Here is a 72,089-nt window from a genome sequence, read left to right on the forward strand (position 1 = left end):
TTCAGCAGGGAAACTCAGTGATGAGCATTGTGTAGTTACTTTTAATGATAAAAATTGGAAGGTTTCAAAAGGCTCCCTTGTAGTAGCAAAAGGTGTGAAAGTAGGCAACTTGTATCTTTGTACAGGTCATATTGTTCCTTATACTTTAATTGTTTTAGAGAAAAATGAATGTTGGGGAACAATTGCTGTAGTTGAGCAAGGAGGACATTCTGATACAGCACTGTGGCACAATAGACTTGGGCACATGAGTGAGAAAGGTATGAAAGTACTTCATTCAAAGAATATTCTACCAAGTCTGAAATGTGTTAATATGGATTTTTGTGAAAGTTGTATATATCAAAAACAAAAGAGAGTGATTTTTGTGAAGACTGGGAAGGGAAATAAAAAGGAGAAATTAGAGCTTCTGCATATCAATGTATGGGGACCGGCTTTGGTATCTTCCCTTGGAGGTTTTCATTATTATGTTACATTTACTGATGATGCAACTACGAAAGTTTCAATTTATTTTCTTAGATAGAAATCTAATGTATTTCAAACTTTTAAGACATGGAAAAGCTTGGTTGAAAAAGAGACTAATATGAAATTAAAATGTCTCAAATCTAATAATGGTGGTGAGTATTTCAATCATGAATTTAAATATTATTGCTCCACTAATGGTATTCATAGATATCTAAAACTATTCCAAGGACTCCACAAGAAAATGGAGTGGTTGAATGCATGAACAGGACTATAATGGAGCGTGCAAGGAGAATAAGGTTATGTGTTGGGTTTCCCTTACACATGTGGGTGAAGGCTGTCAATACTATTGTAAATTTGATTAATAGAGGTCCCTCTACTCTTGTGGGTTGTGGTATTCTAGAGGAAGCATGAATTGGTAAGAAGGTGAGTTATTCTTTTCTCAAGAACTTTGATTGTGAAGCATTTTTTCACATAGATTCTAAAAATAGAACCAACCTAGAAGCTAAGTCAAAGAAATGTGAATTTTTTAGATATAGCATTAATGAATTTGGCTATAGGCTCTGGGATTTTGAAAATCATAAAATTATAAGAAACAAGGATGTCATATCTAATGAGAAAGTGTTGTACAAAGATCTGTTGTAGCAACATGAGAAGAAAGAAGAAGATTATGTAGTGTTGGATGACACTTCAAAAGATGATGTTCCATCCATTCCTCATGATGTGCAACAATCACAACAACAAATACCACACACACCAATGAATGTTAGATAGTCAACAAGGCAAACTAGACCTCCACAAATATTTTCTCCCTCTTTGTATTATATTTTACTAAGAGATGCTAGTAAACCTTAATGTTATGATGAAGCTATGCAGGTGGATGCTAAGATTTAGTGGGAGTCTACAATGAAAGATGAAATGGACTCTTTGGTGAAAAATAAGGCCTAGGGTTTATGCAAGTTGTCTATAGGTAAAGGGGCGCTACAAAATAAGTGGGTTTATAGGTTAAGAAGAGGATGGAGGTAAGAAAAGATTTAAAGCCAAGTTAGTTTTAAAAGGATCTACACAGCAAAAAGGCATTGATTTTGATGAGATATTTTCTCATGTTGTTAAAATGACTTCTATCCATATTGTTTTAAGTATTCTAGCTACTAAAGATTTGCATTTAGAGTTGCTTGATGTTAAAATAGCCTTCCTTCATGGTGATTTAATTGAAGAGATATATATGGCTTAGCCATAGGGATTTGAGGTCAAAGGTAAAGAGAACTTAGTGTGCCAATTGAAGAAAAGATTATATGGCTTGAAGCAAGCACCTCAACAATGGTATCTGAAATTTGACAGTTTTATGCATAAGCATGGATACAATAGGTGTCATTTAGATCATTATATTTACTTTAAGAAGCTGGATGATGATAGCTATATCATTTTATGTTTATATGTTGATGATATGCTTGTAGTTGGGTCTAACATGGATCACATTAAGGGGCTGAAACACCAATTAGCACATGCATTTTCTATGAAGGATTTGGGGGCAGGAAAACAAATCCTTGGTATGAAGATTTGTAGAGATAGGAAGAATAGGAAATTGACACTATCTTAGGCTTATTATGTTGAGAAGGTGTTGCAATGTTTCTCTATAGATAATGCTAAAGTTTTCAGCACATCTTTACCTGGTCATTTGAAGTTGACTAAGGAGATGTGTCCCAAGACACAAAAAGAGGAGGATAAGATGTCCAAGGTACCCTATGCTTCAGCTGTAGGAAGCTTGATGTATGCTATGGTATGTACAAGGCCAGATATTGCACATGCAGTGGGAGTCGTTAGCAGGTATATGAGTCATCCAAGAATTGAGAATTGGAATGTAGTCAAATAGATTCTCAGATATTTGAAAGGAACATCCAATAAGTGTTTACACTTTGGGGGCTCTAGAAATGGTTTACAAGGCTATGTTGACTCAGATTTGGTAGGGGATATTGATACCAAGTGGAGTAATATAGGTTATGTCTTTATGATTGGTGGGGTAGCCATGAGTTGGGTTTCTAGGTTACAAAAGGTTAATGCTTTAGCCACTATAGAGGCAATGAAGAAGATGACATGGCTTCAATTCTTTTTGGAAGAATTGGGACACCCTCAAAGGGATGATTATTTTTTTACAAATAGTTAGAGTGCTATTTATCTTGCAAAGAATTCAGCTCTATATTCAAAGACTAAACACATTCAGTTGCGGTACCATTTTATTTGGTCAGTTTTGGATGATGGACAGTTAAATCTAGATAAGATACATGCAATGAAAATCCAGTAGATATGTTTAAAAAGGTAGTGACAAGGGAGAAGCTAAATTCTTCTTTAGCTTCAGTTGGTCTTCTAGATTGAACAAGAATAAAAGAACAACAAATTCTAGGGTAGTTTGATCCAATGGGAGCCTCATGGAGTAGTGACATAGTTACAAGATTAGTCTCCAAGTGGGAGATTGTTGTCTAATGTGGAGTTTGATCAATCCCCAAGTGGGAGATTGTTAGCTTGTGGTGACTGATCAGGGAAGTATTGTACATACTTCATAAATTCTTTGGGGCTCAAGGCATCACCCTAGGAAAAAAATTTGATACTATTCACTAATTCACCACTAAAGTATGGGCTAATATTCACCAATTTATGGCTAACATATTGTAACCCTAAAGCTATTTAATACTTGTATAAAAGGACTTAGGGTTAGGGTTGTTTTATATGGTGATGTGAAAATTGGCTTGTGATGGTACTAAGTTGTAAGGGATTATGGATTGTAATTAGGTTGTAGTCACTAGATTGTAATAATATTAGACTTGTTGTTTAGTGGATGTAGCCTAGGGATTGGGTGAACCACATTAAATCTTGGTGTCTTGTGTTCTTTTTTGTGATCTATTATTTTTTGATATTGTTTATATTTGCATGTAATTGATATTTATGTCTAAGGTTTAGTCCTACACTTGATCCTTATACTTCCCAATCTGAAAATCATCAAGACAATGTTCCCTCACCTCCAAAGGATGCTCACCTTGCAACTAGCCAATCCTATAAAGATAATGATGTTTCACTCTCTTCAAACCAAATTTCTAGACCATCTCCATAGCAACAAGATTATTAGTACTAAAATCATCAATAATCACCTTACAAACTTTACCACAAGTCCTAAACAAATTATTCCTATGACAAGATTCCAGTGCCCTCTGACTAACTAGTACTCACCAAGTTAGTAAACTCTATCCTTTCTTAGGGTGACTATCTTAGACTACAACCTTATTCACAAGAGTAGCTTTCCTACCATGAGGAAATTCAAAAGATGTACACCCTTCTTCACCACATCTAAAGAAATTACCACTAAACCCACCTCCACCTATCCTCCTCCTCTGATCAACAATTTTTGGTTCACCTTCTACACTTAGTTTAGACTTTGCTAAGCAATCCTACTTCTCCTTTACCTTGACTTTTCCTCTTCAACTTATCTTCTACCTTCAGAGCATATTGATAAGCATCCTCAGCTAAAGAAATATTTAATATACCAACCTTATCTTGAATATTGAACCTCAAACCATTAATCTACCATACTACCCTCTCCTTCAAAAATTCTCTATGCCTAGATTGAATAGTCAACTTGTAGAACTCCTCGGTATTATATTTCATAGACATATCCTTCTATTTCAAATTATGCAACTTTTTAAACAACTCAAGTTCATAATCAATAGGAATGAACTTAGCCTTTAACTTAGTCGCCATCAACCTCCATCTAGTGATCTTCATTTCACCTTCCTCCCCTTTGTCTCTTTGTAGTTCTTTCCATAAAAGAGAATCATGTACTTTCATCATATTCTATGTCAACCTCACTCTGAGTGGACCTTCAATATCCTCAAGTTCAAAGTATTCTTCCAATTCATCAATCTAATTAATTAGGTCTTCAAGATTCAAAGTACCTAAAAAATTAGTATCCTCCATCTTATGCTTCAACTTCAAATGAGATCCATGTCTAGAAAACTCACCAGCCCTAGTTCCAATAGGTCTCTCCACATGATCATTTATGTCCTCACCACTAGATCTAGTAACTTCAAAGTCTTCAAAAACTTCCTCATAACCATCTTTAGTACCCACACGCCTAGGTACACCACCTAAATCACTCACAATTTTAGAAATCATGTCACTCTTCATCAATACAATCTCATATCTAAATTCTTCTCTAATATTCTCTGAGATCTTTTCCTCCACAACATCACTAAGATCATCAATTTCTCTAGGCTCCAATCTTATTGGAGGCATCTTCCAAAAAAATTCTAAACCCTAAGCAATAGATCAAAAAATCCAAAAGATTAATCAACTCCACTAGATCAACCTTCACTTCTAGCCTTCACCCAAATTCTGATGTAAACTACCTCAACTTCACCAATCTGTCTACACACTCAAGAAAACCTCCACTCTGATACCACCTGATGAAGAGAAAATCTGAGGGTACCCCTATTGAAGGTAATATGGATCCCTATAAATAACCGCATAATGGAAACACAACAACAAAGAAACCACAATGCAAGATCTGATACCAAACCACAACTCTTTATTCATAGATAACTAATTACATGCAATATGTATAACTATAAGGCCTTCCAAGTTAGGGCTAAATAAAATAGCAATTACAATAATAGTTTTGCAAGATCCAACTCCACACACCAATCCCAACTAGTTCATATCCACAACTAGATAAGAACACCAAGAAGAATCTATACTTATACCCTCAGGTCCACCAAGCTATTCTTTAGTTCTCAAGCTACAACTACTAGCCCTTAAAATTTTGCATCCTCTTCTCCAAGATGGATGATAATAATGCCTAAAGACTCCATAAAACCCCTTACCTATACCCAACTAAGCTACAAGTTGGTTGAGTTCAATATAAATTAGATTAAATCCCATATATTAAATATATGTTGAGCCACAATTCAACTACAACATAAATTAAATACCCCAAAGTTGGATACAAAATGAATTAAATACCCAAATTTGGCTTGTAGAGAACTCAGCACCTATAGGAACCAAGACTAGATTGAGTGTCAGAAAGACCAAACCAAGCATCAACAAACTCCCAAGCAATGTCGAGCTCCCAATGCATGTCAAGCTCCCAGTACATGTTGAGCACATAGAGAGTACTAAGTAACTAACACATGCCAAGCACATAGAAAGTGATGAGAAACCAATACATGTTAATAACCTTCATTGACTAAGCATCTTCAATGATTGAGATCCTCGGCCACAACTACACCCTTCAGTAACTAAGCACCACTATTTGTGACTGAGTCCACAACACTTAGCCAAAACACCTCCAAGATGTAGGATTTCTAAAAACACTAGGATGCTCCTACATCATTAATGTTGGCCAATGTGTCTTCTCTTATTTGTTTCTCTACTTCAGATGCTTGTTTCCACATCCTTTCTAATATATTATACAAATCAATTGTAATCTTCTTTTCCAATTCAATAGGAGCTAATTTATTATTTTCCATCATATCTATCATGGCCTCCTCTACTTTGGATTTTTCATCATTATTCAATGTATCATACTTTACAAATCTAAAACTTGACAATCTTGTATAGCTTCTAATGTCAGCACATACCTCATCAATATTCTTTGGTCTTTTAGGTATTGTGACTCAATGGTGTCTTGGTTCATCTTATTTGGTCCTCTCTACATCTTCTTCTTCACCTTCTTTCTTCTTGACTAACAATCTTCTCTTTGTATGGCTTACAAGGGCTTGAATTTTCTTCTTTTCTATGATGGAACCACTTGATCTAGTAAACTTGACTATACCTTTGGCTTGGCACTAGTTCTTGACACCCTGGTTCTTCACTTAGTCAGTGTGGGAGGAGAGAGGTATGTCGCTATTGTCTTCTTTTTAACCTTCTTTTCTTTAGGCTTAGTGATTTTCACATATTTATCCTTCTTCACTGGTGGATTGACCGCTACTAGGGATTTATCATGATCTCCTTCTTCTTCTTCTTCCTCATCACCACAATATTTGTCTTCATCTCCACCATGACCTTGAGTAAGCTTCAAAGGTTCCTTTCCTTTTTTTGTGTGCCTAGTTTCTCCACTAGGTCTTCTATCATTTTCTTTCTTTTCTTCACTTTTGAATCTATTTTGATATCAACTGTGTTTCTTTCCTTAGCTTCTTCATACTTCCTAAAGGATTCTTCTTCTACATCAATCTCTTCTTTAAAAAGTGCATCAATTTTTCACTCACATTGTCACTATCAACTTCATAATCAAATTATTTGAGTCATGTTTTCCTAGGCTTCACTTCCTGTACAAATGTATTATTTGTGTCTACTAGAAATAATATATCATTGTAGTATTTCATCACTAGCTCTGTTGGAATCTGTATCCTTTTCCTCATACTTTGTTTGACCTTCTCAAAATACATACCAATAACATTCTCAAAGATTTCTCCTAACTGACTTATGTATTCACTAATCTACCTTTTGATAGGTTTTCCTTGCTCCCAAACAATATTTCCAATACCATGAAAATAATTCTAAATCAAAAATAAAATACACATAATTAGCGATCCAAACTTACACATCAAATTCTTTTCCTTCCCAATTAATGTTAGGTTTTCTGCTAAATGTGTTTAGTATACTCTACTGATAAAATTTGTGAGAAACCACTCTCACTATGAACTCAATCATTGAATCTTTGATGGTAGATATGGGAAACCCTCATCCATTCCACTCAACATTTGTGCTAGCCTCAATTTCTTCTCTTCTCAAACAATGTACAATCTTCTTCTTTTCCAATTTTGGGTACCATGTAACCTTGTGAATTGTCTTCTTTTATACCTCAATAGGTCCATTATCTAGCCATAACTTCATATCATGGATTCTTCTTAGCATTACCTTAATCCAATCAATCTTAAGATTACTCAAAAAATATAGGGCATGAGTTAACACTTTCCTTTAAAAAAAATTGATTTCATTCTTCAATAATTCTCCATCACACAATTATTTATGTTCCTCTTAAATCTCATTATCGCCAACTTCTCCAATCGTACACATATAAATTTTGTAAATCATGGATCATAACAACTTTAGGTGGTATTCATGATAACGCACACATTGAATCTTAGGAATAGCATGAAATTATGGTTGAGGACAAGCGTCATTCTTCACCAATTGAACATTACTTTCCTCTACTCCTTGATTCTTTCTTGTAGATGATAAAGAAGCCATATTTCCTTGTAATGGTTTGAAACATTCTTCTTTTAAAAACTTGACACAAATTAATTCTTCACTCGATCAATCTTTCACCTTAAAATCACTTTTGCAAATCGCTCAAGTCGATATATTACTAAAATTTATCTGTGCTCTCAAAATCTTAATGCATGATGTGTAAAATGTCTTCAAAATTTTAATATAAAGTCTCATTTTCTCAAATGAGGGTCTCCATTAATGTTGTGTTCACTGTTAGGTGGAATCCAACTATCTTAGTTGATATTGTGCCTTTTGAACTTAGTCTTCACTGTATAGCTTAGTCTATTCCATCTAACTCAACCTATGCATCAGTTTGACATTGAAGTACTTGATCCATATTGCAATGCATGGCCAATATAGGCAATTTTGACTGACATTCAACATTCGTTGTGTAAATGATTCTTTTGTACTATTATTTTCATAAATCTCTTCTTATGCATCTTTTCTCATGCAAATTTTAACTTTAGCACATTTTATGTTAGGAAATGATGTATGATAAATCATTAAATATGCAGCTCCTTACATACATTTCTTGATCATTTTTAAATGGTTTGATCACCTTCTCCATTGGATAGGGTAAACTCAGCTTCATTTGTTCCACTACCGCTAGCTTCCACCTTTTTCTTCCAAGTTTGATTCATCTCCTTCTTCTTTTTTCTCAACATTCACCCTTGTTGTGTTCACTATTTGGTATTAGTGTTTAGGTCCTACAATTCTTATTCACATGCCCAATCTTTGACAATTAGAACAAACTTTCTTAGGTGTATTCATGTATTTCTAGTAGGATTTTGCATGTGATCTGCATTCATATGCTCTATGTCCAAACTTTTGACAATTATATAAATAACCATCAAATCTAGGTGCAGTAGATGTGTTCTTCATTCTTGATCTACAATCATGTATTTGATGTCCTTGCTTCTACTAGTAAAAACAATAACTAGTAAACTTAGGTTTATGGTTTTACATACCATTTTTCTTCTACGGATGTTTTCAGTATGACCAAGTTTCCATAATGATAGCATTTATGCTTGCCTTTTAACTTTGCATTTCTCATCTTTCCACTCTTGGATGATTCCCCTTCTTTAGTGGATGAATTTTTCTTTATATGTTCTTGTCCATAAGATGTTCAAGGTACCTTATGCTTAGGGACCTTAATGTATGTCATGGTATGTACTAGGCTAGATATTGCACATGCAGTGGGAGTTGTTAGCAAGTATATGAGTCATCCTAGAATTGAGAATTGGAATGTAGAATGGATTCTTAGGTATTTGAGAGGAACATTCAGTAAGTGTTTACATTTTGGGGTCTCTACAACTGACTTATAGGGATATGTTGACTCAAGTTTGGTAGGGGATATTGATACCAAGCGGAGTATTATAGGTTATGTATTTACTATTGGTGGGATAGTAGTGAGTTGGATTTCTCAGTTGCAGAAGGTTAATGTTGTATCCACTACCTATGCAGAGTATGTTGATGCTATAGAGGTAGCTAAGGAGATTATATGGCTTCAATTCTTCATGGAAGATTTGGGGCACCCATAGATGGAAAAAAAAAAAAAAAAATTATAGATAGTCAAAGTGTCATTCATATTTCCAAGAATTTTTCTTTGCATTCAAATACAAAGAAAATATAGTTGCGGTGTCATTTTATTTGACCAGTTTTGGATGATGGATAGTTAAAGCTAGAGAAGATATATACAGATGATAATCTAGTAGATATGTTTACTAATGTGGTAACAAGGGAGAAGATGAACTCATCTTCATCTTTGGTTGGTCTTCTAGACTTAACAGAATAAAAGAACAGTAGAGTCCAGGGTGGTTTTTTGTTCTAGTGGGAGCTCTAGATTCCACAATTTAATGATCAATCTCTAAGTGGGAGATTATTGTTGTGGAGTCTAATCAATCTCCAAGTGGTAGATTGTTGTGATGTGGAACCTAATCATACTTGGAGGTTTATTTCTCTCACTTTATTTGGCTTAATTTCCCCCTAGTTTATTACTATGGGGGTTTGAGGACAACACCCCCAAGATGGGGTCAAGAGGCAAAGTGCCTTGCGAGGTCTTGAAGTAGAACCCCAAGTGTGCTCCATGCCACTGTATAGGGTGGGGTTGAGGGTCAACACCATCGTGGGTTTTTTGGGGGAAGCACCCTTGAAGCCAAAAATGAATTTACTATTAGAAAAGGTGTCACCTTTTATTTTTATATTGGATGACTTACTCTAGCCCTAATTTTTGTAAGTGGCAAAAATATTGTATAAAATGTCTTAGGGTTATGGATTTCATAATGTATAATGAGATTGTAGCTTCTTGTAGCAGTATTGAGTTATAAGGGATTATGGATTGTAATCATTGGATACTAGTAGTATTAGACTTGTTTTTTGGTGCATGTAGCCCAAGGATTGGGTCAAAACATTAAATCTTTGTGTTGTGTGTTCTCTTCTATGCGGTTTATTATTTTTTGATATTGGTTATATTTTCATATAATTATTATTTCTATTTGTGGTTAATCCTAACATCCCACCCAACTATGAATCCTTACACTTTCTTGGGATCCTACCTAAGACATAGAATTCCCAACAATGAAACATATTACTTTCTACATATGTCTAAGTAGCCTAATCAAGAGGTATCTAGTGTAGTAGTGAAACATACTACTTTCCACATATGTCTAAGTAGCCTAATCAAGAGGTATCTGGTGCAATAATGAAACATACTACTTTTCACATATGCCTAAGTAGCATAATCATAGAATGTGGCAAGGAAATAAAGTAGCAGCATAGCTACACATGTGTAGTAAAAATAAATGGCTTTTTCCAAAGCACTTTGACCCAAATTTAGCTTATAGAAATAAACAAAACACATTATATCCATTTCTAGTCAAAATTAGCAGATAGAAAGAAATAAAACATATTGTATCCATTTATATCCTTCTCGAATAGACACATTACACCCACACTGGAAGGTAAGTTTATAAAATGAAAAGAATTAATGCAAGAGGAAGAATGGCATATTTTCACAATCTACTCTATTAAATATCCTATCAATGTTCCACACTAAACATGATAGATGACATCACCTTCAAATAACAGGGCTAGCATCATAGAAAAACATCCTAGCCACTCAAGTTCAAGAAACCTTGAAATCAAAATTCACAATTCTTAAATCAAAGTCCAAAAAAAAGGCACAAAACCAATAATATAGAAGTCAACAAGATTCATAGTAGATGGGTCACATAAGAAATTGGTGGCTAGGTGGTCACAAGGAAATTTTTCAAGATAGCCCCTCATCATATCAAAGTTCATAAAAACAAAACACAGTCAAATGAAAACCAATTTGAATCTCATTAGTCACCAAGAGGGAGTAGATTTGTCCAAGGAGCACTAAGAACATAACTAAACTTCAACATGGATCAAATGCAATTTATCTTGATAATCACATCTTTTATTTTTGTAACCTCATACATTTCTAAATGCAAAAATGCAAAATGTAAAACTTTTGCAAACAAAATTCATGTCCTTTCTACATATCATACTAGGTTACTCAAAGAAACCCATGAATCTAGCATCAAAATTCTTGCACCACATATGCATCATTTGTCATTTATACAATAAAAGACTTATTTTCCTTTCTATCACAAGTCAAGTCTTGAATTTGTGCGCACTCATAACCTAGTGAAGAAGTAAACCATAAATTAACTACCTCAATGGATAATAGAAGTTCACATCCTTCTTGCATCCCACATGCAAATAAATAAGTAATTCAATTATATTAAAACAATATGAATTTTATACAATCACATAATTTTAGTCAAAATATAATGATAACCATCTATGGTAAAGTAGTTTACCAATCATTTCATAAAAAAATTATTTTGACAATCTTTTCAAAAAATGCAAGATGGAGCAAGAATCAAGACATGCATGAGGAGCATCCTATAATTCCATGTCAAAAGTAATCATAACCTAGAGAGATAGTCATTGTAATCATCCAAAAATGGTCATCTTGACTATGGGCCCCCTTTCTAGCAATGTTGCACAATTTATCCATTTTTTATCTTTGATCAAATCATTAAATATATATCTATTCGATTATAACCTATGGTTTGAACACTTTATTCTAAGTCTCTTATTTAATTAAAAGAACATTATTTCTTTTAATTAAATAAAAAGCCTCACTTCCTACTTATCCTGAGTGTGCACACATAAAGCATTATTCTTATTTTAAAAATAAGAGAAAAGTCCATTTTTGTCTACACATGAATGCACAATTTTCTATGTGAGAGGAATCTTTTATTTTTTTTTAAAATTTAATTCTCCTTCACACATTTCAAACCCTCTCAAAAGTTAACTATTGATTTTGATTGATGGAGATGCTTGTGCACATGGATCAATCAAGAGGCATTCTCCTCACTTGATTATGCCTCTCTTGTCTTTTGATATCAACTGTCCATTTTCTTTAAAAAGGAGATCTCTCTTCTCATTCTATTATCTTAGAATCTCATGTTAATGTTATTCTATAGGTTTTCTTGGTGACTTTTGGAGCTTTGAAGGACTTGAAGTACTCTTGCATTTTCATCTCATTTTTTCATTCTTATTCTGGCATCACAACATCTTTAGTTTAGTTTTTCCTTTATGCTTTAGATTAGCTCACCTAGTTTAAATAGTGGTTTTTTAATATTTCATACTTGTTAGCTTGGATTTTACATCTCATTTAGTTTACTTTGCATTTGCATTGTATACCCATTTGAGGATTCTTGGATATTAGCACTCATTGCCTCTACTCTTTGAATCTCTCATTCTATGGTGCACCTTGGAAGGGTTGCATAACTTTAGTTCATTTGAGAACCAACATCTCATAGCCTTTTCACATCATAAACAAAGAGCTACAAGCCACCTCTTGAGATGCTCTCTTTCATGGGCATTCTCAAGAATAATGTTTTATAGAAGTGTGACACTTTTTGAACACACATTAATCAACTTAGCAACCAACATATATGCACATAGAGTAATCTTGGTTGACTTACAATTCTATGTCAAAGGCTTATAATTAAGCATAGTGAAGTCAAGGTCCTAGTGTCGAACCAAGAGCTTTGATACCATATGTAAATTTGCCCCTGCAAAACCAATTTTGCATCAACAATCTCCATAAAAAGTGCAACGTCTTCCTTGGTCAAGGTTATTTGAATATTGACCAGTCAACAATAATTTTTAACTATCATTAAAATTAAAAGAAATTTAAATACTAAATATAGGCTATTAGATATTAGAATACCAAGATGGTCAAAATAGGACTACCAAGCTGAAATGAGCTTCAAAACCAGTGACTAGAATATTTGTCATGTACCAAACTTGTCAAGCAAGCTGTCAAGGCTCCAGAATGTATCCAAGATCATAAGGGTGAGAATATTGTAGGATTTCTTTACCATACTACCATAAATTTTTTAAGCTTCTCCAGAGTCTTTCTAGACATGAAAGATACCTAGTCTGGCATTGAGGAAGACTAGCCAAGAAAAAATGGGAGGAAAGTAATCGAGTACATGCTACATGATACATTCACATTCTATTATCAATGTAACATATTGATGTCTTGAACAACATACCTTGTACACATAAGTGTTGAAAATAATTGTTCAATTGTATGTTGTCTTTGATGTTACTTAAAATGTTAAGCCTTTACAGAGCAGTCAGTGATAGTCGAGCTCACTCGAACATTGAAGGCAATTTCCTATATATGTCAAGCATTCAATTATAACCAAGTTCAGAGATAGTATTGGCTGAGTTCACTCAATTAATAAAGAAGATTCTATATTGACCAAGTTCATTTGATTAACAAAGGAAATTCAACATGAAACCAGTATTGACCGAGTTGGGTCGTTTAACAAAGGGATCCTCTGTGTTGACCAAGTACTCAATTCTATATTAGCTGACTATTAGCATATTAAGTTTGATAAATTTATTGGTTAATACAACCTGACTTAAGGGATGAAAATTGTTTGATTGAAAGAGTATTCAAGGTGACTTGATAAGGTGAATCATATATATGCAAGGTCAAGTTGATGATTGAAATGTGGGTTTGAAGAAGACGAATTAAGGAAGTGAATTTGAACAATTTTTGTAAAGGGAAAAGCATCTGAGTTGACTGAGTTGGAAAGAAAATTATGATCGAGAAGGATCAAGTAATCAAGCCAGAACTGAGTTCTGAATCAGCAAAGTCAGTTGCATTAGCAATTAGATCAATTCATTATTACTCTCTAATAATTGTAGCAGTTAATTAAAGCAGTTGCATTAGAAATCATATCAATTCATTATTACTCTCTAATAATTGTAGCAGTGAATTAAATTTCTTAATAGTGTTGGCCTAATAGCTATTCAACAAATCCTCTAACAAGGTGGCATTTCTAGATTAAAGTTTCTGAAGACCTCTAGCAAGGCCACTCCTAATATGGTGAATTAAATCCTCTAATAGAGTCACACCTAATAGTGTGTTTTATAACCTTTAATGAGGTTGGCTCCTAACAAGGTTCACTTTAGAAGAGTGAAAAATAGTAACTAGTTGCAATTGGTAGTTATCCCAAATTGGGTTTTCACATTAAATCTTGGTTTCTCTTATGTTCATGTTATTTCCTTTATGTTTCTACAACTAAGCTAATAAAGGATAATAACATTAATATCTTAAGATCTATATTCAGTGCTAAATGAGTGACAGTAGTATATTAAGTGTTAACTGAGTTATAGCAGAATATTCAGTGTTAACTGAGTTATAGTAGGATTTGGTTTTATATTGTATTGACATCATAAAAGGAACTTGAATTTGCTTTTGTAGTAATTGATTCACCCCTCCCCTCTTAATTACTCCTTTCCATTTCCAATACTAAGGTCATTTATGTTAGCATGAATGTTGATGGTATTCCATTAGGGGAGTATCCTATGTATTGATAGAATAGTTGAAGAAATTGTTAGCATGATTAACATGTTGCATTCATGACTATGTTTGTCATTGATGTCAGCATAGTATTGTTTATGTAAAGACTAATAGAGTAGAAGATAAAGAATGAGGTTTTACAATATGTGTATTGATGATGAGATCAAGTGTAGTTGGGGATATGCTCTATAGTGTGTATTGATGATGTGGACAAGTGTATGTTTAGAAATTCAAAGACATATGAAAAGGTATTTGTGATTTATAGAAGATAGTGTGCAGAAAAAGTACCTGAGAAGTGGTTTTTGGAGTTTGAATTGTATCTCTTAATAGGGATAGAATCATGATGAGTGAAGTTAGACATTGATAATATATAGTTTGATGATGAAATCAGCGAGTGTGCAAGGTCTGAGGTTGGAAGTGTGAAAACTTGTATTTACTGTGAGCTGGCAATGTTTTATAATTGTGAAAATATATAATGAGTTGTAATATCTTAATGAAGTCATGTTATAATTAATTAGAAAAGTCTCAAGGCCAACTCGGTAAATTATTTTGATGATATGGTATAACGAAGTGTTAATTTCCTTGTGATGAAGTGTGTAACATGTGTGAAATGTGTGTCAATGCAAATTGTGTAAGTAATATGTGAAGTTAGTAAATGTGAGTAAGTGATCAAAGGGATCAGTTTGATGTAGAATTGAAGATCTAGTTTTGAGATATAAGAGTTATTTGGTGTGGTATTGGCACAGTAAGAGGATAGAGAAAGAGTTCAATTTGTGAAGTTCAGCTTCATTTGTATTATTTTGAAAGGAATAATACAGAGGCTAGTTGGACAATGAGTTTGGTGATCTTTCCCCTAAAGCAATTTGGATAGTGGGTACATCTATCTTCTACAAGCCTAAAGAGGATTTAAAGTCTCCTAATAAGGACTAATATGTACTGAATGTATTTCATTAGCTCCTAACAGAGTCCATCCTCTTCTAAGGAACATATATATTAGTACATCATTTTGTGGGTACCATCCCCACTAGGGTTTTCCCTCTGATCAAGAGTTTCTCTAGTTAACATATATGGTGTTACTTTATATGTAAATCCTCTTATGGTTGTTGATTATATTTTTCACATGTTTAAATTGTAATAAGGTTGATACAAGTTATATTGATGTGATAATTGATTCAACCCCCACCCCCTCCCCTCCTCTTCGTTATTTTGGTGGACCCCCCTTCTTTGTTATCTTGGTGGACTCTACTTCCTAACAATTGGTATCAAAGCATCAAGTGCTTGAAAGAAAAGCTTAACAACTAAAGGATATCAATGGCAGGACTTTTCAAAAAAGAAAATCTTAAGTTTGATAGAGTTAACTATGACAACTGGAAAGACAAGATGAAGACACATATATTATGCATGTGTCCAAGATATTGGTTGATGATGAAGAATGGAAAGAAAATTGTGGAATAAAGAAAACTTGAAGAATGTAGTAAAGCTGAAAGAGATTTATTTATGTGTATCATTCTTGCCAGAGAAGCACTTTTGTTTGTTCTTCCTGAAAATGAATATAGTTAGGTAAAATCCTTAGATTTATCTCAAGAAATTTGTAAAGCTTTAGAATCTACTTTTGAAGGTGATAAGCCTTCTAAGAGAATCATATTACAAAACTAGATATGTTTGTTTCAAGGGGCTAAGATGATGGAACATGAATCTGTAAGAAGCTATATTGGTAGAATATCAAAAATTGTTGTAGGAATTAACTCTTGTAATAGATCTAAAGATGAAGATGAGATTATATGGAAGATCTTGAAAACTATGACACCACCATTCAAGAAGACATCGCAGATGATTGAACAAGGGATACCTTGTACTGAGAAATTTACCAAAGAGACTCTTCATGGAATATTGGAAGCAGCAAAAGTAAATTTCAAACAGGCTAGAGATTTTCCTAGAGTGGAAACTGCTTTTAGTGTAGGGTGTTTTTTAGTGGTGAATTTTGTAATTTTGCAAATTTTAGAATTTTTTGCTAGTAATTTGGCTAATAATTTATGATTTAATGAAACCTAAATTGCCAAATTTTGATTAAATTTAGTTCTACTATATTTAAAATCGCTCAATAATTTATTTTATTAAAAAAATTAAACTCAAAGATTCGCCACAATATTTGATACGTGATTAGATTTGATTCACCTAAATATTATATATTATCAAAGAAATTAAAATAAATTCACCAATAATTATCATAATTATTAGTTACTTTAGGGATATATTACCAATATCTACTTTTCACTATTGATTTAAAATATAATGTAATTAACCTCATAATTTCCATGAGATAAAACATGTTCAATTTTGATTTGTAATATTCCATGATGATTAGCAAAATTCCTATTATTGTTGAGATTCGCCAATATTTTCTACTCAAAATTTATGATTCCAAAATAATTGCCAATGTAAAGAATATTTAAAATTAAAAAATTGAGAGATTTGCCAATAAAAATAATTTGATTTTTCAAAATAATGAAAGATTCACCAATAATTTATTTCTTTTTTTCGGAGAGGGGTTTCTTAAAGTTTACCCTATTTTAGTGCATAAGTGTTTGTCCTTCCTTTTCGAGAAGTGCAAGCACTAGTGGACATTATGCCAGTAATAGAAAATCTAGATTTGAGGAAGATAGAAGGATTGAAGAAGGAATTTTCTTGTTGGTAAAGAGAGAACCAGATGGTAAGAAAGTCTTTAAATGTTGGACTTGTGATAAATTTTATCATTATGCTTCTAAGTGTCCTTAAGGAGTGAAAAAGTACAAAATGAATTTCAAGTTTAGAAGGCCTAGAGATTGTCTATATGCAAATGAAGCTGATGTGTTTGATGAGAGAGTTTAAAGTGAAAGCATGGAGATGAGTTAGGATTTGTCGCTATAAAAGAAGAAAATCTTGAAATAGAAGTCAAAGAAAAGAAAGCCTTAGTGTTGTAGGTTGAAAATAAAGTTGATTGGATCATAGACAATGGTTTTTTAAAATCATATCACTAGTGACGACATGAATAATTTGAAGATTAATATTCATGATAGAGGTATTGTCAAAGTTGGTAACAATGTGGCTTCTCATATCAAGGGAATAGGATCTATCACTTTTAATGGGAAAACTAACACAGATGATGTTACTTTGTTAATAGATTAAAGCATAACCTATTGAGTGTTGGACAATTGGTTGATAAGGTATATCAATTACAATTCATAGAAAAGACATGCATTATTAAGGACAGAGATGGTAAGTTGATTGGCACTTGTACAAGATCTAGAGGTAATATTTTTCAACTAAACCCTATAGAGATGACATGTTTGATTGCAAAGGTTGATAACAGTTGGTTGTGGCATGGAAAGTTTATTCATATAAATTTTGATAATATTGTGAAGGTAAGTAATACATTTTTTGTTAGAGATTTACCGAAAATTGTGAAGCCTACTAATGTTGTGTGCAAGGAATGTGGTATGGCTAAGAAGAAGAAAATCTCCTTTCCTAGCAAGAAGTTTACTACAATAGAAAAATTAGAGATTTTTTAGACGAATCTTAGTGGTCCTACTAAGACAAGAGGATTCTACAACGATGGTGTGGGTAGCATTCCTTAAAGAAAAGTCTCTTTAAGAATAGAGTTGAGAATGAGTCTGGATTGAAGATTAAATGTTTAAGATCATATAGAGGCGGATAATTTACCTTGAATGAGTTTAACACCTTTTGTGTTGTGAATGGCATTAAGAGACAGCTATCAAAAGACTCCTAAGCATAATGGAATTGTTGAAAGAAGAAATAGGTTTGTAATAGAAGTAGCTAGAGCCATGATGTTTGAGAATGATTTATCAAAAAAAATTTGGAGAGAAGCAATTTATATAATGAGAAAAGTACATATTAGAAAAGGTGTAAATAAGACACCTTACAAATTATGGTTTGAACATGCATCATTAGTGAAATATTTTAAAAATTTTGGAAGTAAATGTTATATCAAGAGTGATGACATTGGTAAGTTTGATGCAAGAAGTGATGAAGGTATGTTTCTTGGTTATTCATTGAAAATAAAATCTTATAGATGTTTTAATAAGAGAACTAAGACTATTGTTGAGAGTGCAAATGTGAAAGAGTGGATGAGAAGTTTGGAGTTAAAGAGAGAATGCTTGATTATAATTCTGATGAAGAAGAAGCTAATCCTAAGCCCATTCAAGAAAATGTTGAAACCTTCTTTGAGACTAACAATGATTTCTAAAATGACATTCAAATTGTGGAATGGAGAGAAGAACCAAGATCTGGACCTAGAGAAGAAGTAAGATTTGAGATAGTGATACCGAATAAGAATTTGATAAAGAATCACCCTTTTAATTAGACTATTGGAAGCAAAGAAAAAGGAGTTATGATAAGAAATAGAGTTCATGAATAATTATGTTTGATTTCTCAAGTTGAACCAAAGAGTGCAGATGAAGCATGTAAGGATGATCATTGGATTCAAGCAATGAAGGAAGAACTAGATCAAAATTATGAAGAATTAGACATGGTACTTGGTTCCTATACCTAAAGATAAGAATGTTATAGGAACTAAGTGGGTTTTCGTAAACAAGATGAATGAACAAGGAGAGGTTGTGAGAAACAAAGTTAGAATGGTATACAAAGGATATTCACAACAATAAGGTATAGACTATGAAGAGACATTTGCACATGTTGCTAGAATTGAAGAAAGATGTTTTTGGCTTATGCAACAAGTAAGAAATTCAAAGTGTATTAGATGGATGTGAAGTTAGCATTTCTAAATGGAGAACTTGAAGAAGAAATCTACATTGAGCATCCTGAAGAATTTCTTTGATAATAGAAGGAGACATGGTATGAAAGTTGAACAAACCATTGTATTGACTAAAGAAAACACCTAGAACCCAATATGCAAAGCTAGACAAGTATTTGGAAAATTTTGGATTTGTGAAAGGTACTACATATAGTAACTTATATTTGAAAGAAATTGAGAATGTCTTGTTGATTATTATGATATTTGTAGATGACATGATTGTTAGGAATAAGGTGTCTCAACCTTGTATAATTCCTATTCTTATTATTTGTTTTGTAAATTGTATTTCTTGCAAATAATGTTGATGTGTCGACATCTTGAATTGTGTGTAAGGAGATCATGACTAAAACGGTTATGATGGATTCCTATGACACATAAGAGCTATGTTAGGAAGATTCAATGACAGGTGAAGACATGTGGCAACTAAGATATTTTGAGTACTGTACACTCTATCCCAATAGTGGGGTTCGGGGCATCACCCTGAAAATTTTTTTGGGGTTCCTATTTTCTCGGAGAATGGTAAAACCCTAATATAGTTTACCTTTGGGAGTAGCCCTAAAGTGAAGTGCATGTTATAAGCGCTTTAGGGTTGCGAAGAGATGCGATGCAAGAAATTTGTATTGTTGGTACTGCGAGTAGCTACTGGAGTCTTCTATTGTTGATGTTGAACTTGCATTGCAAGTGTATTGTAACCTCATGTTGAAGATAATACATTGTGTACGTTCTGAAGGGGTGGGGTTGTTTTACCGAAAGGTTTTTCCCCACCGGCAAATCCTTGTGTTATGTTTTTCTTTCTCTGTCTATTTTCTATATGCATGGTTGGCTGCAATATTGTTGTTTACATAATATTGAATCTGTACGTGTAGAAGATTTTAATAGGATTTGCATCATACTTTTCTTATGAGATTAGTGTAGGAAGTTGTTTCCGCACCTGAGTTTTCCTTACAATGATCTTTGGAGGTAATGATGAAGCAAGGGACAAATTTGTTGATGAAATGAAGAATGAATTCGAGATGATTATGAATTTGAGATGATTATGATTGGTGAGATGAAATGTTTCTTAGGTTTATAGATTATGCAAAATAATGATTACATTTCCCTATCACAAACTAAGTATTTGAAAGATTTGTTGAAGAGATTTGGTTTGGAAAGTTGAAATCCTATTAGTACACCTATGATAACTAGTCAAAAGTTATCTAAATGTAAGGCCCACACTAGTACTCTCTTTTAGGTCTGGATGAAATAATTATGGTTAGGAGTTAATTGAGTTATGATTTACATTTCGAGATCCTATAGGAGACTAATGTAGGTTTTGATACTTTATCCAGTAACATTAGGTCGATAAGATAAGACCACATGGAAACGAGATGTAAGATATTCAAGACAAGAACCTGACCATGAGACACTAGGGATGATCTACTGGGCAGTTAAGAAGGATAAAATAACATTCAGCCTACTAAGAACAACTATGAGTATAGGTTATGATGATAATCAAATACATGGATATGTTTGAAAATTGGTTCTAAATTATTATGACATAATTAATGAAACATTCTAACAATCTATGGAATTAAACCTGGAAAATCACATAAACCTCTAATAATGTGATAAAGGGATATTGTTAGGAACATCATTATGTTTAACTTGATCTAAAGTTACTAGTTAATCGGTCTATACATTAGTGGTTTTCACTTAGGACATATATGTTAAGATCCATTTTATATTGTTTTTACGATTCACTAAAGATGACTTAAAGTTTCATTGTTATGTGAGAAAGAGTTGTGATGATAGTCTGATTGAAAAGGATTTATATTAAGAAAGATTATTGTTAATACACATATTTGATATTTCAATGTTTTAAATATTTTATGAGAATGGTAATGTAATGTTTTGAATATGCACTTAGATGAAAGTTAAATGGAATATGATATTGCAATGTTTTACTGATAGTACTTAGAACAAAAATGATTAGATGATAATTAATTGCAAATGTTAATGAGAAGTATGAGGTATTGGATCAATGTTGTACGTGTTTGTATATATACTATATTATTTTATTGGGTTACTGATGTTTAAGTTGAGTGTGCAGGAAAGTTGAACCATGGAAACTTAATAGGGAAACAAGGTATAGACACATGTTTAATGACTCTGCCAAGGTGAATCTTTGTAAGATTCGTAAACCTCGTTGTGACGTTCTTATTTCGTGAACGTGTGATGTATGTGTGTGGTAAGGTCTTCATGCATAGATTTGAATGGGTTACGGGTAACGTTTTAGTGCATTTTGTGTGTGTCACTTGACACTTGTACTGGTTATGGAAAATGACATGTTGTTCGTTAATGGATCATGTGGCCACCTTGCTCCGTGTTATATGCCTCCATTGGGAAACTTGATTATTACCTTAGTTAGAAGGGGACAAGGTTATTACCTTAGGAAAAGAAATTTGAAATTTGAATTGCCTAGCTTTAGGAAGGTCATAAAGTAACTCTAAGGCCAATTGTGATTAAAACTAACCTTACCCATGTTAGTCCTATAGGTTAGCGAGTTATTAATGACCTCTATGGTGTCTAGTGGACCTAGGAAACCCCATGAAAATGACATTTTCCATTGAATCCGAAAATAAGAGGGTTATAAATAGAGGCATGTCTAAATTGAAACTCACTTGGAAACTCTCTACTTTTAGAGACTAATAAGGTTGAAGAAAGAGAAGGGAGATCTACTGCAAGTATTCATTGCCTAGCTTGGAGGAAAGTTGGTAACATGATCCATGAAGTCTCTTCATTTTTGCATGTAGGTTAGAATGGTGTTTTCATTGCATGATGGGATTGTGGTGTCTTGTGGTGTATTTGTGAATAGATCTTGTTGTATGTTGCATGTGGGTAGTGTTGTGGGAGTCTTTCTTGAATTTGTTGTTTCATGTTATATGTCTTGTGAATTTGGGTGTGAGGCATCACTCACCCTTGGGAGGGAAGAGATGCCTGGGGTGAAGGGGTTAGTTGGGCTCACACATGGAGTTGAGGAGTTCTCCCATGTGTGCAAATGGTTGAATATGTTTTTATGGCATGCAAATTATCTTGCTCAGTTGCATCTTGGGAGGTATAAGGTGGTATGAAGAAGGGAAGATGTTGATTGCCTCGAAAGGGCATTTTGATATTGCAAAGATGTGCAAATTGTGAATAAAGGCTAAGCAACCCTCCTCATGATGAGAGCCCACCTTCACCCGTTTCTTGATTCATTTGTTGAATCTTTGTGCATAACCTTGGATGGGATATGTTGTGATGTCTTGTGTTAAATCTAGTTTTATTGTGGTGTATTTGCATGGCATGGGAATGTGAAGAATGCAACTGTTTATGTTTTTTTTCCCCGAGCTCGGTGGGTGGCCTCCTTGAGGCCTAGGTTGGGAGGTGAGCCTCCATGGTTCCCTATTTGTTTCTTTGTGCAAGTATTCATTTGGAGAACATTGAAAGCTTGATGTCATGGAGTCTTTTCTTGTAGTGGAGGAGATCCATTATTATTGTATTGAGATGGAGAGATAAATCTCCACTTGTTAAGTGGGAAAATTGCATTGTATAATGTGGTGTTGTCTCCATTCATATGGGCCATAGAGAGAGGTGTTACTAATCCATGTAAATGTATGGTATCTCCATTGAGTTTGAAATGATTTAGTTCATGGTTGGTTGTGTTGAAAGTAAATTTGCAAGAACATGTAGGAAAGAATTATGTCAAGATATCCAAACTTAAATTTGAAACATGATAGAGGAAAGAACTTTGTTTGTTTTGATACTCCCGTCAAAATGAATAGAACATTATCATTCTGATCTTCTTATTTTCTCAATTGCCATAAGATTAGTTTAGTTACTATGTTATTCAATTATGTGCTCAATCAGTTATAATAGATAGTTAAATGAATATGTAGATGATTATACTATGTAATATGGGTATCATTTAAATGCATAGCATTTGAGGTTCATGGAAATTATTAACCAGGGATTCATAAGAGACTTACGTAGATTTTGATGAAATTGCAATAGTTGATTTTGTTGAGCATGATGCATAATATGATGATAAGTTAATATCATTAAGACTTTAAACAACAATCCTAAAAGACTGCATAGTAAGACCTAAATCAACAAGTAAGTTTCAAAAATACATATAAAAGAGGCCTGTAGAAGCACATATATCATTCTGGAAATTGTATGGCAAACACAAAATATAGTTCATACTATTACAGAGTAATATTTTATTGGCTAAGAACCTACCTAGGACTCTAAAAGAATAAGACATTCCTAGCTAGAAAAAACAATGAACTATATGACATAAGTGTCTAATCACTATCCATAAAGAAAAAAATAAAAAATATACATATATCTGCTATAGTGTTAAAAGAAATGTCATTATTGACTCTTGGGATAGCTCTTTGAATTCTGAGGCGCCATCTTTATGATCATAAACGAAGTCAAAAAACAAAAACAAAGTAAAATATGAATATGCAATGCAAGTGCAATCATTCCTAGGCGTCATCTCCTGGGGGCATGGAAGAAGAGTACCTTGGTCTTAAATAGTGCTGACAATATCTTGAACTCCCTTCACCTTCATGATAGCGAAATTCTTCTTAGGTTTGGGAAGGAAACATAATTGAGGGTGCCTATGGAAGTGCGCACACTTTTCCATTATCCTCTCACCTACCTCCACTCACCCCTAGGCACCCATGTGGCAAGTCAACATGGAGGAAACTTAGTAAACTTTATTGTGCTTTGCTCTTAAACAAAATCTGTCTATATACAAAGTTGACCATAAAAGCATGCATTTGGAAAAGGGAGGAAGGTCTAGTTTGCATAAGATTTGAGTTACATGACAGCTGCAATACCATAATGATGAAGGCTAAGCCTAGTCTAAGTGTTAGATGGAAGTGAAAGGAAATAAAGATAATAAAGTAGTTTTAGTTTTTTTTTTTTAAACCTAGATTGGTAGGACAAGTGGGGTTAATCCTAGTGTAATCTTCATTGAAATTTTATTGTGGCACTCAAGTTAACAAGTTATGTTGATATAAAAGTTGGCTTATTTAATCATTTAAATGGTAATGTTAATATGTTATTAATTTAGGATACTTGATGATAACATTAAAGGATTATAGGAATTTGGGGATGTAATGGGTAATTAGAGATATGTATTATATTATTATTATTGTATATATATCTATATATATAATTTATATTATATTATATTATTCAAATATACATTATATTATTTAGTGGTTATTTTGGTCGGGAGTAGAATAGATAAGATAAACAAGTAGGACACTTAATTTTGAATATGTTGATACATAATTTCTTGGCCATTGCCATTGTTCTTAGCCAGAATTAACGATGTTTTGATGTCAATTTGAAGAGGTACGAGATTAGATAGTAATCTGATCGGGATAATAATGGCACAATGACTCCAGGCATAGTAGCTTTGATTTAATAATTGATTGATTTAATCATTGATAATGATAATGTTAGCATTTTCATGAAAGATGTAACCGAAGAATAGGGGCTATGGGAGTATTTAAGTTACAACTATACTAGTTAACTAATGCTAGTAAGTATAATAATAATTGATATAAGGGTAACCCTAATACTGATGGAAACAAATTGATTAATGATTCATCCTCTCGTGGCAGTTCTTAGGGCTATCACCATTATATTTTCATAATTTGGATCACACCTACACATCAAAGTGTCTTGGTTTATGTACAAAACAATAAGGGCTCATAATCTGAACCCCCGGGTGAAGCCATCTTGATCCATTAGTGAACTTAAACAACTCCAAGTTTAAATATGAATAGTGTTCCTTTAATCTGATTGACAAATTTAGTTAGGTAATTTTTGAATCTTCATTGTAAACTATAAACTTAGAAAGCAACTCACACATTTAATTACACAGAGTAACAGTCAAGTATAACCACAACCTGATAGGAGTGTAAACCCTTGCATAGTGTACACCAAATCATTCAACTAAATAATAAATGTTAATGTACCTTTTAAAGAAAAATAATAATAATAAATAATAAAATTGGTTGTTTTTTTCTGCTAAAATTTATGGCATGACACTAAAAAAGATGAGACACCTATAGTTGAACAAAAGAAGTACAAACCCATGATAGCAGGTTTGTAATATCTAACTCACACCAGTCCAAATATAGAGAATGAAATTGGTATAACAAGATTGTATTTCATGAAGTACGACAAAAGAAGAGTATATAGCAGCCACAAACAATTGTAATCAGATCTTGTGGATGAAACAAATGCTAAAGGATATTAGGATAGAGTTGTTAGAACTTGTTATCATGCATTGTGATAACACAAGCATAGTAAGTATGTCTAAGAATCTTGTGTTAGATTCTAAGACTAAGCATATATCTATTCAGTATCATGTTCTAAAGAGAAATTTGCAAAGAAAGAAATCATATTAGAGTATGTTAATACAAAAGAGAAGATTGCAGATATTTTTACGAAGCCTTTGCCTAAGGATACATCTGAGAATTTGCAAGGTATGCTTGGGGTTATGCCCCTCTCTACTTCAAATTAGATGATGTAGAGATTGCATCAGTCTCATGGTACAAGGCACTATCATTTATCTGGACTGAATGTCGATGCTTCTTGTATGGGGGACTATTTGTGGTTGAGAAGAGTCACTAAGGACTCTTGGTAGCTAGTATGAAACAATGTCTTTGGACACTTGAGCTGGTGGAAGATTTTGAGTAGTTGATTGACATAATGATGCATTTTTCATTGATGTCAATAGGGGAGAGAATGCATGAAAAACATATCCTATGAATGGGGAAAAGTGTACAATGGGGGAGAGATGTACCAGAGAGAGATGAAGCACATTGAGTTATATCAATGAGGGAGAAGTGTGAACAATTGATGCCATCCATGTAAACATGAGGAAGCACATATGAAGAGTTATTATTGTATGTTTTAGATTTGATTGATGAAGAGGATTTGAAAAGATGAAAGCAACAACAACAACAGAGTTGGATTTGGTATTCTTGGAACTTAGATGTTTTTCATCTATGTTGTTATCAATACCAAAGGGGGAGATTGTTAGCATGAATGTTGAGGGTATTTATTTGGGGGAGTACCCTATGCATTAACAAAATAGTTGGGGAGATTAATAGCATGATTGACATGTTACAATCATCACTATGTTTGTCATTGATGTCAACATAGTATTGTTTCTTTAAAGACTAACAGAGTACCAAACAAAGAACGAGGCCATATGGATTGTGTATTGATGATGAGGTCTAGTACAATTGAGGATATGTTCTATAGTGTGTCCTGATGACATGGACAAGTGTGTGTCTAGAAAGTCAAAGACGTGTGAAAGTTATTTTTGATTTATAGAAGACAGTGTACAGACATAGTACCATAGAAATGGTTTCTAGTGTTTGGATTGTATCTCTTAACAGGGATAGAATCATGATGAGCAAAGTTAGATAGTGACAGCCTGATGATGACGTCAACGAGTGCGGAAGGTTTGAAATCACAAATATGAAAAGTTGCATTTACTGTGAGTCAATAGTGTTTTATAATTGTGAAAAGATGTAATGAATGTAGTATCTTAATGAGGTCCTATTATAATTAATTAAGGTCTTAGTAAATTATTTTGAGGACATGGTATAAAGGAAAGTTACTTTCCTTGTGATGAAGTGTAAAATGTGTGTAAGTGATAGTTGTGCAAGTAATATGCGAAGTTGGTAAACGTGAGTAAGGGATCAGTGTAATGCAAATTTGAAGATCTAGTTTTGAGATCTAAGAGGTATTTGGTGCAGCATTGGCAGAGTAAGAGGACAGAGAAAGAGTTTGAGTTGCAGAGCTTAGTTTCATTTCTATTATTCTAAAAGGAATAATATGTAGGCTAGTTAGATAGTGAGTTTGATGGTTTTTCCCCTGAACTTGTTTGGACAATGGGTGCATCTACCTTCTACAACTCCTAACAAGGTTGGAATCTCCTAATAGGGATTGATATGTACTGAATGTATTTCATTGGCTCCTAATAGAGTCAATCCTCTTACATGGAACTTATATATTAGTACATCATTTTGTGGGTACCATCCCCATTAGGGTTTTCCCTCTGACCAAGAGTTTTCCTAGTTAACATATATGGTGTTACTGTGTATGTGTATCTTCTTATGTTTGTTGATTATATTGTTCACATGTTTAAAGTTTAGTAAGGTTGATAAAAATTATATTGATCTAATAACCAATTCACCTTTCCCCCCCACCCGCTCTCAACTATCTTAGTGGACTTTACTTTCTAACAATTTCATACATAGAAAATGCAAGGATGCATAGCTCATCATGATTCACATGTCTTCTATACATATTCAGAATATAATCATTCTATACATTAAGTTCATAATTCTACCAATATCTCTTAAGCAGTTCAATATTTTCAATGCACCATTTGCATAAGCGATTTTTTTATATCTATGAAAGATAATCAAAACATCTTCTTTTGAAACTTCTTAACCAGTTGTTTGTTATTCACTATCAACGCATAGACATTCCATTTAACATGAGTTATTTCCAAAGTAAAGTAACAACTTCCTTACCAAAAAGTAACATAATGCACCATTAATGAGGTATAAATAAATTAGAATTTAATAATGATTTCTTGTGTACTATCAACGCAAAGGCACACAGTAATCTAATGCTTACTAATTAAGGAAATGTAATGCATTCAAGGTCATATGCATTTACAGACTACAAGCCTAATCATAGGTGTACATTTAATTTTATGTTCAAGGCTATGTGCATTTTTTTACTCATTAGAAATCCATTAAACCAATAAACTAGATAAAACTTGAAACTCAAGCGCTGCAAGAAGCCTCATATGAATAAGAATATCAACATAAATGTTTTAGACTCCCATCATGTTAGATGAACTGATAACATTAAATTACATCAATTAAACAAGGATTTTTATCACTAATCTCAATACAATGTAAGGATTCATTTATCACACTAATCAATGAGTGTTCACAGTATGAGGAATGTAAAGTCAACTGGCACTTATTAGTAAAAAGATAAAAGGAAGTACTCTCATCCACTTTTCTCAATCAAATGATTTCAAACAAGGAAAGAGTATGATTCCAAAATATATACACTTTCTATTCATTTCAATATGTATGTACTGTAGCCATCATTAAAGGCATTTTAGGTTCACGCAAAGAAAATAATGAGGATGATCTACCAAGATTACACACAATGATTCTTTTTATTTGATAGTAGTTCATTAATTTACATATTCCCTCTATAACAAATAGAACCATCCACTAGAAGTAACTTAGAATCATTTCGAATTGAATTTAGCACATGAGTTTAATTAGTAGGCAAGCAACCATAGTAATAGAGTTGTAAGGAAAAGAGAAGAATCTCTTAATTCAAGTTTACTCAATAAAAGGAATATTTTCAAATAGCAAAATTATAGCAAAATTCCTATGTGGCACCAAAAGTGTTGATTATAAAGGCAATGAGAAAGTGGATTAACACAATATTAAGGTCTTAACTCACTTGCCCTTCATTGCATTAATTGACAAAATGTCTATGTTTGGAAGATAAACAATTTCTTACAAATAGAAATATCAAAGAATGTCTATGTTTGGAAGATGACCAATTTGTTACCAATAGAGTATCTAAGATATGTACGAAATGATATTTATGTAACATATTTTTTCATATATTTGTTGTTTGTAATTTTAAGGTCCAAAAATAAAAGAATTTGATTGATCATTCACCTTTTGTCTTTCCCATCCAATGTAATTCATTGTTATTCACTACTATAAAAAGGCACTTATTTGATTTTTAACCATGTCTACAAATTTGATATTAGCCATTTTAGGAGAGGACAAAAAAACTAAACAATTATATTAGTAGTTTAAAATGAGTGTAAAATCTAGTTTTCAGGGTAGGGGGAAATCATTTGTCAAATTCATTAAATTCATGTGCATCGAAAGTGGATTTGCAATGTCCATAAACTAATCCAATCTTCTCTCACCATCAACTCTACTCTTAGTACTCTTGCTCCTAAGGAATTTGTTCAAATATATAAAAATAAGCTTTAATACCACTATAACATCCCTTATAAATATTAGCATTGCTCAACATTAACAAAGAGATATATTAAATGTTTCTACATAAAAGATATCACAATAAACCTTTGTACTTGTCTTAGATGATTATTGTGTTATTAAAGATATCTTTACATCTACTTTTATATTTATGTAACGAAATAAATGTTTGATATCATCAATAATTTCAAGGACATCTTTCAAAACTCAATTTATGATCAAAGATAGTAAAGACTTCATCAAGCAAACATTCTACCATTTTTAGCAAAGTGGCATTCCGGAAAGATATGGCTTGTATTTTTTTACCCATGAAAAAATGAGCTTAGTTTGTTCAGTCATAGTACATTTCAACCTAAAGTTGATGGCAATTATCAAAGTAGAATCATCCAAACAATTTATTGAGAATCTAAATTTGCTTTCGATTTCCACATTTCAACAAATTTTATTCAACCTACAAGTCCACATTGGAGACAGACAAATCAAGATATGATGACAACCATTACCAAACTTTGAAAAAGAAGAGACGAAAAAAAAGAGCCCTCAATTTGTTGGTCAAATAAATAGAGCTTCAAAACTATATGCTAAGGTATCCAACTTTATCTTATTACTAATTAGATTTTATTTTTTAAATAAAAAGTCTTGAATTGAAAAGACAATGGGTTAAATTTTCCACCAAGTAGAAGAGGTTAAAAAGTCGAGCCCCATAAAAGAGCAACTTTTCCTCTTTGAGTGAGAAATGTGTGTTACCAAGCCTTCCAAGGCCTTGATTGGAAAAATAAGTCTAAAAGAGTTTATCCAACTACCCCACTTCCTGTCATTTTTAATTTTTAATTTATTTTTGACAGTGACAACATTAATTCAATTCTGTATGAAGATTTTCTATTATTAATCCCTTTAAATAGGTCTAATAATTTATTTAGGGGACAAAAAAACACTTTATTTTTGGGCCTACGTCTAAGGTTGAATACAATGGGTCCATGAAGTAGACATAAATCCCCCCATTACCCTCTCATTTAGAGCCAAAAAAAAAATTTAAGGGATAAAAATGAGAAATAATAAACATATGATTCAAGAAATACTTTGCTGGCTACATAAATTTTCTCAACCAAAAAAATAAATTTATTTTCCCATTTGAACTTTCCCATTTTAAAAAGTTTATTGCTGACTCTATTGAGATATCATTTCTTTATTTCCCCATTTAAGGAGTTTATTTCTTTATTTCCCCATTTAAGAAGTTTATTGCCAAGTCTATTGAGATCTCATTTCTTTATTTTCCCATTTAAAATGTTTATTTCCTAGTCTATTGAGATATCATTTCCCCATATATGAGACAAGACTCCAATGCCAAAAGGTATACCAAGGTACCTCGGAATTTCTCATGGATTAGAATATCATTTCTCAGCCAAAGAAATAAATTTATTTTCCCATTTAAAAAGTTTATTGGAGTCTATTTAGATATATTTAGATATGAGAGAGACTCCAATAAGAAAAAGTACACAAATGTACTCAGAATTTCCCATGTATTGGAATAGGTTACCAGTTCTCAATCCAAGTATAATTTTTTACTGAGTCTATTGAGATACAATTTCCACATATATGAGAGAGACTCCAATAACAAAAAGTGTACCAAGGTACCTTCCACTTTTCCATGTATTGGAATACCATTTCCACATATATATAAGAGAGGCTCTAATGTGGAAAGGTATACCAAGGTACCTCCTAATTTCACAATACCATTTCCTCGTAAATAAGAGAGACTCTGATACCAAAAGGTATACCAAGGTTGCCTTAGAATTTCCCATGTATTGAAATACCATTTCCACATATATGAGAGAGACTGCAATGTGGAAAGGTATACCAAGGTAACTCATAATTTCCACAAGAATCCAGTTTTATTATGTGCAAGTTTAGACCCTGAAACAGCACCCAATTTTATCATGTGCAAGTTTAGACCCTGAAACTGCACACTACAGCTCCAGCATTGCCTTCTGTCCTCCATTCTTTCTTAATAATCACCTTTGACAAGTTTCTGAAAGGTATACCAAGGTACCTCATAATTTCCAAAAAATCAAGTTTTATCATGTGCAAGTTTAGACCCTGAAACAGCACAATACAGCTCCAACATTGCCTTCCGTCCTCCATTCTTTCTTAATAATCACCTTTGACAATTTTCTGAAAGGTGTACCAAGGTACCTCATAATTTCCACAAAAATCGAGTTTTATCATGTGCAAGTTTAGACCCTGAAACAGCACTATCCAGCTCCAACATTGCCTTCCTCCTCCATTTCTTTCTTAATAATCACCTTTGACAATTTTCCGTGGACCCTGCAATAAACAATATGCAAACTTGGGTTATATCGTTCATTAGAATTCAAAAATCAAATTAGACCCGATGGATTGTTTTATTAAATCTGCCTAATCACGGAACTTGATTCCTGGTTTGCAGAGTGTAAAACGAACAAATTCACCCAGAATTAAATTGAATACAAAGTAAATTCAATAATGTCATTAAAAAGATGCGAATATCGTATTGAAGAGCCGGTTAAACCGGGTAAAGCAAATGATCGAAGAGAAGCCAAGACCAGGAAGTGGTGGGACCTCATCGATCAAAAAGTTCTAAAATTCAGGATTTTTATTAGAATCCCAAGTCACATTTGGATTGGGCCGTGTGTTGAGGAAATTTCACTACTACTTTTCTCTTGTTCAGGCTTTTCGTCCGTCCTGTGAGTTAGCAAGCATATTACTGAGGAGATTGTCAAGCAGCTTCATTAAATACTGTCATATCCGAGCAATGATATTTCTGCGATGTATTCACAGGGTTGGCTTTGGGGCAATTATTGACAAGATAGTGAAAAGGGAAAACGAGGTCAAATTTGAGCAATGGATCAAGATAATATAGCCGTATAAAATTTGGGGACACTATGGTTTTAAATCCATGACTAGCATTCCAGGTTTATACTTGATGAAGGAATAAGATTTAGAAATTATGATATACATTTTGAAAACTACAAATCCATGATCAACCATCCATAAAAAGAGAAGCTATAATTTAGTCATGACATATAGGAGGGTTTTCACATAGATGAAAAAGTTAAAGCAGTGAAGGAGAATTCATTTTGAACTAACATATAGTTTGCTTTCCAAATGTCTGTGATCTTTTTCCCAAATAGCAGTTAGAATAAATATTCATTAACAAAATGCAAGGACACAAACACATAGACACAAACAATTGTTAGTGATATCAATGTATTAATATATACGCTTTCAATTTGAGGTCGTGTTATATGCAGTCACATATGGCGTTATATGCAGTCACATGTGGTAGGATAACAGCTGTCTGTAAATTCTTAGATTACTGTTGAACATTTTGAATTCAGTAATAAAGGGTTAGAAACCACTGCCCAAGAAGATGATATGACCCATTATTTAATTAGGTTCTTTTTGCGGGAATTGAATTAAGTATGTTGCATTGGGAGATACGGGTTAAAGTGTTTGACTCAGTAACTTCGCAGTTGATTCCCCATAAAACAACCCATAACATTAGTTTTGTTAGTATATTAACTGATTGATTAGTTGATTGATAAAATAAACTTCTAACCATTTTCACCCAACCATGACTAAGTTTTGTCGATAACTGCCTACCATGTGTGGCTGAGTATTGTAATTCAGATTCTTCAGCCTCTTCAAAATCTTTGTCCAATCTCCCTAGCTTTTGTCTTTCCAACAGCCTTTCAAAGCTGGAACCTTGGTGTCCTTGATGTAGATTTGATGATGAATTATATTCATCCATTTGAAGCAATGCCTTTACATTTCCAAATTGTAATTCGCAGACATAAAATGTGGTATTAGTCATTCAAGGACTTCTGGTAGCTCTTACCTTACAGTCTATATGCTACATGATTGCGTGATTATTTTAAGCATTGATTGGTAGATCACTTCTCACTCTATTAAAAATGCACAACTTTTTTTATAGTGTAAATTTGTTAGCAGACATAGATAACAGCATCTGTGTCCTTGTATAGCAGATTACAACAATTTGAGTAAGCATACATCTAAACTACGAGCCTCCTTCAACTAAGAAGCCATATTCAGGGGGATCCAATATAACAAATTCATCCTAGTGTCAAACCTGGCCTGAATGCACCTCTGGGGGTTTGAACCTTGGTGGATGGCTTCTGATTCTATATTACATAACATTATCCTCACCAATTTGCTCTTAACAATTTGAGCTACAAACCCTTTGGCTCCAAAATATTTCTAGGAAATTAGCAGAAGCAACAAAAGTCTAATTGCCACCAATCACTGCAACACATGAACAAGAGGCAAGGACTAAAGTATTATTATCTACTTTTAGGTGATCTAAATTATTCATAACTTCATATATTACACAATTTTCCATTGGATAATCTCTTCAAGGACTTTCACCTCATATTTTTTCCATCTCATAGGAATATACATTTTTGCACATGACAAGAGCAATTGATGTTAAGAGTCCCTCTTAGCAAAGGCAACATTCTCACACTGAAATAGATAGCTTCACACAGCTTCAACTATCACAATAAATGACAATTGGCTCCAATGTTTGACCAAACAAGGAGCTTTTGAAGCCACACTGCTTCATGAGCTTGTTGATCCTCTACAAAGGACTTGGCACTTTCCATCTACCGCTCAAGCTACCTCGGATCTCTAACCTGATAGGAAGGAAGAGTCACTGTAGAGTATTTGCACACTTGAACTAGGCAATATAATACACATGCTTTACCCAGTGCAAAGAAAGAACCCACAGATTACAGTCAAATCCAGATACAAGCCCACTATCTATTAATTCTCACCTACAACTCACACAAGATGAATATTCAATGTCTCACCTAGCTTTCATCTTCAGCAGCTGATACGGTAGTTAACACAACAAAAATGCTCAATGTGGCGACTCTTGATTCTGCCAAAGTTTCCTTAGTAATGTCGGATCAATAAGTTTGGAATCATACCACTAATCTCGTAACTTCACAATGATAGTTATTGACCTACCACAACTATAACCTTTTATACTTCTTTCAATTATCCTGTGGGTGATAATAACTCACATAGTCTTGACACAGATGTGTTTAAGGACCTATAATGCTCAAATAAAATATCCAAATTTAAAAATATGAACTCTCATAGCAATTATAATATTAGATTAGATAATGAGACTTATCTGCAAATTTGTTTAGCAAGATACCTGATATATTGGATCAGAGAGATTGGATACAGTTTCGTTACTTTGCCACATAAACTATTCCTCCTTCAGATTACTTTCATCACAGTTGAGGCCCAACTTGGTCACATGATCAAATTGGCTGAACAACCCAGGTATAGTTGTTTGCAAAGATTCTAGGGATGGTACAGAACACTGACTCAAACTTATTACTCAAAAATTTGGAAGGAAAAGCAAACAAATTAAAACAAGCTTATACCGGAAAATGTGGCTTCAAACAATGATATTAACTCATAGAACATGCAATTTCAGGGCTTCCCCATGACAACCGGTTAGCTAAGTATTCCGTTTTATTCCTCAGACATTTAAAATTCCATGAATTCAAGCATAAAGATATTTCCCATAACTTTGATATATGGCACCGATTTATTTCATAATTTTAAAACAAAATACACAACTGCATGCACCTGTTAACCATGTGTGGAAAGTTGAGGAATGCCACAATCCTCAAAGCAAATGCCAATTCTCGATGCCGTTATTGGACCAATTTGTTAAGACACAATCCACGTCATTCTTCATAACAATATCCTGAAAGTGGTCGGATGTACTCATAGTTCCTCAAAACATTTGTACTTGAAGAAAAACAATCTTGTTGACGGATGCTTAGCTCAGTTTATCATGTGGTGCTGAGAACTGATTATAAACCATCCATCATTAAATCAACTTCAAATATTTATGAATGTGAATAACTAAAAGCGAGTTGCTCTCATAGCAGAAAATATATTAACACAGGCTTTCAAACCCAGTTTTTTTCCAATCGGCCCACATATATTGTTCACAGAAACAATCTCATTCATGACAAATGCTTAGATAGAGAGTCTTGCCCAGAATACGGTGTAACGGCTTTCACAAAGTTGCACTTGCAGTCATGTTTGCAGACATTCTAAGCAAGATTTTGTCATTTCATTCTCTGGCCAGTCGTTGGGAAATATATGTTGAACAATGATTCCTTTCCACTACAATGCCCAGCATACACCATCCAACTTGAGTGCAATTCTTGTGATTCAAACTTTGAACCTCCCTATCACAAGGACTCGCAACTACCATTGCATTATGAGCTCATGCTCTAATCCTAATGGCTATTACAACCATCTTCATATCAGATATTTTATGGCATTAATCTTTATGCTCATGGTATGGATATCAAATACACTTTTCTGGACTGATTCGCCATCTTGAGAAGGTAACTTGTTAACTTCCCCCACGCTGAATCTTGGTTTTATGCCATGTTGCTACAGTTTCCTTGTTTCCTTTGGGAACGTCTCTCTATGATGCCCCTTTGTAAAAGGCCCTGATCTTACAATATGTGGGTTCTATCGTGACCTTTTCACACCATCGCCCCTTTAAAAATGGGGGCCCCCTCTTTTTGCACATAGTTGTTAGGTTTTGGCAGTAGAAATATTAACTCGGACCTTAAAGAGTTAAGAAGAGTTAGGTGACCAAGTCATTAAGGTTGTAACTACAAACAACAGCTGAAAGGGTTAAGGATCACCACAGTCAAGTTCTGGAGGTTTGAAAGAAAAGTTGTGTTGAGATATTTTAGCTAGTCAGGTGGCCCAGAAAATGTTACAATGACATTTTATTTGTTAATTCAGGCTAAAATGACATGGTAATGCATAAGAACTTCAAAATCCTGATGGAAATTGAATTTCCACTCCAAAAATGGGCAAAATCCAATTGGAAGGTGAATTTTCCCTTTAAAAATACTCAGTCCCTGTGAAAACAGAATATCCACTTCAAAAATGGGTAAAATCTAAATGAAAGGTGAATTTCCCCTTTAAAAAGAATAAAGTCCTGGATAGGAGACAAATTTTCAGTCCTAGGTATTATAACCAAGTCAAAAGGCTAAAAGTCCATCTCTAGGTCAACTTTTCATTAGTTCTAATTTTATTTTATTTAAATGGCTAGAGTGGAAAGTCCTTGTGGACAAGGATTTCCCCCTTGGCCCTCTAAAGGTAGGTTTTCCACTAGTTCAACACTTGTAATATTTTTTGAGCGTGAAATGAGGGAAGTCCCTGTGAATGAGGAATCTCCACTTGACCTTGTCCTTATGAAATTTCCACTTTGTCCCTTGTTGGTGTAAATAAGTATTTACTATTTACACTTACTTAAGTTTACTTGGGTTAATGCATATTTTTTATTATTTATTTATTAGCCACCTAGGAGTATGCGTACCCTTGTGAGTTGTCGTGTTGACAACACAAGAGTTTGCACCTCTTTTATGCACATGGTGTGTACAACCTTGTCATTCTTATCCACTCATCTAGAATGATGGATAAGGCATGTGCTTAGTTGTCATGATGCTTATCTTATATCCTGGTTCTTTCTAGAGACATTCTAGGTGCTTCCTGAGAGGCCTTTATATACAAACACTCCTAGTGTGTTTGAATATACTAAACAGAGCAATGTGTTAAGACATACTCTGATTAATTGATCATATCCATTTTTGGTCTACAGTTGTGCTTGTGTTTGAGTTCTTAGTTCCTAGGTGAATTTTGCCCTAAGGCAAATTCTTACATGGTATCAGAGCTTGGAGATTTTCTCATCACATAGCCGCTCGAGACCATTGTTGCTTCAACACCTCAGCCTGAATCCGGATTACTGTAGAAAGTACGAGCGTCTAGAGCCAGATTTGACCTCGCCATTGCGTCCGGAACGCTGATTCGGTGAATATCGATTATAAATTCAGCTAACCTAGCCCAAAGTCGACTCTGAGGCAAAAAAAATTTGCAAATCTACATCCGAAGGCCCCAATTTGCAATTCGGGTATAATCTTTCAAATCTACAATTAATTATTCGGATCTACATTTTTTAATTCTCTGCAATTTTATTTTATTTTCGTCAGTATTCTCGGAAAAAAATTTTGCTCTTCGGATAGGTTGTAGAGAATTTTTTTTTTTGGTACAAGAACCGGGCTATCAGATCCCGGCCCTACACCCTGCACAAAGGAATTTTTTTAATTGTAGGCCATACAACAAATTTGGGCGCATCACAATCCAAATCCGGCATCGACCGGCAAACTTCCTGAAAATCCAACGGCTTACTCCCACCGTGGCTCAAGTTCCAACCAGCGGCAAGCCCACATCACCGGCAGTGCTTTGTTTTGCACTCTACGGCGATCAATTTTGTATAACACCCAAGCGGGTGTACACACTACCAATGTGGGACTATTTTTAAGTCCCGCCGGCGTTGTAAAAACCCGGCCCGCCAAGGATTTTTCGGTGATCGCAATACTGAGCCCGCCAATACAATTCGGTACCCCACCAAACTAAAAACCGGCAGTCCACATAACAGAACCTGGCACCGGTTTTCAAACTCAGGCCCCCGCGCTATACGTTTTCGGCAATCAGACTGAACTCCGGCCAGTTTGAATCTTTTCTGGCACGCGCATTAAATCCTTTCCGCCCGCTGACATTCTTCTGCCAGAGTCAGTTTCTCTCACTAGGAGAGCGCCACACATACGCCACACAAGTACAGCAAGACACACAGCGGCCTCATAGCTGCCCACGCAGTGCTTTTGTATTTGCAACATATACAGTCAGCAAATACACAATCAACCCACGCGGATTAACAAGCGCATGCCACATGGAACAAAGCCACGTCAACTACCAACAAAGTAGCCAGCTTGACCTGCCACGTCATCGACTATAGGCAGCACAGTCAGCTTCGCCACGTGGACAGTCGTATGACACGTTAGCAAGACCGTACGCTGACACGTGTCATAGCCACGTCAGCATTCGTATAGTACGGTATGACACGTCACCTGCCACATCACCAAAGGGCCCTTTTTTTGCTGACATCATCATTTTGCTAGGTTAAATTTGACAGCCATCTGACCCTCAAAACCAAGGATTTTTCAACTGCTGCGACGGCCATTTGCCCGTCAAATTTAATCACTTAATTTTCCTACCAAACCCCTCTCCAGATTGCTTTTTGATTTGGCAACCTGACTTTGCGAGCCCATAACTTGGTCATTCGGACTCCGATTCAGGTGCACTTTTTTTTTAATTGGGTAGAATTTCCTAAAGTTTCCAGTGGTAGTGTTCTTTTCTAGTTTTGGTGCAAGGATTTTTTAGAAATTACATTTTTTGGGGACTGTACCTGCATAATCCTGCATTTTGCAATTTCAAACGCTCTGTACGGGCACATCTAGTCACTTTTTCAGGTTCTGTTTTTTTTGAAAGTGCATTTTTTTTTGTCTACTTTCCAGATCTACAGTCAGATTCTAGGGTTGTGTGGACAAAATTCTCACTTTCAGAACTAGGGCTTTTTCTGCATTGTAAAGCTTTGATTACTTTTCAAAATTGTTGTATATCTGAGCTATAGTGCTTAGTGACAGATTTTGGCCTCAAAAGGTAGTTATAAAAGCAAAATCAAAAAGTCCACTTTGTTCATTTTGACAAGTGGCCCATTGTACACGCACTACTTATAAAGTGCCAAAGCATCTTTTTCGGGGGGGTTTCTTTGATTCTTTGGAGGTCACATTGATTGGTCCATCATGGAAGAGGCAAATTTGATTTATTTGCACCCAGACAACTATCAAGAATGGAGTCAAATTGCTATCAAATTTCTCAGTCAACACAATGCACTACCATATGCGAGAGGACTTACATACGATCCTGAGACTTCTTCCCTCATTGGTACTGTTCTCTTTCTATATACTGATTATGAGGTTTTGGATTCACTTACTAACCTTAAGAAATCTGATCATTATGATAATTGGATGTATCTTTGGGAGACGTATGGAGATCCAAACATTCCTCCATTCCCAAAAGATCTCATACCTCCAGTTGCAGCTGACTCCTCTTCAAATGAGATTACACCTCTAGATACTCTTGTTGCTCCTATTGATCCTGTTCTAGTCACAGATGCTTCAAATTCAGTGCAACGGGACCCTTTATGTCTTCCTACTCTACCTTCAGGCGACCACTTCCTTTCCGCCCTTGCAGGCCTGTTTGTGGAGTCTCACATTGAAGATGTGAGAGACACTATTGATGATATTCATCTTCTCTTTGAGGCGAATAATTCATTCTTTGCCGCAATGACAAATTCATGTACTTCAGAATAATAGGGTACACTTTGTCTTCCAAGTGATGACTTCCTGTCCGACATTTCAGCTCTATTCTTGGAGTCACACACAGTAGATTTGGAAGACTTCTTTGATGATCTACCGCTTCTCTTTGCTGAAGACGATCCTACTACAATTGTTGCGAGGGCTTACTTTGATCCTCATGTCCACTCTCTACATGATCAGTCTTTGCGGGCTAATGTGATTGTGGATACTTATGTACAACATCTGCAGGAGGTCTCTTTGTCATTTGAGAAGACTATTGGTTTTTTGAAACAGGTTCTACATCACTCCTTGTTCGATTTGCACTTCTTCTCAATAGTTTTGAGGAAGCCATCATCAACATTGACACAGGGACACTTAAACAAGTTTCAGAGACACCGTTCATCTTCGAGATTCCTTCTCCATACAGGGGACGCATCTCCTTTGTACCCTTACATTTGTTTCTTCCAAAGGGGAGGAACATCATTCAACGATCGTGGATCAGCTTCTACATTGGAGCATTTCTCACTGGTCGGCACACTACTTTTAGGGGTGGGGGGGGGACTACTTCATCTCCTCCTTTTGGGGGGGGGGGTACTTTTTCATCTTAGGGGGTTTTGTCCTTCTTCATTTCTCACTTGTATATACTTGATGTATGTCGTAATGGGGGGTCTTGATCACTCCATCCATCCATGCATCCCTTTTCATCTCTCTTTTTGGGGGAGGGTTTTTCCCATGAGGTTTTCCCTCTTTCCCCACTTTATGAGAGATTTGCATCTTCATTATGTACATGGGTATCTAACATGAACTAGTAGCCGGGACCCATCATGCATTTCATCCTAGTGTTTGTGAACTTAAGTGCATTCCCCTAAGTTGCACTTAAGGGGGGGTGTTGGTGTAAATAAGTATTTACTATTTACACTCACTTAAGTTTACTTAGGTTAATACATATTTTTATTTATTTATTTATTAACCACCTAGGAGTATGTGTTCCCTTGTGAGTTGTCATGTTGACAACATAGGAGTTCGCACCTCTTTTATGCACATGGTGTCTACAACACAGGAGTTAGCACACTAATTAAGCACATGGTGTCTACAACCTTGTCATTCTTATTCACTCATCTAGAATGATGGATAAGGCATGTGCTTAGTTGACATGATGCTCATCTCCTAATTCTTTCTAGAGACATTCTAGGTGCTTCCTAAGAGGCCTTTATATACAGGCACTCCTAGTGTGTTTGCATATACTGAATAGAGTAATGTATTAGGACATACTCTGATTAATTGATCATATCCATTTTTGGTCTACAGTTGTGCTTGTGTTTGAGTTATTAGTTCCTGGGAGAATTTTGCCCTAAGGCAAATTCTTACATCCCTAAATGACTTTAAGGGCATTAGTTGTGTGGGTGCAACTCAAAGCAAAGCCCTCTTTAAAAAGCCCATCAACAGAAGTAATAAAAATTAAATTAAAGGAGTTGACCAATGTTTGAAATCATTAGAACAAGCAAAAGCTGGGCAATTTGAGAAAATGGTGAAAGGAAGTAAAGGAAGAGTTTGCAAGAGGTCATCACATTTATTCAAGCCTGCTATAAATGCAAATACAGTCAGTGTAAGGGCAGCCATCATTAGAGATGACAGTCTGAAGTTAAGGTGCCTAGGAAGTCATTGCAAGGGAGCTCAAGATTGATCAAACTTTCATCAAGGCATAGGTGTTTGTGAAGAGAGAAGTCCGCAGACTCTATGTCCGTTCTCAAGAGGCTGTCATTTGCAAGGGAGAAAAATCAGAGTTTCCAGCATACAATTAACAAAACTGTCCTAGGATTGGATTCGGAGTCAAACTCAGCTCAGAAGAAAAGTCCATGACATCAAGAAGCTGTGAACTCACTAAGGACCAGACTTAAGTCTGAAACCCTACCTAATGGTGCAATGTTTATGAAAAAATCTTTAAAAATTCACAAACAATCAAACCTTATCTGAATTCATTGCAGGGTGTTTGGGGGAACAGTTTTACAGAAAACCATTTGATTTTGAGGAGAGAAGTGCCCAGTGAGTTCTATTTGGGTTTTGTTTTCAGATATCAGATATATGTCTTATGTTGAAAAAAATATTTTCAACACTTGTGTCCTCAAAATACCTTTCAGAATGTGGACGTTTTTATGACTCCGAGTTCTTATTTTCTGTCTATGAGGTGTTGAAGATTGTAGCTGCGATAGAGATCTTTATCTCTGAATTTATAAAATAGAAACCTGATCCTTATGACCTGATTTTATAAAATAGAAATCTGATCCTTATGACCGTTATGGTCATCTTCAGCTGAAAGAGACATTTGTGATAATATTTAGGATAATATTATTTAAAGAGACGTGTCATGCGAAGAGGCATGCATATGGAAATACGAAGAGTTTTATATTTGGAAATTGAAGAGACCTTCAATTGTGCAATGCAGAGTCTCTCTATTCTCTATATATATTGTATCAAGTGAAATGCATTGTCCTTGAACATTTTTATTATCAATAAAAGTGATATTTCCATGGTGTGGCTGTATTTTGACTTTCAAGAGGAAAGGTTTTGCCAGGATAATTTCTTGTGTCTTTTGTGCCTTCTTTCTCTACTTTTCTTATTGTTGTTTACCTAATTTTCTAGTCAAAAACATTATTAAGGTATCAGAGCCTGGTTAGATAACAGCGATCAAGGGAATCTTTGTGTTTATTCAACTGTGAAAGCATTTTAGCAGTCTGAATATATTCAGCATAGCAAGTGTTTTGATAACCATATGAGTGCATTGAATAAGGCTGTCCATGAAACTGCCCATGAAGTCATAGCAGTTATATTTTCTGCAAAAGAGAAGCAAACTAATTCTGAGGATGTCATCAAACGAATTCAAGAGTTCATCTTGATAGTCACTGAATGGTGCTTGATAGTCCCTGAATGGTGCATATTAAATGCTTTATTTCTCAACGCTCTTACAGGGATCATTCATATTTGGTTTTGCCAACAATATTTTCAGTGAGAGAATGTCTTATTGAGTTCTTGTGCATTCAAATACAAAGAGATTAGTATTCATTTTTTTTGAAGGATTGATCATGAATCTTTCTTATATCACTGGAATAGTCCATGATTTTAACATTGATTTCTATTATAAGTTGATGAGTCATTAATATCTCTCTTGGTTGCAAGGTGCAACAAGAAGATCAGATGTGGATGTTGCCTGGATGATACATATTCAAAGGGAGATATTCAGTTCCAAAGGGATATTACATCAGCTATCTTATTATGGTGATCAAAGTTGTCCCTACTGAGAGGGAGTCTCTATTCAAAGAGAATCTTAGTCATTCCTATACATATTATTAATGAGTTCTTCTCTATCCAAGAAGTTTGAGGTGCAATCTCTTGTTAATGAGTTCTTCTCTCTAAGAAAAGTTCGGGCCAAAATCCCTTATTCCACCCTCTACGAGTAGGTATGGTGGAACCACCCTCTGCACAGAGGCATGGTGAAAATGCATACTTCTCTAGGAGAAGTTTGAGGTGAAAGCCATTGGATCCACTCTCTGCAGTAAGGAATGGTGGAAAAGCATTCTTCTCTGGTAGAAGTTTGAGCTGAAAGCCCTCTGATCCACCCTCTGCACTGAGGCATGGTGGAAATGCATTCTTCTCTCGGAGAAGTTTGAGGTGAAAGCCCCTAGATCCACCCTCAAGATTGATGTTTGGGTAGCATTTAACAAGGTTTATGGACTGATTTCTAATTTATTTAGACATGTTGCACAATTGTCTTCAAAAAAATCAGAATTAGTACATTAATTAGATAATCAGATCTGTGTTTTGGGGAGTCTAAACTAGACATCTCGGTCATGATTTCAGACTTTAACCGTCGGATCACATTGTGTCTGTAGACCTGGTGTTGGTTCTTGTAATGAGGTTTTCACACAATCACCCCAATGCAAATGGGGACCCCCACTTTTTGCTTTCGCGGTATGAGTAGCTGTCTTAGCTGATCTTAGGTGGCAACAACATCCAAGTTTCCAAGCACGAGAGTGAGTTTGGGCAATTTTGGCCTGCTAAAAAGACAAGTTTGTCTGAGATGTGATAAGGGTCAAGCTAGTTAAGGAAGTGGAGTTGAAACCAAGTGATTTGTGATAAAACGAGATAGAAACTTTCAAAGATCTCATTCCAGCTTCAATTTGAGCTTAGAAAGTCAAAGAAGTTTGTGGGGGCAATACCTCTAAAGGTGTTCTAAATCCTGAAATTCCATTGTCTGGAATTTTCATTACCCCAAGTTTCCAAGACATGGGGAAAGGGGGATAATGAGATGGGTTTCCGGGATGGATTTTTTTTTCTTGGAGTAGGGGACAGTAGTGAAGATACCTATATTAAAAATAAAAATTGGGAAAATTTAGTATATATATGAAAATTTTAAATATTCATAAAAAAATGCATATAGCATGCTTATATGAATTACAAAACCTTAACATATAATGTTTTTGTTAAATAATTTAAATTTAGAGTTCATATTAAAGTGGAAATTGAACGAATTCTCAAAACCGAAATATTAATTTTATGGGACAGCCAAGGGGAAGGTTTCCAAATATTTCCACATAGCCCTTCACGTTTTTCTGCAACATATCTTCCTCAATACCTTGTTTTACGCCTCCTTGCCATGGTAATTGCATCTCTAAACTCAGCCACACATAAGTCACACGATATCAGCCGGACTTATTGCTGGGCACAGATTGCTATAGATGGAAGCTCCATTTTGCTTGTTCTCTAGCCACGATACCTTTGTACTAGCATTCATTTTGTAGCCATGATAACTCTATGATAGTAATCATATCTAACCGCGAAAACTATGTTACAACAGTGAACCCTCAAGCTACGATAGCTTTGTTTTGGCATCAATTTATCCAGTCATGGTAGCATGTGAATTGCATGTGATTCCACCACGATTCTTTGTGCAAAGACTGTGACTCATAGAAGCAAATTGATTGATTTGCGAATGCCAATGTTGAAAGATCAAAGACTGCTATAAGATATTGCCAACCAGTAGGTGGTGGTCCGTGCCAGGTTATGCATTGCTTTTCATGCTCATTTTGATTTAAGAGGTTTCTGCACTTTGAAAGCTCTCTTTTTTTTGAGTTCATCACAATGGCTATGCATTTGTATAAGCCTTAAAAAAAATAACTGATTGCAACTCGGATAGGTAAAGAGTGTAATGAAACAATTGATCTCATATTTGAATACTGATAGTTCATCAAACTACTGAGTTCATAGAAAAATACTGATTTATGACAAAATAATGTTTTCATATTAAAATAATGTTTCCATATCAGAACTTGGTTTTAAGGAGAATTCACGTCAGTGCAAGCTTATACAGAGGCATTTTCCATATGTCTCTAAGATAAGGGACAACACTCTCAAGAAAACCAATAAATAAGTTACAAAACAATCTGAATTTTTGGTCAAGCTATAGACCCAGGTCGGGCAGTATGCATGGCTGTGAATATATAATGTTATAGCAGATCACCTCAGACACTCGTCCAGGAAGACCCACATGGTCAAGATGAAGGGTGTGTATTGATATTCATTAAACTACGGGAACATCCCTGCATGATAAGAGAAAGAACAATCAGTAACACATTAGCAAGTAATAAAAGGGATTTAAATCGAGTCAACTCATGATAGTCCAATGTTTTAGATTTGGTTGTCTAGTTGAGCGGTGGGTTGATACTCTAAATACTAGGATGCTCAATGGTTGGATAAGGTATCACATGTCTATTTCCGGGTAGGGAGGGCCTTTCTCGATTGAGAATGTGTGGGGATAAGTTAAGATCCGTGGTTGGGAGGTTAAGCCCCTGACAATGCTTCTCTCCACTAGATGCCAAGGCTTGTACAAGATAGAGATATGATCTACATTCAATATCTTCTGGTAGCGGGTATTTTACTTTCATGATATTGAAGTTACAAGTTGAACGATATGTTAGATTGATTAATGTTGTTTAATCAATGATTCCCTTCGATGCTTAGAAATCAGTTCCTCTTAAATGTATTTAGAAAACAGTTAATTCAATTAATTTTCTAATTGAACATGAAATGTATCTGTATGCATGAGATAGGCTTACTTGATGGTTATTATAACTATCCTTAATGTGAATAATGAATATGAATGTATCTTTTAACTATATGTTATTGCTATAGTTAGCAACAGGAAAGGAAAGCGATGATATATTGGTATTTGATGCCCTAAATAGTATTGGTCATTACGATACAGTGATATAGCTATTTGTGCCCTAAGTGGTATATGTGGACTAACTCATGTTTTGTAAATGCTGCCCTAGGCAAATTCCGATTTCAAAATTGAGGGTATGGAAAACTTAAATCCTCTATTTAGATTTATTGATGATGCCTTCAATTGTTAGTTAAGATATTTCAGTTAAATTGATTGTAACCATTAATCTCTTTCGCATGAACATAACTGTTATAACTGCCTTCTCATGAATGTGAAGTAGTATTTGTATTTCGATGATATGCCAGTTGTTAGCCAAGGCCCGAGAAAAGGGCATGTTATAAAACCATTCATTAGAAAGCCCTTTGAGCTCATCAATTAATAAGTAGGAGATATTTTCCATGACAAGTCAAATTGTGATATTACTATCAAGATTCAGCTGTGTACTTTTTCAGTCAAACTCATTGACTCATGTTTCATGAGTAGTGGTTTACACAAACCCATCTCTCATGACAACAAATGGAACACTCAACACTCATTGGATCTAGGTGATGCTCACAAAGGTGAAGCACCGGGTCACTCATCCCAGTAATACTCCAACTTGAGCATGCTTAACTACGGAGTTTCCTCCATGGTCAAACCCACTTTGCTTGCAATCCCATTTGCAAAACTTTCAAGTGTTGTTCCTTATGAACCGTTCATGAGAAAGCCCCTTAAGTTCATCAATTGATAAGGAGATATTTTCCACAGTAAGTCAAATTGTGATATTACTATCAATTCAACTGGGTAGTTTTTGAGCCAAATTGTGATATTACTATTAGGATTCAAGTGTGTAGTTTTCGAGTCAAATTCATAGACAAATGTTTCATGAGTAGTGGTTTACACAAACCCATCTCTCATGACAATGAGTGGAACACTTACCACTTGTTGAATCTAGGTGATACTCATAGAGGTGAAGCACTAGGACTTCCCATGAGGTCACCCATCCTACTACTCCACCTCGAGCACACTTAACTACAGAGTTTTCTCCATGGTTAAACCCACTCTTCTTGCAACCCCATTAGAAAAAAACTTCACAAAGTGTTGTGCCTTATGAACCAGTCATTAGAAATTCCCTTATGCTCATCAACTGATAAGTAGGAGATATTTTCCATAGCAAGTTAAATTGTGATATTACTATCAAGATTCAACTGTGTAGTTTTCCGAGTCAAACTCATTGACTAATGTTTCATGGGTAGTGGTTTACACAAACCCATCTCTCATGACAATGAATGGAACACAACGCACTCGTTGGATCTAGGTGATGCTCACAGAGGTAAAGCATCAGGACTTCCTAAGAGGTCACCCATCCCAATTCTACTCCACCTTGAACACACTAAGCTATGAAGTTTCCTCCATAGTTAAACCCACTCTACTTGCAACCCCATTAGCAAAACCTTCACTAACTATTGTGCCTTATGAACCATTCATTAGAAAGCTCCTTTAGCTCAATAATTGATAAGTAGGAGATATTTTCCATGGCAAGTCAAATTGTGATGTTACTACCAGGATTCAACTATGTCGTTTTTGAGTCAAACTCATTGACCCATGTTTCATGAGTAGTGATTTACACAAACCCATCTCTCATGACCATGAATGGAACATTTAGCACTCATTGGATCTAGGTGATGCTCACAGAGGTGAAGCATCGGAACTTCCCGAGAGGTTACTCATCCCACTAATACTCCAGCTTGAGCATGCTTAAGTACAGAGTTTCCTCCATAGTTAAACCCACTCTACTTGTAATCCCATTTGCAAAATCTTCACCAAGTGGTGTGCCTTATGAACCATTCATTAGAACGCCCCTTAAGCTCATCAATTGATAAGTAGGAGATATTTTCCGCAACAAGTCATATTGTGATATTACTATCAGAATTCAACTATGTAGTTTTCCAAGTCAAACTCATTGACCAATGTTTCATGGGTAGTGGTTTACACAAACCCATCTCTCATGACAATGAATGGAATGTAGCGCCCACATTGGATCTAGGTAATGCCACAAAGGTAAAGCACCAAGACTTCCCAAGAGGTCACCCATCCCAATACTGCTCCACCTTGAGCTTACTTAACTACATAGTTTCCCCTATGGTTAAACCCACTCTACTTGCAACCCCATTAGCAAAGCCTTCACCAAGTGTTGTGCCTTATGAACCATTCATTAGAAAGCCCCTTAAGCTCATTAATTGATAGGTAGGAGATATATTCCACACTAGTCAAATTGTGATGTTACTACCAGGATTGAACTATGTAGTTTTCGACTCAAACTCATTGACCCATGTTTCATGAGTAGTGGTTTACATAAACCCATCTCTCATGAAAATGAATGGAACACTTAGCACTCATTGGATCTAGGTGAAGCTCACAGAGGTGAAGCACTAGGACTTCCTAGAAGGTCACCCATCCCAGTACTACTTCACCTCGAGCACACTTAACTATAGAGTTTCCTCCATGGTTAACCTACTATGCTTGCAACCCCATTAGCAAAACCTTCACCAAGTGTTGTGTCTTATTAACCATTCATTAGAAAGCCCCTTAAACTCATCAATTGATAAGTAGGAGATCAAAGCAAGTCAAATTGTGATATTACTATCAGGATCCAACTGTGTAGTTCTTGAGTCAAACTCATTGATCCATGTTTCATGAGTAGTGGCTTACACAAACCCATCTCTCGTGACAATGAATGGAACACTTAGCACTCATTGGATCTAGGTAATGCTCATAGAAGTGAAGCACCGCGACTTCCCAGGAGGTTAAATCTTTCAATATGCAAGGATGATTCCAACACCAAAGTTAGCATAAGAACATGAAAAAGGAAGCAAGGACAAGTCTAAAGAGCGAGAATAATCGAAGGACAAGATTCCCATCGAAAGAGTGATGATGATGATGATCAAGTCATGCAAGGAAATGGGTTGAGGACAACTTAATATACTAAGAAAGATGTCAATATGTTCAAAAGGTTGACCTAAGGATCAAGTCTGAATATGAAGAAGACAAGGAATTTCAAATAATAGAGGTGGGAATGAAGAGGATTCAAGTATTACAAAATCAAGACATCAGAAGGAAAGGATTCTAGGAACAATAAAGAATTTCTAAAACTAAAGAAGAGGATTTAATATTTCAAATGGATATGTAGAGTGCATTTAATACATTACCACAATGCAATTTTCTCGTCGGTTCTCGTGTCATTGAATTGTCTCATTCGCCCACAAGTTGGTGTCTTGTTGTCACTGGATGAGCATTTAACATTTGTAGCAACCCTTGTTAGGATTTTCTTTGAGTTAATCTGGGTCATTTGTTTTAAATCAATCCCGGTCACTCATTGTATTTAGGACTCCTATATTAACCTTTCTACTCTCATTTATAAAAGAGAGACTTGTTGAGATTGTTGTAATAATTACTACCAAGTAGTTCTTGATTCATTATTGGTCTTCATGGTGAATTGCTTGTATTATTTTGGATTATTGCATGGTTTCTAGATTTCTTCACTTAGATTAGGATTTCATTTCTTGTTAATTAGAGGTAGTGTTTAGTTGAATGGGAGATATTTTGGATGCATCTTAGTTGAACTTTCTTAGACCATACCACTTGCTGCTAGTGGATTGGAAGTTTGTCCTGCGTAGTTGAATGGCATATTCATGAGCTTTACTTCGAGTAGTGTTTGCATATTTATATATATCGATGGATGTTGTTAACGGAATGGTAACAGTTTGAACATCTTACATCTATCTTAGGAAATCCCACTAGCTCGGTTGATGTCAATGACTATGATGTCAATGACTATGATGCAGGAGCATCTTAGTTTTGCTCGATGGCTACTTTGGAGTTCATGAGAGGAGGCTCGGTAATTGCTTTGGTGGATGCTTGGACTGGTACTCGGTTGAAGAAGGAATTTGGTGCTCGGCATACACTAGGAGCTCGGCATGGTCTATGGTTGCTCGGCATGGTCTTGGGACTCGGCATGGTCTTTGGTCACTCAGCATGGTCTTGGGAGCTCGGCATGCTCTGGAAATTTGGTGCCTGTTGCAAGTCGTGTAACTAATTTTCTACAATAAGTTAGAGGATGAAAATTTCAGGGATGGAAGAGGACCTAGACTTCTACCTACGGTTCGAAGCTCGAGTTCTAATTCATTCGAAGCTAGGAGATATCGCTATTTTACCAAGACATCGATTTTGGGAATTTAATTGTTGTAGGAGGCCGACTTTGGCATTTAATTTATGTATTTGTATTTAATTTGTGTTATGGGCCGACCTGTGGCTTAGATTGGTATAAGTAGGGGTTGTGGGGAAGTCTTTAGGCATTATTCATCCATCGTGGAGAAGTGGAGGAGCTTGGAAGAGCGAATTTGGAGAAGGGCTAGTAGTGCGGCTTGGAAAACAAGGAGATTGTTTGGTGGGCTTGCGAGCACAAATTGAGATCTTCCTTGGAGGTTTCTACCAGAGTGTAATCTGGACTAGCTAGGGTTTGGGATTGGATCTTGAGAGATCTTGCAAAACTATTACTTGCTTTGTATTTGGCCGTAACCGAGAAGGCCTTATAGCCCAGCACATTGCATGTAATTAGTTATATTTTATGAATATATTATTATGATTTGGTATCAGATCTTGCAGTGTTATTGCTTCCTGTTATTGTGTTTCCGCTACATGGTTGTATAGCTGGGGGCTAGGACATCTCCTTTGGGGATTCTCCTGCCTTGCACTGCGTCAGACTAAACTAAGTCTAGTACAGTCACAAAGACATTTAGTTTCTTGCATTCTATAAGTAGAATATCTTTCTCAGCCCTTATCCATTGTAGTTTGTTTGGTAGGAATTTAGTAGAGTAGTTCTTCCTTTGAATGAACAAGCTAAGTCCCTTTGTGATACCTAGCATATCACATCATTATAACTGGTGGAAGTCCACAATTAAGGAGAAAACTTGAGGTTGTCTCACATCATTATATAATTGGTCCACAATTAAGGAGGAACCTTGACATTGTTTCATTTGATCACAAAATCCATATATGTCACTTAGCATATGAGCATACTTATTTAAGAGGGAGTTGAAAATTTGTCATTTCGTCCGGAATACTAAATATTTAATTTTGCATGCTGTAGTGGCATTAAACTCGCATCAACAAGTCCATGCAATTTGAGTTTTGATGAAGATACAATCAAGACATGTGTCATGAGGATAGAGGACAGGCTCAGAGTTATGCTTTAGAATTCCACAGTACCGATGCCTGGCAATGCCATAGGTTGGCTTGAACACAAAGGCCTTGCAACCTTTAGGATGAGTGCTGTAGTGACACATGCCCATTCCACAAAGTGAGGTAAACATAAAAAGGAAAGTAAAATCCCTGTCGGGAAAACCAACTACTATATTGAACATCTACATATCCTTCCTTCAATTTTTCAGTGTTCTTCCAGCTCCCTCTATTTGTACATGGTTATAGTTACTCATGAAAAACCCTTTGAAAGTAGACCTAAAGTGATACTAACAAAAACAAAATGAAACAGGTTAAGTCTTTCATTGCTATGGACACAAGTGATAATTGTGCCAGAGAGGAACAATAGTGCTACTCTTGCTCTTTTTGTATAACAGAATGTGTTTTGTGAAAGGTCTTGGTACAGACACAACATATGCACTATGATTCTGATAATTTTGGAGTTTGATGTATAACAATCTGAAATACTTTCTTGGAGTGACAGATTAATCCCTCTAAATAACATATAAACGCAGTTAAGACTGTGCCCCAAGACCAGAATGTAGAATTGAGGCACCAAAGAAGACAAATCAAACCTTGAAGCAACATTGATGATTGTCACCCTTACAAAGAAAAGGGACTAAGAGATATGTTTGTACAAAGATATACAACTGATGCTAAAACTTTAAAAACTAGAGGTAACCATACAGTTCAGTGCTTGAGAATTTAAAAAGCTACCTGTGAAGCTTTAACCACCAAACATGTCCACAGACTGTAAACACTTAATCATAGAGTGTGTACAGTACTAAACAAAAAAAGGTCAATGAGGAGACCAGTGTAATGAAGTAAATGAACTATATCCTCTTAGATGTCCAAAATATTACTTCTCCTAGATAGATATGGCATTTGGAAGGTTTGATTTTAGAGATTTCTTGGGTTGAAGAAACATTAAAACTTGGTATGTCAAAAAAATTGGGATTTACTCATATAAAAAAAGAAATGTGGAAAATTTTCTAGAAAAAATGATCAATTGTGACAAAACATCTCACCAATCTGCATCCCAAACAAACTTAGAAATGATAAATACCCAGCAACTTTTGTTTTAGAAAATAATTTAAAATCCCTTTGAACATTAACCTAGAATTTGGGAAGATTCTGGTCAAGAATCGTACACAGTAGACAATCAATTAAACATAATACAAAAAAGAGATCAAGTTGCTGTAATCTCACAATATTAAGATCACCTCCCTTTATCAACAGTGTAATCAAACTGAATTGTATGGTGGAAAATATCCATCTTTGGGCTCTTCAGAATTCTAACATGTTAGAAATGTAGCCATATTTCTTTAGTAGACTTAAAGCCATAAAAATTTCCACTCAAAGGGTTTCTGTTCCCAAATTAAACTACATTTATCGTAACCATTTTACTGTTGATAAAGTTTTAAAGGACCCTGCCATCCCTTGCTAATTCTTGCTGGGCAAACAAGAATGTCTGGTTATTACGTATGAGATGATAAAAGATTCAAACCTTGAATGATATAATAAAATGTATGCTTATTACTAACACATTCTAGAACCCTAATGGAGATGAGCCTGTACAACAGTGCAACAATAACATTAAACCCTTGCTAAACTTAATATAACAAAGCTAGTTTTCAGAAAGTCGAAACAGCCTAAGCTAAAGAAGAGTGCATGTGTTTCTTCTCTTGTGTTGACAAACATGGATGAAAATATAGTAGTGCATGAAAACTAACCCACGTAAAAGGAGAATTCATATTTGCAATATACATTTGATCAATTCATGCAAAATGACAGCAAATGATTAACACTTGAGAAAGAAAATTTCATTATACAAAATTGACAAGCATCAAGACAGTACAGATGAGAAGATTTGCACCTCAGTTTCAGATGCTATTGCAACATATGTGGCATCAAATGAATAAGCTCATCGATCTGAGCATCAGTTCTAAAAGCATCAACCACTGCCAATAATATGATTTCTTGACCATTATCAAAATTCAAAAATAAATCTGATGCACAGAGATCCCTCCAAGACTATCATCAGTGTGAACCAGTTGCTGTATTAACAATCCACTGAAAAATGTAACGTTGAAAACCATAGAAGAGGCAAGCATCCACACCTGACCAAAATACTGCCTTTCGAAATGCCTTGGGAAATTTGATATCAGACCGGAAATTTGATATCAGACTATCATAGAGATCTAGATAGAATGGATTGGCTACCATGGAATGTATTGACACCCTATCATTATACAAAATTTTGAATCACTTGGCAAGGATCATCTGGTTGCTGAGTTTTGCTCGACAATACATCATTTGTGAGTAACAATTTTTGGACATGTACCTCTCAAGTCTAAACAACTAAATCAAAGTTGTACGCTAATCTGCAATCGCCCTCGAGGATTTTCAACAAGTAAAGTGAAACTCAATCTGCAACCGTTGATATGGGTGGACTTTTCCCAAGAGGCCCATTTTTATATCACTCTCTAAGTCTCTTAATGTAAGAGCTGCCCAAAAACCCTTGAAAAACTCTTTGCAAGATTCCATTCCTTTACAAATCACTTTTCCTTCAACATATTTGCTCTCTGAAATCTCAATTGAACCTGTATTTCCAATTTTAGCACTTTCTTGTTGCAGCTTGTTCGCATTAGATTTTGAAATTTCTATTGGTGCAGATTGACTAATACCACTACTCTTTTCTTCTTCTCTCATCTGGTATACAGTTGTGTTCTTATCGAACTTCAAAATATAGGCTCGGTTGCATCCTTCAAACAACCTTTCCCCCAGTGTATCAATTATATAGCATACTTCTTTTTCGACCTTGAGAAGAAAAAAATGGTCATTCCATGTAACTATATAAATATGTGGTCCATCACTCCCATCCTCCCTAGCGTAAGATCCATCGATAATTTCCTCCCAAATGTTGTCAAAAGACGTAGATTCTTGTAGAAATTCAAAAGACTCTCCCAGTTTTTCAGGCTGAAAGAAGGTCACAAAAGACTTGTCTGCTACAAGAGAAAGGGAACATACCTTTGCATCTAATATGGTATCAAGATCAAAGTGTCCATCCGGAAACTTTTCTTTGTATACTTTGATTTGACAAAGTTTCCTCCACTCTAACGAACCTTTTTGTATCAAAGCATCAAAGAGGGGTTTAGTTAGCCTTGAATCTCTGTTATTGTGCAACCAGTCAGCAATGACAGCCACTAGAGCAGAACAAGCACTCTCCCCTGCAGCCCTTTCGCTTCTCTGATCAAATGAAGCAAAAAGGACTTGGGTGGACAACTTCATCTGCCCATCTCTACTCACCAGATCTATCTGTTCCCAACTATGTATGTCCGGTGTCAAACAGTCATTGGAACATGCTCCCTTTTCTAAATTCTCATACCCTGCATTCAACGCCACAGGCTCGACAGGGGAAGACTCCAACTTCTCATATTTTTGCTTCCTCCTCATGGTAGGGCTGTAATCAGGATCATTCTCTTGCTCATCCTTGACCCTTGAATTGCTCTTCTTCTTCATGGGAGGTTCGTCCAACGACGACTCAGAAATATCTTCTTCCTCATCATCGGACAAGCATTTTTTCTTATTCTCCTCCTGCTGCCTGGTAACAATGGTAAATGACCGTTTACACTCGGCAATAGTAGAAATGCTCTTGGGCTTCTTAGCATTGCCCCACTCGGACCTTGTTTTTTTGTTCTTCCATGATTTTAGTAAGGCATGAGAAAAGTGCTTGTGGCACAGCGTGCGTCCTGGCAATGCAGGGCAACTGCATCTCCACTGTTTCCCATCCGACCGCTTGCACCTCGCCTGGACCTCCATCTCCTCCTGCACCTCTTGTAATTCTGCACCTTCTTCGTCCCTGGCCTTCACGGCTTCCAAAATGTCTTTAGATGGCCGAATCTTGTCCATTTTACAACGTTTAGCCTGGGGACTCGCCTCCCTTGTTTCCCTTTCTTTATCCGCAGCCATCCATTTGTCAAAATCATCAAATCCTCGTTTAAGCAACCCTTTGCCTGCACTATCATCCAATGGAGTTGTAATGGAACAATGTGGTTTTCTCTGGCTATCTTCCATGATGTTATCACCTCCCGTGATCTTATCTTTTTCGCTGACCCCAGTGAGCATTGTTTCTGAATGAGGCTTCATCGCCCCCACATTTTCCTTCACTTCCGTCCGCACGTCCATCATTCCATCTTTCTTGTCAAGATTCATGAGACAAACCTGGGATTGAGGAGTCTCATCTTTTATACATAAATTCGTGTGACTAACTCCACATTCCGAAACCTTGTCTTTCGTATTGCAATTAACGTGACCAAATTCAGATTGCAAGGTATTATCTTTCTCGCTGAGGCCAGCTTGGCACTGGGAAATCTTATCATTCTTAACAAGACTCGTCGAACCAGCTTCACATTGTAAGATGTTATCTTTCTTAGTGAGGCCAGCATGGCATTGAGAAATATTAGCCTTCTTGCTCAAACCCACGAGACCAACTTCCGGCAAGGGTTTCATCTCCCCCAATTTCCGCTTAACAGCCATCCCAAAATCCCCCAATCTAACAGTGTCCTTACTGTCGGAAAAACTGCAGTCCTGGGAATATCTCTTGATTATATTAACAAAAAGCTTGTGCTTGTCTCTGTCGAGTTCATTCATCAAGCCAGCCGTGGCCATCTTCTTCAAGCCTTCAATCAGCTTATCCATCCTATTAGACTTTCCAGCCAACCTATCCTTTTCCAATTGGATCTTCTCCAAGTCCTCAGCCATTTTATCCAACTGCCCCTTCATTTTAATCAATTCCTTCTGCTTGAATACCAACGCCTTTTTCCATCTTTCCCTCTCTGTGCTGAAATCCCCTTCCATCTTGGCGCATTTGTTCTTCCACCCCTGCAACTCATCCCTCAGACTCTTCAACTCTCTCAGACATGTCATCTCCTTCCCATGTGCCACCTCAAATTCCCCCTTTGGACTGTTGCCCATTCCAGTTTTAGACTCAGGCTGCTCATCCGAATCGTACTTCATCCACCTACTTTTGCTCAGCCATGGATTACTTGACATCTTTCCAACAGCTTCAATTTACTACAAGAAACACAAACAAGGTCTACTTTCACTGCATGCAGTATTACATAGATGTGTGTTGGCGTTTTTTTTCCATAGATTGTGTTAGATGTTTTTGTTCGTAGATTTTGTTGTTTCTTTTTCTGCATGGATTTTTAGCTGTCAGAAAAACAGACTACCCTGCAAAATTTGGGAGATGTGGCAACGCATGCGCGGCATGCGCGGCATTGAAAGTAAGAAGAGCACAATGCAAATGACTTACCATTTTATTTTCAGCAAAAGCTCCCTGAGACTTCTTCGGACGGTGGAGAATACATGCATGACGCGTTTTATCCCAAATCAAGGAGGAGCTGAAAAGTGTTGCCTTGGGCGAGCAAATTTACCAAAATGGCCGGCATTGAATCCTGACAGTTGACACCGCACGCTTTAATTCTATCAGCTTAAGGACGTTTAAGGTTCCCTAGAAAAAGACATAATGATCAATAAATGTGTAGGGGTTATGGTGTTTCCTATCTTTTCTTTGAATAGCTTCATAAAAGTTGTCGTGTTCTTTGTTTTGCAAACGGAAAACTTAAATACTCACAGATGAGGAAAGATGGCCTATCGTGGAGTTACACCGCATTTAAATAAGATTTTCAGGAAGATGGCCTATCTTGGAATTGCACAATACTAAAAATGTTGCAGGAAGATGATGGCCAATCTTACTTCCACAAGATATTGCATGAAGATGGCTTATTTGTCTGTTTGAATTGAATTCGACAACATTCTCAAAACATTAGGAAAGATGGCCTATATTGAAATTACACGACTATTAAGTGGATTTGAAAATTTGACCTTTCTTTCAAATTATTATATTCTAAAAGATATATAAAAAATACTAAAGACTAGTAAAGACAAGATGGGTAGATGGGTAGGAAAAGGATTTATAAAAAGATATATAAAAAATACTAAAGACTAGTAAAGAGGAGATGGGTGAGAGAAGGATATATAAAAAGATATATATAAAATACTAAAGACGAATAAAGAGGAGATGGATAGGAAAAGAATTAGGAAGGAAAAAAAGGTGCAAATTAAAGACTAGTAAAGAGGAGATGGATTAGAGAAGGATTAGGAAGGAAAAATGGTATAAGTTACTAGTTGGTAAAAAAAAAAAAAAAATTTAAAGTATTTTTAACTTTCATATTTATAGTATTATAATTTGTTCTTTTTCAGATGATACGAGTTTACAATATATGAGATTTTAATAATTTATTTATGAGTATGGTATTTTAAATTATTTAATTGAATTTCTTTTATAATTCATATGATTGTTAGAATAATTTGAAATTATAATTATAATATTTCATGTTTTGATTTTCTTAGTCATTTGAGAAGGTAATTTTTATTGAATAAAAGACAAAGTTGGTTGTCTCAAACTATATTATAAGTCATTTTTTATGTAATCATAAGTTATATTAGTGGCCTACCAATGAAGCTTTAAAGAAATTGGTTGAAGATAATTAACAAGATGTATGATCACTTCTTTCTTAATGTAGGTTTTTTATGGCATTTTTTTCGTTCCTGGGTATGTCTTAAAATAAAAGGATTGGTTTTTTAATGGATATGGGTTATTTGCTCACCTTTGTCACCCAAGTTTTCATTTTATTTGACCCAAATCATTTTTTTTATCCACATGCGAGGTATTAACTTATTGAAATTATTGGGTAGTGAAAATGTGTCTTTTTTATTAAATATTATCTTGAAACCTTTAGAGATCTTAAATATTTAGCTAGGGTTTGTATCTTGGCTAATAATTTGACACTACCACCAAAATAAATCGATTGAATTTTGTATTGAGCTTTTAGTCATAGAAGAATTCACTCTGTGAAGTGAAAAATATTTTTACACAAGTGTGGGAGCCACCTTTTATTCATTTCTCCAAACAAAAGACCTTACTATGTTGTAGGATTGGTCTGTGGTGGAGTGGGCTACTTGTGGTATATGTAAGGATAGTATGTTTCAATTGAATTTTATTAGTCATTTGTTGTCATAAAGATGAAATATTTTGTAAAAGAATGGTTTATGGTAGCTTTGGTAGATTATGATGGAGGATTTGAAGGAATAGTATGCTAGGTAGGTCGAACATTGCGGTAGCTAGGTGGAGGAGATGATTGATGCATGTTTTAAGAAATAAAATCGAGTCTGGTTGAAGGTGGTATATAAGCATATTGATTGATAAGATTCTCTCACTGCTAACATAGATAGCATTACCATTTTGTTCAATGTGAGTGATGCATGGCCGCCCATGTAGAGGGAACCCGCACTTAAATTTGTGGAGCTTAATGTGTGTGTTACCCACTTCCTTTGAATGGTCATTGGAGTAGTGGGTCTCATTGGCTATAATATTAGAAGAATTTTGGGTGCTTCTAGATATATTATTGCAGCATAGTTAGCAAATATTTAAGTTATGTTTTGGATTGTTTCTTTAGAGGAATGGTAGCTTTTCCTTTTGGGGGCGAGTGTTCTTTCCGAAGTTTGGATTAGAGTTTTTTTTTTTTTTTATAAGTGTAGGTTTGGGAAGAGCAGCTTTTTGAAAATTGGAATTTATAGGAGAGTTTGGTGAAGATTTATAAAAGCATTATGTCATTGTAATTCACCATTTTTGTAGGTCTAGGAAAATATTTAAACCAAATTGTAATGTGGAGATGAGAAGTCAACTGGCTTGGAAGATTATTTTGTAAACTTATTCTTAATTTCAATGAATATTCAACTTGTTTTGATGCATATATTTGGTGCTCAAATATTATTAATTTTCTAATTTCAAAAAAGAAGTTCATGAGAGTTGAAGTATTTTGCATATGTTTGTTATTGGTTGTTTATTATTTTACATATGTGGTATCAAAGCTAGACGATTATTCTTCTATGTAGGAAAATTCACCAAAAGCTGGGAGTTTGTACTAGGATTGTACTCCTGTACATGTTTAGGATAAATGTATGCAAGATCAACACCACATGGTTAAGGTAGAGGTCGAATTAGAATTGGAGAAATAAATCCTCTAGATGTTGTACTTGGTGATGATCTCAAATCTTGAGGCAAGTGAGTTGAATGCAAACAATAAAATAGCTCAAAGAAAGAGAGTATTCAATACAAGACAATCTTGTATCAAAAGAAGCTATGTGAAAGTTGAAGCTAGAAAAGAAAGGATATATAGGTTACAATGGGTACAATATTATCAAAAAACATTGGTCAGCAAATAATGCCTGCTGAAATTTAAGATTGGAGCCAATTTTGTTGAAATCTTATGCGATACTATTCCAAGGGATACATGTTATATTTTGTTAGAAAAGTGGTGTAGGGACACCCTCCCACAATATGTTATATTAGGGATCAACTTCATATTTGTAATAAGGGAAGGATGTATGCACCAAGATGGTGTTGGAAACCACAATTGGAATAGTTATTGTGTTGTCATTAATGTCAAACCTTACTGGTGAGACAGTTGCTACCTAAGTAGACTGTCATATCAAGATGATTGTTGAAGTGGATTTGAGAAAGAAGCTGAGATAACAAGAAGACCTAGTGGAAAGGTTGAGTTATGAGGAATTCCAATGGGCACTTGATCATTTGGACCTTCACAAGATAATTTGAACTATTTAATCATAATACTAAGTTGAGAAGATAGTTGAGTTGAAGCCTAGAAGAGATGTTCAATAAATGACTAAATGCATAGGCTAAATCGAGCTACAAAGCAAAAGATTAAGGAACTTATAGTTGAAAATGAGTTGTGCTAGTGTCAACTAAGTGAACAAGAGAAGTCAAGTGAGCATCAATAAAAATTTGGGCAAAGATAATAGAAGTCAAGAAAGAAATCTTAGTGATGACAAGGTTATGTAGTAATGATCGAGGCCAAGGGACATAATTTTGGCCGAGTGTCAGTATTTGATATTTTGTGAAGGAATTGAGATTCCTAGCCAGCATAGTTGAATTTTTGGATTGGTCAAAGTGCATAAAGGATAAGTATTGATGAGTTGGAGCATTTAATATTTGTGAAAACATGTTTGGGAGTTTCTAGACATGGATTCAAAGAGAAGTTTCAAGAAGTATCTAAAAGGAGGAGGAGGAAATGAAATGGTGGAAGGATTCAATCAATCTGACCTAACCCTAAGATTGACAATGATGTTTAAGTGACAAAAGATCAAAGCTACCTATTTAAGGAGGCATAAGGATTAACCTACAGAGGTTAGTAGTTGTTAATTTTGTTAACTGTCAAACTAGAGCAGAAGGCTAAAAAGAAGGAGAGGAATAGAGATGAAGATTGTTTGCTTGAAGGATTTCCCAAGTAGATCATAGATTGATGATGGAGACATGAATGGAGTTTAGTCAACGAATTAACAAATGAGCTACATTGTGATCTATATTTGCAAAGTGGTTTGTATTTATCAAATCAACCTATTGTTAATTTCTAACCATTGTATCAGTAAAAATACTTAATCAAGGTTGACCTAATAGTCATTCATAAATCATTTAATTAAGGTAACATTATAATGGAATTTTCTTAAGTCCTCTAACAAGGCCACTCCTAACAAGGTGATTAAATTCTTTAATAGGGTCACATTGAATAATGTGTATTATAACCTTTAACAAGGTTGACTTTTAACAAAGGTCATTTCAGAAGATTGAAAATTGGTAGCATGTTATTGGTAGTTTTTCCAAATTGGGTTTCCACATTAAATACGGATGTCATACTTGTGTGAATGTTATTTGAGAGGTTTTACTATTTGATGTTTTACATTCTACAAGTTGATTATTATTTGGATAATAGACTGCATGTTTATGTTACTAAATTTTTTTTATAGAGACTGAGTGGAGTAAAGAATAGATCTAAGTTGTTTAAAGTGTTCACAATTTAATTGGTACATATAGACCCAAGGATACCAGATACAAGATACCAAATTCACCCCCCCCTCAGTTATTCTAAATCATTCTAACAATTGGTATCAAATCTCTAGTGCTTGTGAAGAAAATTTTAAAGGGACTTAGAGCCAAATATCAAGATGTATAGAAAGGAGGTACCTAAGCTAAACAAGGAAAACTTCCATGCATGGTGTTGTTTCCCTAGTATTAATTTTAAATATGTTAAATCAAAAACCAATAATGTTTGGGAAACAACACATGGAAAAGCTTTCTGAAACCACACATTTTTGGAATTGGATGTTCAACAATAAACTGCTTGGATTATGTATACATATTAGTACCAGCACCTTTAACATCTTGGAAGATAAAGGAGAAACAAGAGCACAATCATGTAGTGTTGGAGATTGCACCTGCCCTAAGCTACTCAAAATTTGATGACATATAAGACTGTAACACTGCAAAGAAGATGTGGGAAAAGTTGACAAAGATCCATGGAGGAGATAAGAATGTACTAAGAGCCAAATTAGAAATCTTGAGAGGAAACTTTAATGACATGAAGATGGTAGAAGGTGAGAACATTGTTCAATATATTGGAAGAATCAAAGAAGTTGTGAATGCTATCAGAGGATCTAAAGGAATTATTGGTGATGACATTATGATCAGCAAGGTACTAAGAACCTTACTTCCTATTTATGTTATTAGAGATTCTTCAATACAAGAACTGAGATGTACTCCTGGTAATGATTTAACCTTGGATAGTATGGTTGGTAGACATTTTGCTTTTGAATTATCAAATTTTCATAGGTACTACCCCTGCTATTGAGTTTTCTTTTAAGTCACAATTGGTTTTACATAAGTCTAAGAAGAAGGAAAGTATGAGGATAGTGAGAGTGAATCCTATGATGATAATCTTGAAGCATTAATGGCTAGGAGACTACCAAGAGGCAAAGGAAAATTCAAAGGTAAACTTCCTATAATCTATTTTTCATGCAATAAAGTTGGTCATATTGCTACAAGGTGTCCTAATAGGGATAACAAGGATGAGAGGAAAGACAACAAGTTCAAAGGAAGAAAATATGGAAAAGACAAGAAATGATACAAATACTACAAGGGAAAAGGTAAGAAGTCGTGTTACATTGCTAGAAAAGAGAGTGATAATGATTCTGATAGTCTTGATGAAGAAGTTGTTTATGTTGCTATGAAGGATGATTCTAATAAAGATAAGAAAATTGTAGTTATTTCATATGTGAGTAAAGGTGATAGATGGATAATTGATAGCAGTTGCTCACATCACATCACTAGTGATAAAAGTAACTTTGAAACCTTGAAACATTATAAAGGAAGTTGTGTTAAGTTTTGTAATGATGCACCATGTCTTGTGAAATGTATAGGATCAATAAGATTGACTAATAAGATCAGATGTGATAATGCTTATTGGATCTAAGGACTTAACCGTAATTTTTTGAGTGCAACACAATTGAATAGTTTAGGCTATAGAATTGAATTTCAGCACAAGAAGACTAAGATGTACAATGATTCTAGTGAGTTGATTGAAAGTGGAGACCAAACAAGAGGTAACTTGTTCTATCTAGACCTATCTCATGATACATGCTTGTTTTCACAATGTGATGATATATATGGTTATGGTATAAGAGGCTATGTCATATAAATATTGACAATTTGGTATGTATTAGTAAGATGAAAAGGGTAAGGGGATTACCAATATTGAAGAAACATGATAATGTGATGTGTAAACAATGTCAATTGGGAAAAATGACAAAGTCTAGTTTCAAGAGAAAGACCTACACTTCTGATGTTATTTTAGATTTGGTTCATACTAACCTTTGTGGACCTACTAGAGTGCAAAACTAATGTGGTGACAAATATGTTATTCTAATTATTGATGACCACTCTAGAATGATGGTTGTGATGTTTCTTAAAGAAAAATCTGATGCATTTCAACTATTTAAGTGGTATTTGGATAAAGTTGAAAAGGAAACAGGTAACAGGTTGAAGTGTCTAAGATCTAATACAAGAGGTAAATTCATATATGAGGAATTCAACATGTTCTACAATGATAGAGAAATCAAGAGACAAATGTCTACACCAAGGATGCCTCCACATAATGGTATAGTTGAAAGGAGGAACGTATCAATCATGGATTGTGCCAAGACATTGATGATGGAGAATAATGGTGTACCTAAGTATTGGAGAGAAGTTGTAAGTACCATAATTTATACCTTGAACAAAGTACAAGTCCATAAATGTACAAATATTATGCCTTTTGAGTTATGGTATGGATATGCACCCAATGTAAAATATTTCCTTTTTAGCCCTACTAAAATATTCAACCTTCAATATTTCCTTTTTATCCCTACTAAAATATGCAACCTTCAATAACAAACTATAGAAACCACAATTTTTTAAATATGATAAAACTCAAAACATCTACATAGATGGGAATTTTTTAAATATTTATTAGAATAAAATTAAGTTTCATTATTGAGATGAAAACAATGATCTCAACATCTATATGAGGAGGGACTACTGACTTCAAGCAAATGATTTGATGCAATTTTTTTTTCTATTATTTTCAATTAGCAAGAGATTCATCTTCATTCTTGACATAGAGTTCTAGTAATTCTTGATTTATCATTAGGTCAAGCTAACTAGCTATCTATTAAAGCATTCATAAATGTGGTTTCATTTTCTTAAACTTTTACAAAATTGATTCAACAAATGTAGAATTCCACAATACCATATTTCATTGATTAATCATGCTTCAAAGTTACTATCATTTTTTTAGTTAATAAATTTTCATAAAATATTTTGTATGTATCTTAGAGTACTTGCTTATGTGCACCATTAGTGAATTTGTATGAACTTACATATTTATTTATTGATTTCATACATTATAAAATTACATTTCTCAATTATAATTAGTTAAATTTGTTTGTATTATGGAACCTATTTTTCTTGTGGGAGGTTTCCTCCCAAAATTTTGAGGTATAAATTATATTATTATTGCCCTGGTATTTACCCTCTCCCCTGCAAAAAAAATAAAAAATAAATCGAACTTTTGTTATAGTTGAAATAGGTAAAGAAGCATCTAACTTTAAGCTTCACAAAGGCCAATAATTCATGGGATTTCTTGACGATTTCGTCAGTACGAGTCATCCATCTCACTTTTCAACTTTGTGTTGCATTTTTAATTTCCAAAATCAAAGTCTCGAGCTAAAAGTTATGTGTGTTTGAAGTTGAGATATTATCTTTCAATTTCTTAGCACACAAAAAGTTGGCTAATAAAAGGTTAATTTCTTAACTAAAATGATAATACATTAACTAAAAGAGGTTAATGATTAAGGATCAACATTTCCTCTCTCCCCAAACCTATATATACTCTCTATCCATGAACCACGACATTTTGGAAAAGTTAAGGTTAGAATGTTAGAGTTGGTAAATTAGAGTTAAAGGTCAACCTTTTCACTCTCGCTCCCCAAACCTATGTTCACTTTCCCCCTAAGTGTTAACTTTCTAACATGTTTGAGTTGAGATATGAACTTTGGCAAAAATTTATACGGTAATCCTAACCTATGAATTTCAAGAATCCAACTCCAACTTTCATATACCTATTGAAAATTAAGGATGAAAGGTACAATTTCAATATGGTTTGGATGGATTTTTTGAGGACTTTAAAATCATCAATGTGAAAAGTTTGAAATAATTTGGAAAAGGATGCTAAGTCTATATGCCACTACATTCTCATAAAAAAATAATTGTAATGGATTATGGTCTTAGAATAGAGGAATCTTGGGAGCCTAATTGCAAACTAGGCACGGATGGCAATATTGAAGTGATCTTGTGCAGAAAGAAGATTTAAAGTTTAAACAAATATTTTCACACTTCAAAGCATGCAAATTAGAAAATGGAGCTCAGTAAGTATTTTGATAAAGGAATTTTTATAAACCATGGGGCTATGTATCAATCATGAAGTAGCACACAACACACTTGGTCACCACCTTTCTTACTTGCAATCATATAGAAAAAAATTGATAGAAACCTAGAAAAATATGAAGTTAGACCATAATAACACTTTGATTAAAAATTTAGGTTGTTGAAAACTATTGGTGTTAATGCTAAAACTTTTGACATAAGTGGTGGTTGTACCAAGTATACTAAGAGCTATATCTTTTGATTGTATAAGGAACTAAATGAGACTTTTTAATAATGCCATTAGTGGGTTTTCACATAAGTGGTGGTTGTACTAAGTATAATTAGAGCATTAGGGAAGATTATAATTTTATATTATGTATGTATTTTGATTGTATAAGGAACTGGATAGGACTTTTTAATAATGTCATTAGTTTTACTTTAGCTACATTATGTTTTGTATGATTAAGTGAAATTTGGTTTATTGATTACATTATGTTTTCCTCTCCCAAATAAATCTCAATAATGATTATGCATAATATTATTATTTAGGATAATACTTATTAATACTAAAGCCCAAATGGATGCAACAAGAAAATGTTGAATGTTTATACCACTCTTATCCATGTTGATATAGTTATGTATTGAAAGGATTATAGGGTATCTCATTTTAGGATACTATTTATTAGTAGTAAATCCCGAATAGATGTAATGAGGAAACACTGAATATTTTGATGCAAGAGCATCTTGGGTCTGAGAAATCTTGCATCAACCAAAAATATATATTATTTTATGCACCAATATGTTGTTTGTGAATTAGTCATTGTTTCTATTGGTGTCATGTTATGCACAATTAACATGTTGAAGATGACTTATCAGTGATCCCCCTCCTAAGAGTGCAAGATTTGGTCATTTGTACTTCTCAGGTTGTGGACCGCTCTTTGCAGTCTATGTTCTGGCATATTTCCTTCTAGTGAGGTGTGTTGTTTCATTTGGCATGGTTTCCTATGTTAACATAAGAAGTTTCAAAATTAGGAGTTGACTCCTTGGATACATGTGGATTTTCCTTTGAGTGCATAGTGCCTTATGTTCCATTTAGCGTCAGTTTTGGTTTACTCTTCCTAGGTTGGACCTATTTTGTAATTAAATGCTTGACTAGTCGACTTGTGGCTTAGCTAGCTATATGAGGAGCTTGGTTAGAGTTAAGAGAGCAATAAGGAGGAGGACATGAGATATTGAGAAGTAGGATAGGATGTGAACTTAGATTCTAGACTTTGTAATTTCATTGTATATGGCCAAAACCTAGATGCCCTCACAGTCAAGCATGTTAAAAAGCTTCTTTTAATTATTACACTAGTGTGGCTAATATTTTCTGAACCTTATGTTCAAATGTGTTGATTATTAATTACACCTAAGTTAAAGTTTGGAATCTTTCCTTGTGTGCATTGTTTTGTATGTTTCTTCCATGTGTAACTTTGAGAAAGGTTGTTTGTAAGCTTAAGTTGAGTTGATTTTACTTTAAATTGTCTTCTCCTTCCATCAAGTGGTATCAGAGTGAGTTCTTTCTTATGGATTGGATCATGGGGAACCTTATTTTCTTGATTTTATGATGGTAAATCTAAGATCTAACCTATAACTTGTAGAAGGTTATGATCTTGCAACTATTGTCAAGATGGTATGTGGTAGAGGAAATGTTAATAATGCTATAATGGATATGTTGAGGCGGATTACAACTAGACTTTAAGCTGTGGAGACAACCCAAAGAAGATGAGTACATCTTGAAGATGTTAGTGATGAGGAAGAGGCAATTTCTAACCCTAATCCTGAACCTAAAGTTGAAAAAGATGAAGAAAGGCTTTTGAGAGTTTTGTCTACAGAAAATGCTAGACCTGTTATTGAAGTTGCTTTCTATGATGGAAAACTTTAGACTAATGTGGTATTGGATTGGATCTCTAAAATGGAAAAGTATTTTGAGTATGAAGCTACTCCTAATAACAAGAAGGTTAAGATAGCAATTAAAAAATTGAAAGGCCGTGCATCTCTTTGGTGGTATTATTTGCAAGCTGATAGACAGGAGAGAGGAAAGGAAAAGATCAAGACATGAATGAAAATGCTTGGAAAGATGAAGAAGTTTCTCCTTATAGACTACCAAGTTAGTTTGTCAAGGAAGATGAAAATTTTGAGGCAAAAATACATGAGTGTGAAGGAATATCCTCAGGAATTCTATAAACTTGATATCAGATTTGGACATGTAGATGATAAAGTTGAAAAGGTGGCTAGATACCTAAATGGCCTGATAATATCAATTCAAGATTAGATAAGCTATATTAAGATGAATAATGTGGAGGAAGCATATCAATTTACTTTAAAGGATGAAGAAATATTGACAAAGAAACATGATCAGAGACATAGAGGAAGAGGTGGTAACATAAAGGATGGAAGGATGAACCTGCTAGTAAAAGAGGTAATTACTCTAGAGGAAATTCTATTGTTTACTCTAGGAATAAAAAAATGGAAAAAGGGAAGAAAGATCTTGGTTTAAGGGTACTTGTTACAAATCTGGAGACAAAGGTCATAGAGCTTTTGAATGTACTAATTCTGGAAAGAAAGATCGAGGGAATAGCACAAATACTTTGGCTTGTGAAGAAGTTGATGAAACATCTAATGAACCTAAGAAGGGTGAAAACTTGATGGTAAGAAGAGTCTTGTGGGATGAAGAAACTAATGAAGAACCTGTCCTGAGAAGAAGTTCATTCAAAACCATATGTAAGATTGCTAAAAAATGTTACAAGATAATCATTAATAGTGGAAGTTTTGATAATTTGGCATTTGAAGACCTGATTAATAAATTGCAATTGCAGAGGTTGATACATCCTAAGCCATACCATGTTGCTTGGATCAAGAAGGAGCATAAATTACTTGTAAGTGAATAATGCTTTGTCAAATTTAAAATTGGGAATTATCATGATGAATTCTTGTGTGATATTATACCTATTGATTGGTGTCATATTCTTTTGGGTAGACCTTGGCAATATGATAGACAAGCTTTGCATAATAGTAGATTGAATAAGTATACTATTTGGGTGAATAGAAAGAAACAAATGTTGTTACCTTTGGTAGAGTAGTTGAGTGAAAATCATTGTACTACAATTAGATTATTTTTAGTTAAGGGTAATAAGTTTTTGCAAGAGAGATGAAAGAATATAATATTTGTTATGCTTTGATTCCAAGGAAAGTTGAGAAACATGATGAATTAGAACATGCACCTGAGATTGAACCTTTGATGATAGAATTTTATGACATCATTTCTGATAATGTTCCTGATGGTTTGCTTCTTATGATAAGTTTAAGTCATTGTGTGGATATGATACCTGGAGCTAGTTTGCTTAATAATGCACCACATAGGTTAATGCCTAATGAGAAGATTGAACTGAATAAAAAAGTGCAAGAATTGTTAGAGAAAGGATTGATCAGAGAAAGTTTGAGTCCATGTGTTGTACTTGTAGTATTGGCACCTAAGAAGAATGGGGATTGGAGGATGTGCATTGATTCTAGAGCTAATTGGCACCAAGAATTTCAGTTCTATTTGTAATGCTATGACTCAAACCATGAGAGGAGATAAAAGGGATTTCAAAAAAACACATGGAGCATAAAAGAGTTCTAAAATATTGATGCAAAAGATTGTAGAATTGCCTACACTTTCTTTGCTTGATTTTAGTAAAATTATTCAAGTTTAATGTGATGCTAGTGGAAGTGCAATTAGAGTTTTATTGAGTCAAGAAGGAAGGCATGTAACTCTTTATTTAGAGAGAAGTTGAATGATGCTAAGAGAAAATATTCAGTTTATGATCATAAACTCTATACTATTGTTAAAACTTTGAAGAAATGGATGCATTATTTGATGCCTAAGGATTTTGTATTGTACACTGACCATAAAGCTTTGCAGTATTTGGAAAGTTAGAATAAGTTGAATCAGAGATATATGAAGTGGGTTGAGTTCTTGCAAAGTTTTTCCTTTTCATTAAAACATAAGAGTGGACAGTTAAACAAAGTCGATGATTCATTAAGCTGAAGAAGAAGTTTGTTGATAGAGATGACAATTGAGGTACTTGTCTTTGATGACTTGAAGTGTTTGTATGAGACTGATCTAGATTTTGTATAACCTTGGAAATTTTGTAAGGAATAGATAGTATGTGATAAGTGGATTAATTATTTCATTCAAGAGGATATGTTATTCAGAGGAATTTAGTTATACATACCTAGAGGATCTATGAGAGATATGATAATAAAAGAGAAACATAGTGGTGGACTTGCTAGACATTTTGGGATTGATAAAACTATTAAACTGATTTCTAAGAGATACTTTTGGCCACACATTTACAGGGATGTAGAATGAATGGTTAGAAGTTGTAGAATTTTCCAAGTAGCAAAAGGAACTAGTCAAAATGTGGGATTGTATTCACCTTGACCTATACTTGATAGACCTTGGGAAGATGTGAGCATGGATTTTGTTCTTAGATTACCTAGAACTCATAGAGGTAATGATTAGATTTTGGTAGTGGTTGACACAATCTCAAAGATGAGACATTTTATACATTGCAAGAAGATCTTTGATGCATTACATGTAGCTGAGTTATTTTTCAAGGAAGTAGTAAGATTACATGGTTTTTTGATAACTATTGTTTCAAATAGAGACATTAGGTTTACTAGTTATTTTTGGAGAACACTTTGGAAAAAGATGAATACATAGTTGAAGTTTAGTTTTACATTTCAACCTTAGACAGATGGACAAAATAAAGCAATGAATAGAAGTTTGGGTAACTTGCTAAGATGTTTAGTTGGAGATAAGCCTACTAATTGAGATTTATTTTCTACACAAGCAGAGTTTGCATGCAATAATTATGTGCATAAGATCACTAAGAGGACACCATTGTGATTGTTATTGGATTTCATCCTAAAGGAGCTAAAGAGTTAAGGGAATTACCTACTGAGATAAGTAGTGTTAAAGCTAAGGACTTTGCAGTTTTCATGAAGACTTTGCATGAGGAAGTTAACATAAATTTGGAAGATAGTAATCAGAAGTATAAATCAATCCTATAAGGACAAGGATGACTTACTCTCTTGAAACCAAGTTTTTGAACCATCTCCTTAGCAACAAGGTTGTTAGTATGACCACTATCCATAATGTTAGAAATGTTTAGAATAACTAAGAGAGGGGGGAGGGGGGTTGAATCAGTTACTCAAGGTCCTTAAGTACTATTTCAAATAAACATAAAACTCTTAATGTTATTCTTATCTTGCTATTACTTGGCCTCTACTGTTACTCGAGCTCTATTGTAAACCATTTTATCATTCCAAATATAACATGTTTTGCTAAATATAAAATTTAAAACATATAAGGCGTTCAACATAGATTTGACATTGGGATTTTATGTGGAAACCCACAACATGTCACCAATTGATAAGTAGGACATAACTTCCATAGCAAGTCAAATTGTGATATTGCTATTAGAATTTAACTGTGTGATTTTGAGTCAAACTCATTGACCCATGTTTCATGAGTAGTGATTCAACATGAATCCATCTCTCATGAGAATAAATGGAACACTTAGACCCATTAGATTTAGGTGATGCTCACAAGGGTGAAGCACTTTCTTAAAACCTTCACCAAGTGTTGTGCTTCACCACTATGAGCATCATCTATATCTAGTGAGTGTTAAGTGTTCCATTTATTCTCATAAGAGATGGATTCATGTTGAATCACTACTCATTAAACATGGGTCAATGAGTTTTACTCAAAATCACATAATTAAATCTTGATAACAATATCACATGTCACCAATTTTTCACTCTTTTGAAGTGAGCTCTGTTAGGAGCCAACCCTATTAAAAGTTACAATTCACATTGTTAAATATGACCTAGTTAGAAGATTTAATCACCCTATTAGGAGTGGCCTTGTTAGAGGACTTTGATCATTCCATTTAGAATGTCACCTTGTGAAAGGATTTACATAAACTGTTAAGTCTTCCAAGTGACTCTTAGGTCAACCTCTTTTAAAAGGATTTCAATACAAATTATTTACAATGATTAGAAAGAAAACAATATGGTTTTGATCTATATGATTAAAACTCACTTTGCAAGTTCAAATCTTTGTTTAGTTCAGGTGTTGATTTACTGATAAGCTCTCTACTTTCATCTTTGTTCTTGATTCGCTCGGTAACCCTTCGAGAAATCAATCTTCCCTCTTTAACAATAGTTAAGCCTTCTTTCTTAGATTTCACTTATCAATATCAACAACATCTGTGTAAGCAATCTCTTTTAGCTTCACATTCACTCACTTGTGCATCTTTGATCCACCTTCTTTCGTATGCCTCTCTTCACAAATGCACTTGTATACATATTTCATTCAACTCTACACCTCTTTAAATGGGAAATTCTTGCTTTACCATTTTCCATGATCACCATAGATCTTAGGGTTTATGATTAGGTTCAACTTGATTCATTGTATCTATCCATCTTCTTAATCTTCCTCTAGAATCTATCTATTATGTCATTACCTAATCCTCACCTTGATTTTAATGATCCAATTCATCAATCTTATCTTCAACATTGTTTATGTCTCTCAAGAAATCAACTGAGTCAAATGGGAATCATGATTTCCTCAAATTCATCTTCAATAGTGTTACTCAGTAATCACTAAGTTCTGACACTTGGTCATCACTTAACACTCAGGTGTTGTTAAAATTTCTAGCTTGACATTGACTAGCTTTCTCGGTTGATATTGATGCTCGGTCAACACTAGATTTCCTTGGCATGCACTATGGTTTAGTTGACACTAGCATCACTCAACATTATTTAAACATTTACTCTATTGCTCGACTTGAC

The 72,089-nt window shown here is 34.7% G+C and overlaps 1 protein-coding gene across 2 annotated transcripts; it reads right to left on the reverse strand.

Moving 5' to 3' along the window:
• Window positions 1–31,046: 31,046 nt before the first annotated feature.
• Window positions 31,047–56,766, reverse strand: LOC149559408 (uncharacterized). 2 transcript variants are annotated; one of them, XM_089833309.1, is made up of 3 exons: window positions 56,643–56,766; window positions 53,202–56,401; window positions 31,047–31,885 (listed from the first exon to the last, which is right to left on the reverse strand). In XM_089833309.1, the coding sequence occupies exon 2, from the start codon at window positions 56,378–56,380 to the stop codon at window positions 53,732–53,734; it is 2,649 nt and encodes an 882-aa protein (XP_089689435.1). In that variant the 5' UTR covers window positions 56,381–56,401; window positions 56,643–56,766; the 3' UTR covers window positions 31,047–31,885; window positions 53,202–53,731. The 2 variants fall into 2 exon arrangements, with proteins under 2 accessions (XP_089689435.1, XP_089689434.1); XM_089833308.1 differs by having other exon boundaries at window positions 53,202–56,651.
• Window positions 56,767–72,089: the final 15,323 nt, after the last annotated feature.

Source organism: Cupressus sempervirens, chromosome 5 (assembly GCF_028749045.1).
Source record: "Cupressus sempervirens isolate cs-2001-9-10 chromosome 5, ASM2874904v1, whole genome shotgun sequence".
Classification (NCBI taxonomy): Eukaryota; Viridiplantae; Streptophyta; class Pinopsida; order Cupressales; family Cupressaceae; genus Cupressus; species Cupressus sempervirens.

What these genes read in the sequence shown, in the direction of transcription:
- LOC149559408 (XM_089833309.1), bottom strand. Translation starts at nt 56,380, where the DNA reads ATGTCAAGTAATCCATGGCTGAGCAAAAGTAGGTGGATGAAGTACGAT.